Consider the following 72089-nt stretch of genomic DNA (forward strand, 5'->3'; position numbering starts at 1 on the left):
TGACTTTATAATAATTCGAGACCGTACTTATAACGATGTCGTCTAGTGTAGCAACCTCAACCATACCATAGAAAATATATCACCAGACTGTGTCTCCACCTCTAAAGTCTTAACTCCACCTCTAACATCCTGACCTTTACCTGATTCATTAGGTGATCTCATGATACGTCTGCATCTTCCGTCGGAACCACAACTGGTCTAGTAAATACATTATCTTTCCACTACCTCTACTTGGCTCGAAGCCATAGATCAAGATACCCTCAATAGCACATAACACTTTTACTCTATTGATGCCACAATACCATAGTGAGATTAAACTCAAATCATTTGTAAGCTTGTGAAAACTCGGATCATCTAGTACTGTAAATCTTCTGCAAATCTCGCATTCATCCCCATAACAGTTAAGCCCACTCTATTAAGCGATCCTAAATTTTAAATTTTAACACGTACCTTTCATTTGCACATAAGATCTTCTGTCATTCACATGAGGATCACACCACCTCAACAAATTTCGCGGGAGATAACCCACTTGCTTCGCCTCAATATAATATTTCCGTATACCTTCAACCGCCATAAGCATTACGCAGTCATTTGATCTTCCTGAGTCTTTACTCATACCGCAACATGAAATTTACTTCACTCCCAACAAGGAGTCCTGAAAAGATTCTTCACACGCCCTTAACTCAGGCTATAACTTGAATCAAGATAGACTTCAAGCATCTACTAATTCTTCCATCATTCAACATACCCCTTCTCATCGATTCCAATTCATAAGGATATGCCTCGTAGCACTAATATAAACCTCACATAACCACAGTCGTCATTTCCACTAACGGGGACACTACCGAACATATAAGTTCAAAAACACGTGTTCACACAATCAGCACCTCGGCACTCCAGCCATAGGCAAAGATCTAGCCTCAAGTCCTTCAGACTAGCCCAACATCAACTCATAGAGATCACGTCTCGCCCCTCAATCAGGGAATCACAAGCCATCAAGGCACATCTGGTACTGAGCGCTCATGCGCGCATGCGAACGCGTGGAAGGAATTTCAAGAGTTACTTTTCAAGCTGAATCAAGAACGCACGATAAGAATTCAAGAATGTGAAGTTTTCCTAAATGTTTTGCAGCCTCTCGAGGATAAATACAGATGTCTCCGTACCGATCCGCGAGACTCTATTAAACCTGCTCATGACTCGTGAGACCTAGTAACCTAGGCTCTGATACCATCTTGTCACGACCCAATTTTCAAACCCGGTCGTGATGGCGCCTCTCGTGAAGACAAGGCCAGCCAACTAACCCAAATTGTATCTTTAACAATTATTAAATCCAATAAATACACAAAGTAAGCTAAAATCCAAATATACAGCAACATATGGAATTGAGCAGCTAAATAACAGTATAAATACAAATACATGAATGCAATGCAATGCATATGATGGTATATTCCAGTACCCACTGCGGCGTGTAGCCCGAGCCATCCATATTTATTTATCGTCGACGGCGCTCACTAGGGGTGTGTACAGACTCCGGAGGGGATCCTACAGCCCAAGCGCAATATCTTGGTCAGTCATTGTTACCTGACCGGTCAGCCCATTGTTACCTGACCAATTTACATCATACAGTGCCATTGTTACCACCGTTTCAAGTCACTTTATAATCGGTCCAGAAAATAATATAATAAGCCCCTTGGGCATTTACAAAATCGAAGTTTCCAACCCGAAATACATTTAAAATATCATTTAAGTTTTCAAAACTTAGAAATACGACTAGGTTTGCAAAACAACATTTAAAACCTTGGAATGAAGTTAGATGATATGCAAATCATGCTAAGCAGTAATATCAATCCTCGAAGGATTTTACAAGTCGGCACAAGGCCCCAAACATGGCAATCAGCCCAAATTATGATGATAACAAGTAATTTCAGTCAAATACGCAGTAAAATCAACAACCGGGACGGACCAAGTCACAATCCCCAACGGTGCTCTACCCCACGCTCATATTCAGCGTGCAAGTCACCTCAATACAGCACTATGATGTGCAAATCCGAGGTTTCAAACCCTCAAGATATCATTTACAAGTATTACTCACCTCGAACCGGTGAAATCTCTAGCCCGCGACGCCTTTGACCATTAAACCGGCCTCCACGCACGTCGAATCTAATCAAAATCAAAGCGAATACATCACAATGTGCTAAGGGAACAATACCCAATCGAAAACAATCGAGAAATGTCGAAATTCACGAAATTTGCAAAACCCGAGCATCGGGACCACATCTCGAAACTCAGCAATTTTTACATCAATACAATCCTTATCTCGCCACGAGTCTATACATACCAAATTCACAAAAATCGGAGTCCATTTGACCCCTCAAATCACCATTTTAGAATTTCAATTTCAAGCCCTATTTTCTTACAATTTGGCTATATTTTCATGAATTTCAAGGATGATTGCACAATATAATCATGTATTTAGTTCATAGGACTTACCTCCAATCACTTCCCATCAAAACCATTTCAATTCCCGTATTTCAAAACCATTTCAATAATCATGTATTTAGTTCATACGAACTCGGAATTAGACGATTATTGTTCCTATGAGTCACAAATAATAATACGAACACAACCCTTCAATCGAAACTCAATTCGGAGCTTGTTTGCCCAGTTCAATACCCATTTCGCTCGTTAAATAATTAACTCACATTTCACGTCAAAAACCCAATCGCGACTTGATGAAATTAAACCAAAATTTTCAGATCAGTCCTATAATTCATGATTTAAATTTTGGAAGTCTCGAAATCAAATTTGGATCTCTAGAACTAAAAATGAACCTTTAGATCATTACATTTATGCTCAAAACGGCAAAAATCTTCCAAAAATGACCCGTTGGGCATCCGAAACACACCCGAGGCCCCCGGGACCCCGACCAATAATACCAACCAGTCCCAAAATACATTACGGACTTGCTCGAGGCCTCAAATCACATCAAACAACGCTAAAATCATGAATCAACCTCCAATCCCAAAAATTTCCGAACATACACTTTCGATCAAAAACCCGACCAAACGATGTCCGAATAACCTAAAATTTTGTACACACATCACAAATGACATAACAAAGCTACAAAAACTCTCAGAATTCCATTCCGACTCCCGGATCAAAATCTCACCTATCAACCCGAATTCGCCAAAATACTAACTTTGCCAATTCAAGCTTAATTCTACCCCGGTCATCACAAAAATATTCCGGACACACTCCTAAGTCCCAAATCACCTAACGAAGCTATCCGAACCATAAAATTTGCATTTCGAGCCCTCTAACACATAAGTCAATATCCGGTTGACTTTTCCAACTTATGCTTCCTTAAGAGAGACTAAGTGTCTCAAACCTTACCAAAACTAGTCCGAATGACTTCAAATTTTGCACACAAGTCACATTCGATATTACGGACTTGCACCAACTTTCAGAATCGCATTCCGACCCCGATATCAAAATTTTCACTTCCGGTCGAATTTTCTCAAAAACCTTCAAATTCCTATATTTAGCCAAATGACTTCAAAATGACCTCCGGACATCCGAATTCACTTCCGATTGCGCTCCCAACTCCAGAATCACCATATAGAGCTACTCCCAGACTCAGAATCCCAAACGGACATCTATAACTCTGAAATGCCTTCCAACCCAAGTTTATGAAATTCTTCTAAAATACTAACTTCCACAATACACGCCGAAATGCTCACGGGTTATCCAAAACCAAATACGGACATGCGCCCAAGTCCGAAATCATTATTCGAACATGCTGGAACTTTCAGATCCCAATTCCGAGGTCGTTTACTCAAAATTCCAATCTTAGCCATTTTCTTCAATTTAAGGTTGCCACAATGAAAAGTTTCTTTCCAATTTGACTCCGAATTTCTTGAAATTCAATTCTGACCATACGTACAAGTCAATATACCTAAAATGAAGCTGTTCATGACTTCCAACTGCTGAACAATACGCTAGAGCTTAAAACGACCGGTCGGGTCGTTACAGTTGGTAAATGGGAAAACTCGGGGATAGATCGGTGGTAGGATGATCCTGAGACTGAGCCGGTGGTGGGGTGAAGGTAGGGTTAGCCGGGTAAGCTGATGGCGGTTGTCCTTTAGCCCAGGCCTGATACATTTCGGCCATTTGTTGTTTCAATTTGTACATCTTTTTTTTCATGGTATTAACGTCCAACTTTTATCCCTCTCTTGAAGGATCGATGACACTGGTGTCTACATTTGGGATACATGATTATTTCACCTTTGGATCTGGTTTGGTATGGGTGGGTTGCAAGTATGCTTAGGTGAACTAACTGCTTGAATTCCGGAAACAACAACAAAACTTGTTAGAGATTAGAGCTTAACAAATAGGCAACCGCACATAGGAATGCAATGCACCTAAGCAATTAGTCCTTTCTATCATGCATTTGCTCGGTTGCTTGTGTCATCCGAACTTTTCCTATTTATGAACTTTCCCTTTTATTGTTACTCACGCCTATCCTTATTCCACTCTTTTCTTTTTCCATTTTATTCTTTTCTTTTTGTTGTGGTCGAATCCTATAGAGATTGCCTACGTATCATGACCCCACATGAATCAGACCGAGCGTAGTTCTGGGGATAAATTGTAAAAATGAATAACAAAATATTTTCAATTCTTCTCATAAAAAGGAACATCTTTGCATTACAACGATTCAAAGCTAAATGACTCAAAAAGGAAAACAACAGATTCCAACAGAAAAAGAAAGGTGCAGTCTCAAGTAAAATCAAGAATACATTAATGCTCCAGGTGCCCGCGGGACATCATTCGGTCTCGCCGCGGGCCTAAATGCGAGATCCCCTTGCTGTCGCTCCAAATCACTCATAACTTGGCGGACGAAAGTCATCACTGCAGCGAAAAAGGTGGTACGAGTCATGTCCTCGCACGCTTGGCACTTCATGGTAATGTAGTCAGTGATGGTTCTGATCCATTCTCTAATTCTTCCTTTTTCCTGAAGCAACCGCCCTATCTGCTAATTCCGGGCTTCTAACACTTGAGAGTCATGAAGGTGTTGATTTTGCAACTGCTGCATTCCTTCTTCCATCTGAGCCATCAGATCATAACAGTGCTCCCTATCAGCTTTGAAATATTTAGCCTGCTTAACTATCTCATTCTCGAGAGTGGCTATCTTTCTTCTTAGGATAGTGATGGTCCCTTCATAGTTCCTCTTCATTTGTTGCACAAACCGTGCCCGCTCTTCTGCCTTCTTTGTCCATTTTACCCGTATTTTCGCTAGACTAGCTTCAGATTTTTCCAGGTCTTTTTGATACTCGAGGGCTTTCTTTTTCAGACTGCTTATGAGTCTTTTATCAGCCGGGCTTCTTTCCGAGTTTCTGGCAGCTATTTTCATCTCTTGGATCTGAGCTTTGAGGTCCTCATTTTCCTGAGCTAGTTTTTTCTTTTCTCCCTTGTCTGCAGTGGCTTGAACACCATTTTCAAACTGAAGCTCCATGACTCGCCTTTCTAACTAGCTTATTTTGGCCCTGTACTCGTTTTCTTTGGTCAACCAGTCCCATTGCACCTGTGCCCCATCGGTGAATTATTGGACATGGGGTCTCTTTGCCGGCCTCTCGGGGATCTGGAATCTTTTGTCGAACCAGACAATGTACTTAGGGTCCACTTCACCTCTATCTAAATCTCTCACCATGGTCTTAGGTTCAAGAAACCTACATTCATTCCATATCTAGCAAATTTTCCCTTCTGGAAATATGGCTTTTGGGCACAATTCAATGGAATATTTACTCAAATCTTCATCCCTGGGGACAGTTTGAAATCTTCCTAATTGGTGCAAAACCCTGAAGAGAGCATAAGGCTGGATGCTCTGGATGCCCATCAAGAGGATATAACATACTTCAGCTGACGTGTACACTGCTTCGGTGATAGGAAGCCATCTGAATTCCCACTCAATTTTATCAGCAGTCAAGGATCTCAAATGTGTAATCCATGCTTTAGTACCTTCGGGGAATTCAATACCTGCCACTCGGCTTCCGAATTCTTCAATGCAGCTCAAACCGGTCAAACCGTAATTCATATACCCAACCCGGTGGCGGAGATGTTCTTGCATCCATAATTGTAGCAACATATTGTATCCTTGGAAGAACTTTCCCCCTTTCCGACAGATAGTCAAGGCTCGGTAGATTTCAGATGAGATCAGAGGAACCACAGTGTTGTTGCCTTTCTTGATTGCAACATCGATCATTCCCACAAGACCTATCTCTATATTACCATCTTTTCGCGGACAAACCACAATACCCAAGAAGGCTACCATAAAAGCTAAACCTCGCCTTGCCTCCCATTTGTCTTTATTTCCGGCATGGGTTAGACCAAGTGTTCGGTTCTTCAAAACCTAGGGGGTTACCATATCGATGATACAAGAACTAGAGCGTGCAATACCCTTTAGATAAGTTTCCATCCTAAATATCTCGACTAATACTCAGTACATCCAGAAATCTGTGGGGGGATACCGGTCTTGGTGCCAATGGATATCGACTTCTAAGGTTTCCGTTAAGGCCCGCATAACCCACAACTTCCTCCAATGTAGGTGTAAGCTCAAAGTCATAAAAGTGGAACACATTGCGAGTCAGGTCCCAAAAAGGTATTAAAGCTTCAATTATGTCCAACTTTGGCTTGACATTCAATAGTCCGACCAGGCCTCCCAGAACTTTTACCATTGTTTCTCTATTGCCTCTTCCTAGATCATTCCACCACATGTGGAGCTTTAAGGGGATATCATTAAGGACTGTGAAGGGTTCAATTTTGTTTGTGCTCATTCTACACATTTATTAAGGTGATTATTTTGACCCATAAAGAAAAAGTAACACCATTTTTTCAAAAAATTTTCATTTCAAAAACAAACTCAACTTTGCAAATACGTCCTTTCAGCACTTCGGGGAAGAAGATTTTAAAGTTGTGCTTGCTAACCATTAAAAATGACCCAAGGTGGTTGTTCTTGCCAAAACAGCCTTCTGGCGCCCTTTTGGGGACATTCGGCTTATTTTAAACAAGAATGACATCACCCGACTTATTTGTGACACAAATTAAAATTTTGTTGTTTTTGGGCTATTCTTGCAAAAAGGGAAAGTTGGACCCGATGAGGGTTGCCTACGTATCCCACATCCGGTGAGAATCAAACTGTCCTAGACGGACCCAACCCTTGTGTTGAGTCCCCTAAGTCAAATGCACATGATGCAATCAAACGTTCCTACTAGGGATCCAGCATGAGGCTGAGTTATTCTAGGTTTAAAACCTGGGTTTATTGTTCTAGGCCTGGCTTATCCGAGCGGACAACTCGAGCCGAGGGAGGGCAGCGTACCGGGAATACAGAAGCTTCACCGGCTTTGCAACTTGTCTGAACCTCATTATAAAATGGGATAAGATTCTAGACAAAAGAGAAGCCACATGAAGTGCACCCTTCTCCATGATTTTGAAGACTCAAAAAGAGGGAGGGTTTCGTAGCAGTTTATATATACAGTTCAACCATATCAAAGTGGTAAAAGCAACATTTAGCATATTAAGTCCACAAAATACAGTAATATCAACAATAAAGGCAAATAAAAATTGCATTAACAAGCTCGAATTTTTGAACCCTGAACCGGAAGTTCTGGGTTACCATCTCCAGCAGAGTCGCCAGAGCTGTCACACCTCCTTTTTCCTACACCCGGAAAGGGTACAAGGAGTTTTTCCAATTAAAGGACAATCGAAATAGGATTATTTGTTTAACGAAATCAGAGTCTCCACTTGGGAGATTTATGGTGTCCCAAGTCACCGGTTCAAATCCCGAATCGAGGAAAGGGTTGACTCTGTATTACAGTCCGCGAACCAGAAATTCAGGTAAGGAATTCTGTTAACCCGAGAGAAGTTCATAGGCATTCTCGAGTTCCGTGGTTCTAGAACGGTCGCTCAACTATCATATTTGGCTTAATTATATGATTTTAGAACATTTTGAACCTATGTGCAAATTTTAATTTTTAACCACTTTTTCATTTTAAAGAGATTTAACATCGTCTAAAATATGTCTTTGGATCGCGCCACATGAAATGCACCCGCAATTCGAAACACATTTTATTCAACGTTATTAGGATTTGGATTTGGGTAACATGAAATGAACACCCGAGTTTAAGGAAGTCAATTATTAAAATAACGCGCCTAAAATGACTACGCGTTTGCAATTTGCGAGGGCCATGGAATTTTAACTAAACGGCACACCTCAAATTCTAAGGATCAATACAAGATTAATTAAATGAGGGCCATGCAATTATCATTTTTGTTTGGCATAGCACACCTCAATTCTAAATTAAAAGGATTAATTCAACTATATTCGGAGGGCCAACTGTTTTTATTTAGAATGGCACACCTCCATTTCAATTGGAAAGCCTAATTAATTAAAAAGAGAAAATTAAAAAAAGAAGAAGAACTTTAGACCTAAACATTGAATTTACTTTAAATCACAAATCCATCGGGAGATGAGACTCCCTGGACTCCAATCACTGACCCTATATACAAAGGGAAGTAACCAATTCCATCTCAGGCCCAATCCTGGGCCCAAGTCTTTGGGGTGGCTTGGTCATCAGTGGAAAAACAGGACCGCAGATCGAGTCCCTACCCTTGCACGCCTTAAATTATTTAAAGACAAACGAGGTGAATCCAAATCCCGAGCTTTACGAAACTAAATTGAAGTTGCCTAGGCCTCTACTTGACCAATTGATCCTTTTGGCCCAAACGATATTGAATACATGACTGAATTTGCAATGTTCAAATTTAATGCTTAGTCTATTCCCGGCAGACGACTTCAAATCAATTTAAATCAAACAATGACTCCTGTTTGAACAGTACATAGCTTATGCTGGGCTTCCCTTTTAAAAGACATTATGTAAATAACCAAGCCAAATTTTATTTTTAAAGACAGATACACATGCTTATTCATGCTAAGTGTCCACATATTTGCACTAATTAGGATAGCAACCATGAAACTTTAATCCCTTAACTAATTAATGAACATTCTCGACTGAATATATCCACACCATTAAGGATCAATATGACAAACTGAGAGTACAAAAGAAACATCAGATGCTTTTAACCATAACAATCTTCTAGCTTCTAAGAAAAAGCATGACTAGCAAAATCAGCAAGACTCGAGTTTCCAATCAGTATTAAGCTTAAGAATCAAAACAGAAAACAGAGGGGCTCACTCCAGTCGAACACACAATCCATCTGAAATCCAGAGAGGCTATTTTCAGGCTTAATGCTCATTAACAACTTGAACACATATGAATTCATTCTCAGATTCCCACATAGCAGGCTTGACATGCCTTGAACAATACTATTTTAAAGTTTAAAGCAGTCCGTTCATTTACATAGAGTTCAAACAATATTACAACCCCAGTATTATGAAATTATACACTAGATCTAAATAACTATATCACACTAAGTTATTAGCATAAATCAATACTTAACACAAACCAGAAGTTAAATCCAACGAGATGAATCATCTGATTCACATATAATGGTAAGAATTAACAATAGCCACATCAGAACTTTAAGAAGTCTATTCAAATTTCAACTTGAACTTCTAAAGCTCCCTACATGCTAATAAATGCCCAATTCCATGATAAGTTTTGATAGTGTACCTGGATATTACAAAAGGAAAAGGGGTGATCACAGTAAACAGCAGTAGCAGTAGCATTCAACACCAGAAAATGAACCAGAAGACTAGTTTTGAAACCAAAAGATGAGATACAATAGTCCAGACCCTAATTTCAGTCTCAATGAACCAGTAGACCCCAAACCAGACTCTAATTAAACCCCTTTTAGTATCAACTAACCAGAAATTGCTTCCATACTAGAGGAAAACTTCAGAAAATACCAAATGAGCTCAATGAAACAGTTTATTTTCCTAAAAGTTTGCAACCGTTTCTGATTTTTTTTAATTTCTTTCTCTTAGCTCTCTTCTCTATCAATGTCTATCACTCTCTATTTTTTAGTATTTTTCAGAGTATATCTTTGTATTTCAGAGTACCAGACTACTGCCCTATTTTGTATGAACTTAGTATCTATATATAGGCATTCAACTCAGTGCATTTACCACTATTAATTCAACCTTTTATTTCTTAATTATCCACTAGTTTAGTGCTTTTAATTAATTCAGTAATGCAATTTCTACCCTACCACTATAGAAACTTCCTAAGTTAGGTAAACACTTGAATAGTTTTGAGAATTAAACCTACACTAATCAACTGATTATTACACACAAATAAACAAGAAACTACCCAAATTATCAGATTAATCTTAGTTAAATTGACTAAGTGATTAAACAAGATACGACTTTAGCATTTTAAACAAACTGACAACAAGGCAATTAGAAAAACAAAACAATGAACAGAAGACATTTTAAAACGGAGAACTGGTCGAATTTCAACTGAAATCGACCAGAGAAAAGAAACAGAGATGGGGAAAAATGAAAATCAGAAATATATCAATGAGAATAATCATAAAAATAGGAACGAACTCATCCTACACTTGGACTTGCAACTGATAATCCAGTTTGGTCCCCAAATAATGTCAATCATTTGTTCTTTTCCAAGAACAAATGAGCAGCATTATTTTGTGACCAAACCGTCTTGAACACTCGGGAAATCTTGAAGGAGTAGTCTTGCATGTCTGAATTTGGCTTTGGGCTTTTATGGCTCGAACCCTAGATTTGAAATTCGAAGGGTTCAGACCATGTTCGAGGGAAACAAAGTAAGGATTTGGGAAGAAGGGGTCTTGATAGTTATGTGGTGTTATTTTGGGGCTATTTGGGTAGGCTAGGGTTTGGGGTCCGATCTTCGATCCAAGATTCGAAGAGTTATGGGGTGATTCGAGGAAAAGGGAGTGGGGATTTGGCATGAGGGGAGTGAGGGGGTCCTATGGTGTAATTTTCAGGCGAGTTGGGGCCGGCGCCGCCACCAAAAGGCGATGGGGAATGGTGGCGGCTAGTCTCTAGGGTTTGGGTGAGGAAGATGAGTGATGAGACGGGGGGGTCTGTGGGTTCTGAGGGGGCGGGGTCCGTTTGGGTAATTATATACTGGGTGTGGAATTGGATCCAGGCCGTTCGATCAAATGAGATCAACGGCTTTGATCATTTGACTAAATGGAACGACGACGTTTTAAATAGAGACCGGATCGGTCTCTGATGCAAATGGGTCGGGGTCAGATATGGGCGATGGGGCGCGTTTTAGACCGTTGGATGAACGAGCTTTAACGGCTTAGATCATCATGACTGAAACGGTATCGTTTTGGTTAATGGTGAGGCGGACCGGGTATTTGGGCTAATTCGAACAGGTTTGGATGGTTTTTTGTTGGGTTTTGGACAGGTTTTGTGTTTGGGCTTGGGATTAAAAGGAATTTTAGCCCAATTTATGATTTCCCCCTCTTTTATTAGTTATTTTCTTTTCTTTTCTTCCCCATTTTCAAAAAATTGAAACTAAAATCCTAATTTAATTATAAAACCCAAATTAGCTTTAAGAATATTACTCTATATAATAATTATCATAAATAATTAAATACTAAATTAAAAGAAAATCACACAATTTGACTAAAAACACAAAAATATGTTATTATTTTTTGAATTTTCATTTTTGTAAAACACTTAATTATTAATTAATTCAAAAAAATGTAAAATCAAATCCTAAATGCAGATACTATATTTTTATATTTTTAATGCGTTAATAAAATTAAACATGTACACAAACATATGCAAACAATCGGGAAAGTAGCATAATAATTCCTTAAAATAACACATAATTAAAGAAAAGACCTAATTTTGGGAATTCTTTTGGAGTAACTCGTATGAGGCAAAAATTACGCGCTCACACTGGAAATGTGGTTATATAACGAAAACTGATTTTTGAACTGTAAATATGACATGTTATTTCATTGGTTATTCCGTTATGTATTTTTGAACTGCTCATCACTACGTTCAGACCTTATTTACTTTAGTTACTTATTGAGTTGGTGTGCTCACGTTACTCCCTGCACCTTGTGTGCAGATCTAGGTGCCCGAGCGGTCGAGTGAGCATTATTCAGCTAGTTCAGTTTTCTATCGGGGATTTCGAGGTAGTTGCATGGTGTTCGCAGTCCTATTCTCTCCCTTCTATCTTGTTATCTTTTCAGTATTTTCTAGACTATCTATGTAGTAGGATGTTCGGACTTGCATTAGAGGCTCTAGACTCGTGACACCAGATCAGTTGGGCTGTGTAGTTTATTATTATTTTGACTTCCGCATATTTCCTATCATTTTAAACTTTTATTATGAAATCGGTGTTTAAAACTCGTGTTGGAAATGGTTTCTTACTAAAGGAAATGGGTTGTGGTTAGTGGACTGATTGGCTTGCCTAGTAATGTGATAGGTGTCATCACGACCGGGATTTGGGGTCGTGACAGACTAAATCCTGAACCACCACACCCCGCATTCTCTGACCGTCACTTCTTCAATACTGTCTCGCAATATCCTGCTCCGAATGTGAATTGTAGAAGATCATAACACCGGTGAACCTAGTACATTCAATAAGGACAATGACACCTCATCATAGAAGAAAGCTCCACTACGCTCGCAAATACCAAGTCTCGTTACTCCATCAACCCAAATTGGAATGTTCTTAGTCTGATTGTCTTTCCCCTACCGGGAATAAAATACCGAATCTCTAGATCGTGTACTGAGTAAACCTCCCTTCAAGTTATTCACTGCCTCGACACGTAGGCAAACATCCTACCATCATATCAATGCTGCGGAACAATCGTTCATAGCATCATGTGCCTAGACTCAGATCTCTTAGAAGTACCGCTACTGAACTGAAACTATATAATATCCTTCCACAAGGCGACGATAATAGCTCAAACAACCCCGCAGGGAGAAACACCCCACACCACATCTGTGGTACCATTAAAAGTCTTCAATTCTCAATTTTTTTTAACAAGTTGTTGGCGTCGCGTAAGATTGAGTAGGAAGGAAACAAGGGCATAAGGCTCAAGGAATCAAATCGCACGATGAGGAATCAAGAAGGGAAGTACTCCTAATAGCTTGTAGCCTCCCGAAGATAAGTACAGACGTTTCCATACCGATCCGCGAGACTCTTCTAGACTTGCTCATGACTCATGAAACCCTAGGGAACCTAGTGCTCTGATACCATGTTGTCACGACCCATAATCCACTAAGGGTCGTGATTGCGCCTGACACCGCTGTCAGGCAAGCCAACCAGGATACTTAAATAAATTCTCGTTTTAATAATTTTGAAAACTATGATTTTCCTTCAATTTTACCAGCAGAAGATAATCGTTTCAAATCAAATATAAATGTTAAGAAGTTAATACAAGATACCCCATAACATCCCAGAATCCTGTGTCACAAGTGCATGAGCATTTACTGGGAATGAAATAAAATGTTGTAACTGTCCGGAATACAAGTGGACAGAAATAAAAATACAGGACAATACTATGAAGGAGACTCTGCTGGTCGTTTCGATAAATGCAACTTGCCTGAGTCTCCATATCAACCATGCCATTATGCCACTAGCCACACATAAACCTATGCAACAAAAATGCACAGCAAGTGTAGTATGAGTACAAAAACAACATGTACCCAATGAGTATCCCGTCTAATCTCGAAAAAGTAGAGACGAGAGGTCGACTTCGACATTTACTAGTGGTTCAATAGTAATATATTTTTAATGTGAATAGTCATGGATTTATTAAGAACGACAGTAATTTCAAATAAGTCACGAACAGGTAAATGTTCCTTTTTATATTAAAAGTCTCGGGATTCATAATCTATTAATTAACAAATATCTCAAGTCGGGGAGAGCAAATATCGATATCAATAAATCTCCAGGCAAGCAATACATGCATGCGCAAATCATGCCGAGGTCCTACAACTCAATCCAACATAAATGTAAAATGTGCACTGCCGAGGGTCGAACGGCACGAACCATAGATGTATCTATTACCCTGCTCGCGAATCATACATGCGACGCAGTCAACATAAATAACCAAGTACCCCGCTCGCAAATCATACATGCGACGCAGGCACATTTAGATACACGCAGTCAAACAGCCGATTAAGAGTTTATCGGGGAATGTTTATTCCAATAAAAGCCAATTCTCTTTTAATGATTAAATTCGATAGGATTTAAGTAATTCAAATGTCAATAAGATTACAAACATTCCAAGTATAACATGCTTTTGGGTCCTAGACTACCTGGACTTAAACATAATAGTAGCTACGCACGGACTCTCGTCACCTCGTACGGTACGTAGCCCCCACAAATAGGAGCACATAACCAATTATTTCACCTATGAGGACAATTCCCTCTTACAAGGTTAGAAAGGAGAGTCACCTTGCTCCGATGGTCCATAACCGGCATTCCACGCTCTTTCGAAGACTCGAATCGATGCACAATGCTCCAAAACTAGCCAATAATTATGCAAATCGATTAATATATGTTTAATTACTCATTACAATCCGATTTATGTCAATTCCTAATCCCAATCAAAAAGTTGACAAAATTGCCCTCGGGCCCACGTGCCCGTATTCCTAAATTTTTCGAAGATAAAGTTTACCTATGAACTCATGAATTCAACTATATGATTTTCTCTTAATTTCATACCCAAAATCGTGGTCAAAATCCAAGAATATCAATTTTCTAGGTCTTCCCTCAAACCCCAAGTTTCTACAAATTTTCATGCTCAAATCCGCACATAATCAATGTTTCAACTCAAGATAGGTGGGGTTAGCTTACCTTGTCGTTGATGATGAAAATCCCCTCTTGAAACTCTCCAAGAATCGCCCAAGCCAAGAAAATATGAGAGAAAATGGCCAAATCCCAATTTTTAAAAGAACCATTCTGCCTCCAGCACTTTCGCACCTGCGGTCCCTCGACCGCTTCTACGGTTCTGCAGGTTGCCACTTCTGTGGATATCTCACCACGCCCTCCCTTCCACTTCTGCGACTCAACCGCCACAGGTGCGGTCCCACTTTTGCGGCTGCTCGATCGCATCTACGGTCCCCTTCACTTTTTTTCCAAACCGCATATGCGGCTTCTCTGGCCGCTTCTGCAGCTCCGCACCTGCGGCCAAAAACCCTGCAGGTGCGGTTATACCAGATACCAGCTACAGACGCCCTTCTCCAAAATTCCATTTTCGATCCGTTAACCAGCCGGAATCCACCCGAGGCCCCCGGGATCCCAACCAATCATACCAACCAGTCCCTAAACATATTGCGGACTTGCTCGAGGCCTTAAATCATATCAAACAACGCTAAAACCATGAATCGACCTCCAATCCAAGCTTTATGAACTTTAGAATTTTAAACTTCTACTTTCGATGTTTAAACCTATCAAATCACATCCGATCGACCTCAAATTTTGCACACAAGTCGTATTTGCCATTACGGACCTACTCCAACTTCCGGAATTGGATTCCGACCCCGATATCAAAAAGTCAACTCTGGATCAAACTTCTCAAAAACCTTAAAATTTCTATCTTTAGCCAAATGACTCCAAAATGACCTACAGATCTCCGAATTCACTTTTGATCGCGCTCTCAACTCCAGAATGACCACACAGAGCTACTCCCAGACTCGGAATCCCAAACAGATATCAATAACATTGAAATGCACTTCAACCCAATCTTATGAAATTTCTTCCAAAATGCTAACTTCCACAATAGGCGCCAAAACGTTCCCGGGTCTTCCAAAACCCGATCCGGACATACGCCCAAGTCCGATATCATCATACGAACCTGCCGGAACCTTCGAATCCCGATTCCGAGGTCGTTTGCTCAAAAATCCAACCTTTGTCAATTCTCTCAACTTAAGGCCTCCGAAATGAGAATTATCTTTCCAAATCAACTCAGAACTTCCGTGAATTCAATTTTGATCGTGCGCACAAGTCATAATACATGAAGTGAAGCTGCTCATGGCCTCAAACTGCTGAACGACGTGCTAGAGCTCAAAACGACCGGTCGGGTCGTGACAGTGTACTTCACATTCTTCAAGATGAAGGGTCCAAATTTACCACACTTTTCGTTATGAGTCAATAGTAAAATAAAAATTTTCTAATAACGAGGTAATAAATAGACTATAAGTTTGATTGAAGATAAAATTGTTCAATTTCGAATAACAGAAAAACAAATTTGATGCGTTCAACCAAAAAGACAAAAATTAATGACTCGTGAAAGACGAGTGGTCCAAATGTACAACGTAGTCTATTGCCAAATGGCATAATCAAATAATGGTTCATTTATACTCAATGGACACATTTTTTTTCATTCAAGAGCAAGAGAAATAACTCATTCTTTCCACGCGATACTAAAGATGAACTCTCTTGACACATCGAAACCCGAGAAAATTCACAAAATAAGATCACTCATTCCGGTACGAGTCCAACCATATCAAAATTATTCAATTTAGACATCAAATCGGTTTTCAAATCCTCATTTTATATATTTGAAAGTTTATACAAAAATTCCCATTTTCTCCAGCTCAAATAACTAATTTAATGATAAAAATAATTATGGAATCATGATATATAATCAATTCCAGATAAAGAACACTTACCCCAATCCAAATTGTAAAGAACCCCTCTAAAATCGCCCAAAACCGAGGTCTACAACTCAAGATATAATAAAAATAACCAAACCCTTGATATATAAGAAGCTGCCCAGCGATATATGCATCTGTGGACAAAACAACGCATCTGCTCTCTCGCTTTTGCGAGCCAACTCCCGCATCTGCGATTATCACCTACCAGACCAGTGACCGCACATGCGCTAAAGTGGTCGCATCTGCGACGCCGCAAAAGTGCTCACACAACCGTAGAAACGCACTTCCTCGCACCTACGATCCATAACACGCAAATGTGACGACCACACTTGTGATCCTTCACTCGCAGAAATGAAGCTCCCGCCCTGGCTCCAACATCGTAAAAGCGATGCAAAACCCGCAAAAGCGGATCCACACCTGCGCTCCAAAATGCGCAGGTGAAAAGCACTAGCACCAAACTTGCCCAAAGACATGAAAATGATTTGAAACTCGTCCGAAACATACCCGGAGCACCCAGGGCCTCAGGACCCCGCCCAATCCTACGAACAAGTTTCATAAAATAACATAGATCTTCTCCAGGCCTCAAATCATATCAAACAATATCAAAACTACGAATCGCATCTCAATGAACTTATGAACTTTTAACTTCTATAACTCGCGCTGAATCATATCAAATCAACTGAATAACCTCAAATTTTGCATACAAGTCGCAAATGACATAACAAAGCTATTACAACTCTCGGAATCGCAATCCGAGCCCGATATCCACAGAGTCAACTCCCGGAAAAACCACTCTACCTTCCAAACCTTCAATTTTCCAATTTTCGCCAAAATGCATCAAATCAACCTACAGATCTCCAAATCCAAATCCGGGTATACGTCCAAGTCGAAAATTACCTTACGAAGCTATTTAAATCGTCAAAACGCTATTCCGGAGTCGTCTACATAAAAGTGAAACTCCGGTTAACTCTTACTGCTTAAGCTTCTAAAACAAGAATCATCCTTCCAAATCGATCCCGAATTATCCGAAAACCGAACTCGACAACACAAGCAAGTCATAATACACAATACGAAGCTGCTCGAAACCTTAAGCCACCGAACCAGACTCTAATTCTTAAAATGACCGACCAGATCGTTATAAATACAATACAATACATTATAAAATGACATGTAATAACAATCCAAACAAGCTGTTAGTGTTTTGATTTTTTGAAAATGGGGAGGAAGCATGGATTTGGAAAATTGAGCAATTCCCCTCTATTTACAGTCCGAAAAAAGTTTGAACTTGTGTATGATGTACAAATTACGAAAAGCTTTTACTTATCTTTTGAAGCAAAAAAAGAAAAAGGAAAAAAGAGTAGATAAATTTAGCGGTCCAATAAATATGTGAAGCAAATGGAAATAAATCAATAACGCATATTCCTCGTGTTCTTAAATATTCAGTAACTAGTTATTCTCCCAACAAGGAACGGACAACTCCCAATAATTACCATATTTGGTGACATACAGAGGTGATAAAACAGCTTAAATTCACATCAGAATTTGTTGAAGACATCATACACAATAATAAATGAAATTAGAAATTAAACTTGAAAGCAACAATAACACACAACATGTTATGTTAGAGTTCCACAACGGCATTGAATCGGATTTGCCTCCTTAAATAATTAGATTAACAAATATCATCAAAAGATCTGGTTCTTTTATAGATGTTGTTAATTATCAAAACCAATATAAGATTAGCTCAATAATTTCATGATAAAACGTCAATTCAATTCAATTTTGCGAGTTAATTTGATTTTTCGATTTTTCTTTTGACACCCTTTTACGAGATAATCTGTTGCCGTAGTCTAAAGAAGCTTAAAGACTCTGTATCTAATGAACCATATATTACTTGTTATATCATAGTAATTTTGTTTTGCAATTCCCTTTGCTTAATCAATTAGTTGTTTCCACTCTAAATATTTCGTTTCAAACGAAGCAAAGAAGGTGAAAAGCTTCAAGTTATCAAAATTGTTTATATTTCCTATAGGTTACAGTTTTGGTCGATTCATTTGGCCACTATTAACAAATTGTCTCATATTTGTTCAAACCAAAGCAAAATGAGTGTACTTCACATTCTTCAAGATGAAAGGGTCCAAATTTACCACACTTTTCATTATGCGTCAATAGTAAAATAAAAATTTGCTAATAACGAGGTAATAAATAAATAAGTTTGATTGAAGATAAAATTATTCAATTTCGAATAACAGAAAAACAAAAACAAATTTGATGCGTTCAACCAAAAAGACAAAAATTAATGACTCGTGAAAGATGAGTGGTCCAAATGTACAACGTAGTCTATTGCCAAATGGCATAATCAAATTATGGTTCGTTTATACTCAATGGACACATTTTTTTTTTCATTCAAGAGCAAGAGCAATAACTCATTCTTGCCACGCGATACTAAAGATGAACTCTCTTGACACTAAAATCACAAGAACAAAGTACAACTACAATAGCTGCAATTCTAGTGAATTGGTAGTGTTTTTATTCTTCTCACACAAGACAGACCGTTATTTATTTCATATGAGTAGCCAAAATCTTAGAAGTATTTGAGTACTCTTATTCGCAGTTGCGGTAGCAGTAGCAAGTCGGTCGAATGCCTTCTCTAACTCAACGACCAGAGTGTGCACTTTCTAACCTTTTACACCTGCCCTTCCTTCAGCAAAGTTTGCCCTCAGCCACTTGCATCTCTACATGGAAAAAAAATCATTAATAGGGATTTAAATATATAAATTTCTTTTCAAAGAAAAAGCATATAAAATCGTATACAGTGAAACTATTTTTTTTCATTTAACCATCTGGTATCTAATATCTACCATGTCAATTAATTTGGATTTACGTCGTTTAGGGCACATTAAAGAGGAAAGTATTCCCTACTAAGAAAAATTCATTTTCAAGACCCGAAGCTCGACATATATAACATGTTTATCGCGAAAATGATAATAACAATTAAATTTGTTGATGAGACTCTAAAAATACGTGATTTATTTTTATGCTAGTTGTTAAGCGGTTGATGCTAGATATGTGAAGATAAAAGATGAAATTCGAGCTAAAATGGAATTATAACCGAACCGGAGGGTTTAGCTATTCGGACCTCGGACTGACCGATGAGGGGCCTCGAGGTCGATGCTTGGGCTCAAGCTTGAGTTATCGGGAATAATCGGGAAAGGGATAACAGTTAGGATACAATTAAGGTGTGATGACCCAAAAGGTCATCATTTGTTTTGCAAGTGAATTCAGTGTTCCGAGGCCTAAAAAAAACACCTCTTTACGTGCGTGGTCCGGACCTATATCCGAAAAGCCTTTTATGTAAAAATATGAGAAATAGAAATTTCTAGAGTTAAAAATTTGATTGTGGTTGACTTTGGTCAATATTTTGGGCAAACGGACCCGGATCTGTGTTCCGACGATCCCGGGAGGTCTGCAGTAAAATATGAGACTTGGATGTATGCCCGGAAATGAATTCCGAGGTCCCAAGCCTTAGAAATTTATTTTTAAAAGAAATTAATTTACGGAATTATCTAAGAAATGAAGAAAAGAATTAATGTTTGAAACCATTGTTATCGGGCCCGTATTTTGGTTCTAGAGCCCAGTACAAACTTGTTATAGTATTTGAAAGATAACTGTGAAATTTGGTGAAAATGGAGTTTATTTGACGTGAGTTGGACTTCCGGTTGAAGAGTTATGAACTTTGAGAGTTCTTGATAAAAATGTTGAGTTTTGAGGTTTAATTCATGATTTTACATGTTATTTTGATGATGTGATCGCACGAATAGGTCCATATGATGTCTATGAGTTAGTGTGCACACTTGGTTTGGAGTTACGAGGGCTCGGGTGAGTTTCGGGTAGGTTCCAGGATGTCTTAAGCTTAAAAACATAGTTGTTGCAGGTTCAGAGAAGTGGAAGGCCTCTGAACAAACTAGTGCGGTACACACAAAATGGAATGCTGCCACAGAGGGGCCTGTGGCCCCACTGGATTTTTTGCGGTCCGCGGTGAAGAAATATTTCACTAGTTCGACATCGGAAGCCTATATGTTTTGATCTACAAAGAATTTTGAGATGATTCAAAAATGAAAATTGTAGCCCTTCTTGTTTAGTTTCCATAAAGCTAAAGAAATCACAATTTGGACATTTGTAGTGAACGTTATGGCCAAAATACTAAAGCATGTCACTGCAGTTCACACAGGAGCTATGCGGCCGCACTCGATTTTGTGCGGTCCACACATGGGGTCTGAGAGGGGTATATTAAAATAGGATTTTGAATTATTTTTCATTTCTTAAAACCCTAAAAACATAAGAGGCGATTTTTCAAACAACCTTTCTTCTCCAAAACATTGGTAAGTGATTTCTAACTCGTTTTCTTCAATCATTAACATCTTTTCACATGATTTCAACTCAAAATCAATGATTTTCATGGGAGAAATTGGGTGTTTTGGGTAGAACCTAGGTTTTTCAAAAATTGGGGATTTGGACGTCGATTTGAGGTCCGATTTCAAAATAAATTATATATTTGGGTTCGTGGGGAAATGGGTAATCGGGTTTTGGTTCGAAACTCGGGTTTTGACCATGTGGGCCTTGGGGTGATTTTTGACTTTTTGGGTAAAGCTTAGAAAACTCATTTTCATGCATTGGGGTTGATTCATTTAGCATTTATTGATGTAATTAAGTAACTTGTGACTAGATACGAGCGAATTAGTGGTAGAATCAAGGGGTAAAGCTATAATTGAAACGTGAATTGTGTTTGTGGCATCAAGGTAAGTGTTTGGTCTAACCTTAGCTTGAGAGATTAGGAGTTGTGTCTTATTTGCTACATGTTAATAGTGGAGTACGACGTATAGGCATGGTGATGAGTATCTATACGTTGGTGTCAAGCATGTCCGCGAGTCTTATATTCTAATTGTTATGACTCCGTTGTTGTTTATTGCGCTTCATATGTTATTATCATTATTGTTCCCTTTCCGGGATGTTTGTTTTGATAGTATTATTCCCTTGCCGGGATTTTGTTGAGATATCATTGTTCCCTTGCTGGGAAGTTGTTATATTGCTCTTGTTCCTTTGCCGGGATTTCTTGTTATTATTATTGGCTTGTAATTGGGAGCGGGTGGTATGCCTACCACAAGATATAATGAAATGGGAAAGGGTTGTAAGCCTGCAACAAGATGTGAAAACTAAGTGAAATCTGCCTTTGTTTTCCTTATTCTTGTTAGTCGGTCGATTTTGATTCCTTTATAGTTCTCTTGATATTCTGTTCTACCTGTTATTCCCCGAAGTATGTTTCCCTTCCCATATTTACTTGTTTATTCCTGCTTTACTTTCCGCTGTATATTATATAACTACACAGGTTTATTTGGTGGTCTAGTCCTAGCCTTGTCATTACTTCGCCGAGGTTAGGCTAGACACTTACCGGCACATGGGGTCAGTTGTGTTGATACTACACTCTGCACTATGTGCAGATCCCGGAGCATCTCTTAGACCGTAGATGGAGGCTACCTTCAGTCCACGCGGAGATCCAAGGTAGACCTGCAGGCGTTCGCAGGCCCTGGCGTCTCCTCTATCTTTTATTTCCTGTTTCATTTTTTTGCTTCAGAAACAGTGTGCCTTTTATTTTCGGACCTTGTATTTAGTAGTCTTACACCGTTTGTGACACTATGACACCAGGTTTTGGGTGATTAAGGCTTAAGTAGTTGTAATAGCTACAGAATCAGATATTTTATTATTTTTCTTCCACTTAATTAAATATTCCGCTATTCATACGTTATCGCTTTATATCTGTTAAAAAGAATTAATTGGATAATGGAGCAATAAGTTTAAAGGATTGGCTTGCCTAGCTCACATAGTAGGAGCCATCACGACTCCCGAGGGTGGGAAATCCGGGTCGTGACAAGTTGGTATCAAAACTCTAGGTTACATGGGTCTTACAGTTCACAGACAAGCTTAGTAGAGTCTGAGGGATCGGTACGGAGACGTCTATATTTATCCCCAAAGGATACAGAGCTAGGAAAAACTTCACATTCATTCTTTACTATCATGCGATTTGGTTTCTCAAAGCTAATTGAATTTCTACTTTGTTCTTTTGCGGATGGCGAGAACTCGTGCTTCCTCATCCACTGACCAGTAGCCTGAGCCCCCAGCAGCATCTCCCACGAGGGGCATAGGCCGAGGCCGTGCTAGAGGCCGAGGTAGGGGCAAAGCTTAGCCCAGAGCAGCAGCACCAACGGCGGAGCCTCATGTTGACTTTGATGATGAGGTTCCGGCCCCCGGCAGTTCCGGTGGGCCTAGCTCAGGTCCCAGAGGGGTTTATTGCTACCCCCGTACTCTAGGATGCTCTGGTCCGTCTAGTGGGCCTTATGGAGAGTGTCACCCAGGTAGGCTTGCTTCCTGTAGCAGGTAGTGGGTGTCACACCTCCTTTTTGCGCGCCCGGCCCCGAAGGGTAAGAAATGCGCGAGGGTGGAGTTTTTCCAATTTAAGTGACAATATTCGAAATGGGATTATTTATTTAATTCAGAGTCGCCACTTGGGAAAGGTTTGGCTTTTCGTGTCCCAAGTCACCGGTTTATCTTGAATCCAAAATCGAGGAAATCTTTGACTTTTCCAAATGAAGTCTGCGAACCAGAAATTCTAAGTAAGGAATTGTGTTGATCCGAGGGAAGGTGTTAGGCACCCTCGAATCCCGTGGTTCTAGCACGGTCGCTTAAATTGTTATAATGGCTAAATATCTGATTTAAATGCATGTTATGACTTACGTGCTTTTATTAAGTTTAAAACCGCTTTTATTATTATCATTTATTTTTATAGAATTGCAACGTCGTGAAAATGCATCTCGAACCACGTCACAATCAATGCACCCGTAGTTGTTAACGCACTTCGACTCCGTTGAGATTTGGATTTGGGTCACATCAATGTGCACCCGAGTTTAAGAATGTAATTAGGTCGCGCCTAAAGAGTCTAGAGCATTATTATTTTGGAGGAAGCCATGAAATTCACTAAACGGCCCATTCTGAATTCTAAATATTTATTATGATTATTTATTGAGGGCCCCGCAATTTGCATTTTATTTGGCGAGGCTCGTCTCATTATTTTAGAAGGGTATCCTACAGTGACTACATTTCTACTACGTTTGTCTCTAAAAAATAAAAAGAAAGATGATACCGAACTTACTTGTTTGAACAAATACAAACTGAATCTTTATTATGTTTGCCGAACCTAAATTTGTTTGATTACCTGATTGATTGTTTATGAGGTGAGAGTTACCTCATGCTTTGTCTTCATCGAGTGAATACGCTTATTAATTTGCTAAGTGAGATTGCAAGCAAACTAACAACATATACTGAGTTATATTTAACGACCTCCAAGTTTTATTTTTAAACTCTAACCTATTTGAATTTTGATAAACGAAATTGGTTGTTTATTAGGAAAATTACTACTAATTGACCTCAAAACGCCTATTAGTTTTCCTCAACAGTCATCGCATTATTTCGAAACAAGGAATCTATACCGAGACCCGATATCGAACCTATATCGGAACAAATAATCTGACAGGAGAGCTGGCATTCATAGCCAGACTCTTAATGTGACTGCATGAGAGTTTGTTTGGGATACATTTATCCCAGACCAAGTACCACAGATTTGTCAATTCAGTGGTCTAGGCAAAATACATACAGGTGCTTGCCATGACTCTATGTTATACTGTCATAACTAAATCAAACAGAATGTTGTACTGAACTGAATGTATACTAAATCAAACATACTGTCTATGTCATACTGTCATTACTATTAAACAATGCTATCTAATAGTTCATCTCAAACAGAATGTATGTTAGTTTGCAGTTAAACAAATACAGGCTAAACTAGCATTCAACCTATTTTGACCACCAGTATTATAACATAAACAGATGTTAATTTCTTTATTTCTGCTTCAACTTCAAATTTTCAACAACACATGGTTTCAGGAGTTGTGTACCTGGAAATATTTGACAATTGAAGAAGAGGGCAATCAGCAGAGTAACAATGACAACAAGTGCAGCAGCAGTAACAGCAGGTAACAAAATCCCAATGCAAGATGCAGTTATAGCCAATGGGAAGAGGTAACAAAATGACAGCAACAAGCAGGGGAGTGGGCTCAGAACTCAAACGGTCTAACTCCAAAAGAAAACAAACCAATAAGAACCAAACAGCAGAAACCTGACTGATACTTGAGAGGAAATCAACACTTATTTGAAACAGGTCAAACAAACTGGGGATCGAACAATTAGCAGGAAGAAAAGACAGTTTATGCTTTCTGTATAGCCACCCTCTATCTCCTTTCTTTCCAAAATCCAAAATCAATGTTCAGTTTTGAACTTATGCTTGAATTATCAAAAGAAACCTTTTCCAGTTCCCTCTATCTCTTTTCCTAACATCAGGTGGTATTCTTTTCCTCTCCTCCTATATTGTCTGTCTGTGTCTGTTTGTATGTATTTCAGCTCTCTCTTTCAAAAAATTCCTCACAGTGTGCTTCTGTCTATGTGTGTATGTCTCTATCAGCTCTCTCTTTTTCTCTTATATCCTCACAGTGTATGTCCTCTTTTTCCTTCCCTCTCCTAGGTCTGTATCTCTGTCTTCTCCTTTTCTAATCTTAGGGTCCTCCCCTTTTATAAGCCTTAACACTACCCCTTTTAACAGCCTGTTTAGAATATATCAAACACCCCTCCCATGTGCCTTCACATTTTCAGATTCCAATTAGTTATTTAAGTATTAACCCCCATCAACATTCCCTGGCAGACTTGTCCTTTAAAAGGTTTAATACATCTTAAACTAAAGCAACGTATGGGCAGTAGAATATATCTGACAGCATATGTTGTCAAACCATTTTTTAAATCAAAAGCCTTTTTATGCAGGAAAACAGGCTGTGCACAATGCACATGCTGTGCACAAGTGCACATGCCATCAACTCAGATTTCAATTACAGACCAAGCCTTAGGTTTCTGAAATCATATTAACAACTATAAGTAACTGAACTTGGTTCTTAATTGATTCAGGCAATGTTCAACAGAAGCAAATCGATTTATTTTTGTTCAGACAGTTGAAACTAATTGACGACATATGTCGACTCGACTATATTAGCATTAACATATACAATCGTAGCCAAAATCAGACACCTAAACAGTATCGATACATGATTCGAATTATACTGACTGAGCAAAGTGGTACTCGAGGAACCAATTGATCAGTCAACATTTGAAGCTCAATTATTACACAACAAATACATACGTACACACTATCAGAACAAGTAGCAGAAGATACTCAATCAAGCAACAAAAGTTCAGGCAAAGTGGACAGGACACAGTTGATAAAAACTCAAAACAACAGATTTCAATAATCATGAACAACTTTTAAAAACAAATCACACGGACTAAAACAAGTAAAGAAAAGAAAGCAAACTCACCTTAAAACTCGAAAAATCAAAAGTCTTGACTTGGATTCGAACAGACCTTTCTTAAAGCTGAACGGACTTTAATCGAAGTGTTTCTCAGATGAGAAACACTTCGATTAAGGTCCATTAGACCTTAATCTCTTTGGCTCAGACGGACATGGACCAGTGTTGAGGAACCTTATGGTTTCAAAAAATCAGATCTGGGATTCATGCCTCCCTGGTCAGATTCGGACCAAACCAAACATGGTTTGGTCACGAGGGGGGTCTGGGGAGTGTCTGGTGTGAAACTGGGGTCGGTTGGTGTAAATCGGGTTCCGACTCGAATCTTCAAATGAAGATTCGAGAAGGTGGGGTGGGATTCGAGGTGTGTGGTTGACATATCCATGTTTAGGATGGCAAGGGGATTCTAGGGTGTTAAGGGCGAGGTCACCGGCGTTCATGCCACCGGTTTTCATGGTGGAGGATACAGGGGCGGCTCTAGGGTTTGATGGGGATGAGGTTGAAGACGGAAGCTGGGGTATCAGATGGGGGGGGCAGGGTAAGGTTAGAGACTTATATAGTTAGTGAGTGGGCGGATCCTGGCCGTTGGATGAGATGTGATGAAGGGCCAGGATTCTTCAGCTTGAAGGAAACGGTGTCGTTTCATCTTTTAGAGGGTTTGGTTCAATCCGAGTGGAAACGGGTCGGGTTCCTTAGTGGGTTGTGGGGAATTGATCTTGACCGTTGATCGATTTGAGATCAACGACCCAGATCGACCTGTATTAATACGACGTCGTTTGGACTCTCTGGGTGTTCAGCTGGTGTGGACCGGGCGGGCTTGGTTTTGGGCTGTTTGTTTGGGCCAATTTTAATAAATTGGCCCAATCCGGAAGAAGAAACCCTCCCCCTTTTTTTATTGTTATTTCTTTTTCTTCTTTATTTTAAAAACAAAACTAAGCAACAAAAATCAAATTGAAATTAAATACACACTCAATACAATTATTTGCACACACACTAAAATATTTCAAAGCAGGTAAAATCAAACAAAACAAAATTACGGACGACGATGCCTATTTATGATTTTCTATTTAACGACCGGATTATGGTTCGAATTATGCATGACCCACACATTTTTTGTATTTTGTTTTAAATAGATAAATAAATAAAAATGGGCAAAAGTCACAAATAAATCAACAAAGTGCCGCACAGAAATCCAAAAATTGTACAGCAGGACCAATTTTTATTCTTTTGGAGCGACTGTCGCGCAAAACAAAAATCACGTGCTCACAGCTGCCCCTCTTTGTTCAGAAACACGAAGTGTTTTCGTGCAAAGATAAAGTGAGCGGATATGAGCGATATTTGCTTATGGACTACTCCGTGTGAAACATGTTTTGAAAGACCTGACCGAATCTTGTTTCAAAGATTTCCTACATATCCTGGGCTAAACAGGAATCAGGTCAATGTAGTTCGGAAAATTTTGGCAGCTGGGACTACCATGGGATTGCAATGCTTGCTGCTACTGCAGTTGCTGTTGTCACTGCTGCGTCACTGACCGCCTTATTACAACCAAACGAAAATTGGAAACTGAACTAACTACTTATATGCATGTCAACTGCTAGTTACAAGATTCCTATATATGATTCTTTTACAACTTGATCTTGGGTCTTAGCCGATTCTGCTTGTAGACTCCGATCTGAATCTTGATGCTTGCGAGTTGCGGCGACTTGTTCAATCTCTGGGATACTTAGTGAGACGCGATCGGCAGGGTTCAGGACCTTAATCAAATGTTGGAGTCAATCCACCTTCCATTTACTCCGATATCTCGGGACATCTTCTCTATTTTTCTTCTTTTCTTTTTCTTCATTGATTCCGAACTGGGACTCATCTCGTGGGTCATTTCGATCCATGTGGCTCGATGTTAGACCTGTGGGAGAAAACAAACAAACGAACGAAATTTTCGGCCCTAGTTTCACTAGGAAAATTTTGTTAATTATTCGCCAGGAAGTTCATAAAATTGATGAAGGAAGATAAAAATGTTCAGTTCAGGGTTGGAACCCTAATGCCGACTAGCTGGGGAAAGGTTCAGCTTAGGGTTTAAAACCCTAAAGCCGATCAAAGGAAAAATTCAGTTTAGGGTTTCAAAGCCCTAATGCTGATTGCATGGAAAAGCTCAGTTTAGGGTTTAAAACCCTAATGCTGGCTGAAAGGAAAAAGTTCAGTTTAGGGTTTAAAACCCTAATGCTGACTAAAAGGAAAATTCAGTTTAGGGTTTAAAACCCTAATGCTGATAGCATGGAAAAGCTCAGTTTAGGGTTTAAAACCCTAATGCTGGCTGAAAGGAAAAAGTTCAGTTTAGGGTTTAAAACCCTAATGCTGACTAAAAGGAAAATTCAGTTTAGGGTTTAAAACCCTAATGCTGATAGCATGGAAAAGCTCAGTTTAAGGTTTAAAACCCTAATGCTGGCTGAATGGAAAAAAATTCAGTTTAGGGTTTAAAACCCTAATGCTGACTAAAGGAAAAATTCAGTTTAGGGTTTAAAACCCTAATGCTGATTACATGGAAAAGCTCAGTTTAGGGTTTAAAACCCTAATGCTGGCTGAATGGAAAAAGTTCAGTTTAGGGTTTAAAACCCTAATGCTGACTAAAAGGAAAATTCAGTTTAGGGTTTAAAACCCTAATGCTGATTGCATGGAAAAGCTCAGTTTAGGGTTTAAAACCCTAATGCTGGCTGAATGGAAAAAGTTCAGTTTAGGGTTTAAAACCCTAATGCTGATTGCATGGAAAAGCTCAGTTTAGGGTTTAAAACCCTAATGCTGGCTGAAAGGAAAAAGTTCAGTTTAGGGTTTAAAACCTTAATGCTGACTAAGAGGAAAATTCAGTTTAGGGTTTAAAACCCTAATGCTGATAGCATGGAAAAGATCAGTTTAGGGTTTAAAACCCTAATGCTGGCTGAATGGAAAAAGTTCAGTTTAGGGTTTAAAACCCTAATGCTGGACTAAAAGGAAAATTCAGTTTAGGGTTTAAAACCCTAATGCTGATTGCATGGAAAAGCTCAGTTTAGGGTTTAAAACCCTAATGCTGGCTGAAAGGAAAAAGTTCAGTTTAGGGTTTAAAACCCTAATGCTGACTAAAAGAAAAATTCAGTTTAGGGTTTAAAACCCTAATGCTGATTACATGGAAAAGCTCAGTTTAGGGTTTAAAACCCTAATGCTGGCTGAATGGAAAAAGTTCAGTTTAGGGTTTAAAACCCTAATGCTGACTAAAAGGAAAATTCAGTTTAGGGTTTAAAACCCTAATGCTGGCTGAAAGAAAAAAGTTCAGTTTAGGGTTTAAAACCCTAATGCTGATAGCATGGAAAAGCTCAGTTTAGGGTTTAAAACCCTAATGCTGGCTGAATGGAAAAATTCAGTTTAGGGTTTAAAACCCTAATGCTGGCTAAAGAAAAAATTCAGTTTAGGGTTTAAAACCCTAATGCTGACTGGCTGGGGATAAAGCTCGAGAATACTACACGATCTATTTTTGACTTTTCTTGTTTTAATAGAAGATAAAAGGGAGTTTCGTGGAAGCTTACCTTTCGAGTGAATTCATCATTGCCGAAGTACTTCCTGTACCCGTGTACCTTCTTCTTTGGGCGACACCTGCTTCTTGCACGGTTGTCTTGGATCAGACCTGTTTCAACCTTTCAGACAAAGAATCATTTGTTAGTTCGGAAATGACGGCCGGTTTGGTGACCTTGATCGTTCCCCGTTGCTTTCTTGCGTCTTTATTTCTGTTGTGAAGTTCCGCCATTGATTTGATTCGAATGGCGAAACCCTTCTAGACTATTCAGGCTTGTATTTACAGATTCTGCGATGATTTGCCTCGTAAGACCTCTTTTTTTTTGTCCCGTTTTGATTGGAGGTTCTCAACGGGGATTTTATTGGAGGTGTTCTGTGGGACTTTGTACAAAAGGAAGCTATGTGGGGGGAATATTTACAAAGTGGATTCTTTGTGCGGATTCTGCACAATGGGGTATGTTGGGTATTTTGTTTCAAAACGAGTTTCCCAGGGTTTGTTGGGGTAAGCTTTGTTGGGGAATATTTACAAAGGGACTCGCTGGGGGTGTGCTGAGGAAGTTCCAACGGGGATTTTTTTTTTTTTTCATATTGGGGAGACTCTGTGGGAGATTGTACGAAAGGAGAGACTCTGTGGGGACTTGTACAGGGGGAGACTCTGTGGGGATTTGTCCGAAGGCGGACTTGCTGGGGAAGTTTTCAAGATTTCTCTCTTTCCTCTTTACTCTAAAACACCATCAAACGTCATGATTCGTCAGGCTTGGGCAATCGTACCAACGAGATGAGGCGCTTTCCTTCATGATACGGGGTTCCATGCAAACAAACCTGCCATCTGCCCTTTCCGGTGTGTCCTGAACTCGGGGTTAAAACACAAAAGGGATTCGAAAGAAACAAAGAAAGGAGAAAAAAAATCAGAAAAAGAGTGTCCTTTTCTGGACGAGAAAAACTTATCTGAGGAAGATGACGCTGGCTTTAAATGACATGACATGCTCTTTGGACTGGACGTCTGACCTTCTAAGAACTTGCGTTTTCCTGAACCAGAACGGATCTGTGATTCCAAACCGGTGGCACTTTGCCGAGACTTCCTTGGGGTAGAGTCATTCTTTTTCGGCCAACAGCGCCCTTTGCGGGTTTTCGCTGGCTGACCTCTCTCATTTCTCTTCCTGTCATCGCTTGATAGCACTTTTTGCGAGTTTTTACTAAACAAGCTCTCTCATTTTGGCTCCTCTACTCCCGTCGCCTCGTGGTGCCCGAAGGTTTTCACCGACGAGACTCTCTCATTTTATCTCTCTCAATTCAGAGTGTGCTGGTCTCCATTTGCGACGCTTATTGGTTCCACACCATATTTGGCAACTGATTTGAAAGCTTGTGCTTGGTAAAAAGAGGTAGACGATACTAACTTCTCAACTGCTCGACGTGCCCCGGTTTCATTTTCAGGGCGAATGGGATTTTATTGTCGGTGTGACTGAACCTCAAGGAGAGGCTGCCTACGTATCCTTTCGGAATCAAGTCAAACGTAGTTCAGGCCTCAATCAATTTTGTTTTGTTTTTCTTTTTCTTTTTTTTTAGAGAGGATTGGGTAGTGTTCGGGAGTAGTGGGGGATACAACCTTCGCCATTTTCAAATGTGTCAGGACTACTTGGAGTATGATCTAGACGTAGTATCTATTGACTGCATATGCATTTACTGCTGTGTCGGGGTCATTTCCTTCGATATCACCTAAATACAAAGCTCCTCTCGGCAATATCTTCCTTACGATGTATGGGCCTTTCCAATTTGGGGCAAACTTTCCTTTTGCTTCTTCATGATGCGGCAGAATACGCCTTAGTACCAGCTGACCTACTTCGAAATTCCGGGGTCGGACTTTCTTGTTGTAAGCACGGGCCATCCTTCGTTGGTATAACTGTCCGTGACAAACTGCGGCCATTCGCTTTTCATCAATCAACGTCAATTGCTCCAGTCGAGCCTTGACCCACTCGCTGTCTTCGATTTCTGCTTCGACAATGATTCGAAGCGAAGGAATTTCTACCTCTGCCGGTATTACAGCCTCGGTCCCATAAACCAAAAGATAAGGAGTCGCTCCCACCGATGTGCGTACCGTAGTGCGGTACCCCAATAATGCAAAAGGTAACTGCTCATGCCACTGTCGGGAACTTTGGATCGTTTTCCTCAAAATCTTCTTGATGTTTTTATTTGCAGCTTCCACAGCACCATTGGCTTTCGGCCGATAAGGAGTGGAATTCCTATGCGTTATCTTGAATTGCTCGCATACATCTCCCATCAAGTGACTGTTCAAGTTTGCTGCGTTATCTGTAATGATAGTCGCAGGAATACCGAAGCGACAGATAAGATTTGAGTGTACAAAATCCACCACAGCTTTCTTAGTGACCGACTTGAGAGTGACAGCTTCTACCCATTTTGTGAAGTAATCGATGGCAACCAGTATAAACCTGTGTCCATTCGAAGCCTTCGGTTCGATTGGTCCAATGACGTCCATGCCCCATGCGACAAATGGCCAAGGTGCGGACATGGGATGCAACTCCGTGGGAGGTGCATGAATCAAATCACCGTGCACCTGACACTGATGACACTTCCGGACAAAGCTAAAGCAATCTTTTTCCATGGTCATCCAGTAATAACCTGCTCGAAGGATTTTCTTCGCTAAGACATACCCGTTCATGTGAGGTCCGCACACACCTGCGTGTACTTCGTGCATGATCTTTCTCGATTCCTCGATATCGACACATCTTAGGAGATTGAGGTCCGGGGTCCTCTTATATAACAATTCACCTCTTAGAAAGAAACCACTTGCATGTCGCCTAATGGTCCTCTTCTGATCTCCAGTAGCATGCTCGGGGTATTCTTGCGTCTTCAGGAATTTCCTGATGTCATGGTACCAAGGCTGCGTATTTGATCCTGCCTCGATTACATTGCAGTAACCGTGTCTTTCCTTGATTTGGATTTCCAAAGGATCGACATGGGCGTTGCCCGGGTATGGTAGCATTGAAGCCAAAGTAGCAAGTGCATCTGCCAGTTCATTGTGACACCTCGGAATATACCTGAACTCTATTGATGTAAAGTGCTTGCTGAGGTCCTCCACATGTTGTCGGTATGGGATAAGTTTGACATCCCGAGTTTCCCATTCACCTTGGGCTTGTCGGATGATCAGGTCAGAATCTCCCATAATCAGTAAGTCTTCGACATCCTGATCGATTGCCATATGCATGCCCATGATGCAAGCTTCATACTCAGCTGTATTATTTGTGCAAAAGAAACGAAGTCTAGCTGTGGCGGGATAATGCTGACCAGAAGGCGAGATCAAAATTGCCCCAATCCCTACACCCTTGGCGTTCACGGCTCCGTCAAAGAACATCTTCCAAACATGAGCTTCCTCCGAGATCACTTCTGCGGTGTTTACTTCTTCATCTGGAAAGTAGGTATCCAATGGCTGGTATTCTTCATCGACCGGATTTTCGGCCAAATGATCTGCTAACGCCTGGGCTTTCATTGTCGTGCGAGTGACATAAACTATGTCGAATTCCGTAAGCAAGATTTGCCATTTAGCCAGTCTCCCAGTGGGCATTGGTTTCTGAAATATATACTTCAAAGGATCCAACCTGCTTATGAGGAATGTAGTGTGGGCTTGGAGATAATGTCTCAGCTTTTGAGCAACCCATGTGAGAGCGCAACATGTCCTTTCCAGCAGAGTGTATTTGGCCTCGTAGCCGGTGAATTTCTTGCTCAAGTAGTAGATTGCTTGCTCTTTCTTTCCGCTTACGTCGTGTTGCCCGAGGACGCAGCCGAAAGAGTTCTCCAAGACTGTTAGATACAAGAAAAGTGGCCTTCCCGGTTCTGGAGGGACCAAGACCGGGGGATTCGAAAGGTATTCTTTGACTTTATCAAAGGCTTCTTGACACTCAGTTGTCCACTTAATCGCCGCATCTTTCCTTAACAGCTTGAATATGGGCTCACACGTGCTTGTCAGCTGGGCAATGAACCGACTGATGTAATTTAACCTGCCCAACAGACTCATCACGTCTTTCTTTGTTCTCGGGGGAGGTAGATCTCTGATGGATTTTATCTTAGTTGGGTCTAGCTCGATTCCTCTCCTGCTTACGATGAACCCTAAAAGTTTGCCCGACGGAACTCCGAAAGCGCACTTGGCTGGGTTTAGCTTCAAGTCATACTTCCTTAATCTCTCGAAGAATTTCCTCAAGTCTTGGATATGATTATCCTGCGTCTTGGACTTGACTATCACATCGTCCACGTACACCTCTATTTCCTGATGCATCATGTCATGGAAAATGGCAGTCATGGCCCTCATGTAAGTAGCCCCAACATTCTTTAGACCAAATGGCATGACCCGGTAGCAGTAGGTGCCCCAAGGCGTGGTGAAGGCAGTTTTCTCGGCGTCTTCTTCATCCATCAATACCTGGTGATACCCAGCATAACAATCTACAAAAGACTATATCTCGTGTTTGGCGCAATTATCAATGAGGATGTGGATGTTGGGCAGCGGGAAATTATCTTTAGGACTTGCTCTGTTCAGATCTCGGTAATCTACACATACCCGAGTTTTCCCGTCCTTTTTTGGTACTGGAACCACATTCGCCAACCATGTTGTATATTGGACTACCCGAATCACTCCCGTTTTCAGTTGTTTGGTGATCTCCTCTTTAATCTTGTCACTGACCTCAGTTTTGAACTTTCGTTGCTTTTGTTGAACTGGAGGACAATCAGGATGAATCGGCAATTTATGAACCACTAGATCAACACCTAGTCCCGGCATGTCATCATATGACCAAGCAAACACGTCTTTAAATTCAAAAAGAAGTTGAATTATCGCCTCTCGCGTTTTCTTGTCCGTGTGAATGCTTATCTTGGTCTCCCGGATTTCTTCCGGGGTTCCTAAATTTACCGGTTCAGTGTCATTCAGATTTGGCTTAGGTTTATTCTCGAAATATTCCAACTCTCGGTTTATCTCCCTAAAAGCCTCTTCCGCATCATATTCTGGTTCTGGGTTCATTAATTCGCAGTTAAATAGCTCATTGTGATCTGGGCGTGAAGTCCGCAAGCATGTCATATTTAAAGCCGCATTATTAGGACTGAAAAGGAAGATAAGAGGAAAAGTAATAAAATCAGAACAAAAGAAAGAATAGGAAAGCAATGATGATTTTTTTTTATTTTCTTTGGAAAATTGGAAGACAACAACGTTTACAACTAGGAATTCGGAACAACAATTGAAAAGAAGAAAACGTTCAAGTTATGTCCCGGAGATAACTTGTGATACAGGAAAGGTGGCAGGACAGGTCTACCCGGACTTCCGTCTAGTTGGGAATGGCGTGATCTCCCAGTTTTGGAGCTTGGCGTTTGGCCCCATGTACATCATCTCAGCAGTGCTCGTGCCTTCGCCTGGTTGAACCATGTGGATCTCGTAGAGCATTTCCCTCATTGGCCCACATATCTCCTCGATTTCCTCAGCTGTGAAGACCTCGTCATCTTCTTCAATGTACCTTGGCCTGATGAAAGCTGCATATAAATCCGGCAGTGGTTGAGGTAACTTCCAACCCTCATTTCTCCTTTTCTTTGCCCATTCTTCGTCTGCTGGAGTAGGTTTGAAGCCTAGTCCAAAAGGTTTCTTGATGACTGGCAAAGTAATGGGTTCTGTTATTCCCTGAAGGGTTCGTCCAAGTCCCTTCCCTGGCCTAAATCCATTCCGGATCATCTCTTTGGCCACCATAAATGAGGCGTTAGACAAGAAAGGCTGGGGGCAGGGTATTCCCTCTTCGTGCTGCTCTGCCAGTACAATCTCGAAAGCTTGATAGACCTTATGTTCACTTCCTTCTTTCGGTTCAAGGTACGGGATGGATGGGTCCCGATAAATGGCATGCTCATCTTCCCCATGGACCACGATCTCTCGGTCTTCGTACTCGAACTTCACCATCTGGTGAAGAGTGGAAGGCACGGCTCCTGCCGCATGGATCCAAGGTCTGCCAAGGAGAAAATTGTAGGATGTGTCCATGTCGATCACCTGGAAGGTTACTCGAAATTCGACTGGTCCTATGACCAACAACAGGTCTATTTCTCCCATGGTATCTCTCTTGATGCCGTCGAAAGCTCTTACGCAGACATTGTTGGGTCGGATTCTTCCGGTCCCAATTTCCATTCTTTGTAGCGTGGAGAGCGGGCAAATGTCAACGCCTGAGCCTCCATCCAACATTACCCGCTTGACATAATAGTCTTCGCATTTAACTGTTAGATGCAAAGCCTTGTTGTGTGCTGCTCCTTCCGGGGGTAAATCATTCTTGCTGAAAGAGATTTGGTTGACGGCGAAGAATCTTTCTGTCATCCGCTCTAGTTGCTCCACCGAGGTTTCAACTGGTACATATGCTTCATTCAGGGTTTTCAGCAGGATCTTTTGATGCTCGGTCGACCTCATCAATAATGACAGCATGGATACTTGCTCAGGGTACTTGCGCAGCTGATCTATCACTTCGTAATCCGGCATTTTCATTTGTTGGAAGAACACTTCTGCTTCTTCAAAACTCACGGGCTTCTTTGGAGGGAAGCGCCTTTGTGTGGCATTGTTCAGTTCTTGGGTATTTGAATACCTTCCAATGAAAGTATTTTCTGGAAGTTCTCCCATGACCTCTTTACCTTTGTACATCACCAAAGTCTTTTGATAATTCCACGGCACTGTGGACGGGTTGGTCATTGGCTTTTGTGGCACGCGTCCGATAACCACTGGCTCATTCAGCCGAGGTGGTTGAATCGTCCCCCGGACCACATAGGCCCCTTTCGGTACGTACATAGGTTTTGTCTTTTTGATCCCGAAGTTCTGCGTCTTCTCAGCTCGACCTCGTGGTATGTAAAGAACTTCATCCTTTACCGGTACCACTTTTTTTTCCAACTTCTTTTCAGGCACTTTCTCTATAGCTTTGGCCTCCTCCCCCTTTTCTGGTTTCTGGTCCATTTCGGGCCTCTTTCCCGTGTCGACAATGTCAATTATGGCTTTCAGATCAGGGTCGAACTCTTTGTCTTCGCAAATCATTCCGATCAGCGGCCCATTATTGTGAGCAGGTAATGGATTGTTAGTTACATTCGGGATCTCCTCGTCCCTTAGCACTATTTTCCCTTGCTCTATCAAATTCTCGACCACTCTTTTCAACGACCAGCAGTCATTTGTATCATGTCCCTCGGCCCCTGAATGATAGGCGCATCTGACTCCAGCTTTGTAAGAAGGTGACGTCGGGTTTTGCCTTGTTTGAGGGATTGGTTGCAAGAAACCCAACTGGACCAACTTTGGGAACAAAGTTGAGTATGGCTCACCGATGGGCGTGAAAGTCCGCCTTTGAGGTGGCTCCTGAGGGCGAAAGTTATTCTGCGGGGGTTGTGGGTTATAGTGGTTGCGGTAAGGAGGCTGATTTCTGGGAGGTGGAGCTGGGCCTCGGTTGGCTTGTTGTGGCGGATGGGTATAAGGTTGGGCATTCATGACCATATAAGGTTGATGAGCATATGCCAAATTTGAGTGGGGGTAGTAGTGTTGTGGGGTTCTTTCCGGAAAATGGGGCCTGGGATGACGATACTCCCTTGCTTCCGAGGCTGCCATAGTCGTTTCTTCCTTCTTCTTCCCCCTTGTCGTTCCTCCGGACCCGCTTTGGACGGCCTGGGAGGTCGCCCTTATGGCTGCTTGACTCAGAATCCTACCTGTTTTCAGCCCATTTTCTACCATCTCTCCTATCTTGATCGCTTCCGCGAATGGCTTACCCATGGCCGACATCATGTTTTGGAAATAGTCAGACTCTTGAGCCTGGAGAAAGGTAGTGACCATTTCCACTTCATCCATGGGAGGTTTTACTCTCGACGCCTGTTCACGCCACTTAATAGCATACTCTCTAAAGCTTTCCGAAGGCTTTTTCTTTAAATTCGACAGAGAGTTTCGGTCTGGCGCAATGTCGATGTTATACTGGAATTGTTTTACAAAATCTCTAGCGAGATCATCCCATATATGCCATCGGGACATTTCCTGATCCATATACCATTCTGAAGCTATCCCTACTAGACTTTCCCCAAAATATGCCATTAGCAGTTCTTCTTTTCCGCCGGCTCCCCGCAATTGGTTGCAGTATTTCTTAAGATGTGCAATGGGGTCACCGTGCCCATCGTATTTCTCGAACTTGGGGGTCTTGAAACCCGTTGGCAGGTGCACGTGAGGGAACATGCACAGGTCGGCGTAAGAGACGCTCTTTTGTCCGCTCAATCCTTGCATATTCTTCAAACTTTGTTCAAGGCTTCTCATTCTCTTGGCAATCTCATTTTGTTCTGCAATTCTGGGGTTCTGATCCTGCCCGGGTGCAAGCTCGCACTGAGGCGGTAGAGGATTAGTGCTGGTAGCGAACCTAGTTGGTTCCATTGAGAACGATGGTGCTTGGAATGTAAAAGAGGATGAGTCAAAGCTTGGCTTGTACGTGGTAGGCTGTGCCGTAATCGGGCAAGGCGATGCAGTAAAGATGTTCATGCTTGCATCAGTGGATGACATTCGGGGATGAGGCTCAGAAGGCGATCCAGCAGAGAAGGCTGAGGTGGCTGGGTACCCGAATGGGGTAGCAGGATAATTTATGGGGACATTAGAAGTCCCACTTGACCTGGAGAATAATTCAGGGAATCCGGGGACGACACTTGGCGGCTCTTTCCCATTATTCCAGTCGTCCAGCATTTCCAACATGCGGAGCCGTAGGATTCTATTTTCCTCCGCAGTTGCGGATTCAGGTGTGAGGACGGCTGAGATTGAGCTCTCCTCAGAAATAGGGATCGTTTGCAATGGGATTTCTGAAGACATTCCCACACTTCCTTTTGACCTGGTGAAATAAGTGTGAGTACCGCTTCTGGCCTTATCAACAGGTAGTTGAACGCTTCTCCTTGACCTCGTGAAATATGAGTGCGAGGCCAGACTTTCGCCAAACCAACCGTCTTTTCAAAAAACCCTGGAAATACTCAAAGACAAATGCACGGTTAATTTGTAGCAAATAACAGATAGTTAATCTCACGTTGGGCATGATGCACCTATACAGTTAAGTGGATTACTATATGTTTGCTACGAGAACATGTGTCATTCCGGAATTTTTTTTTTCTTTTCTTTTTCTTTTTCTCTTTTGTTTTTCTTTTATGTTTTTTTTTATTTTGCAGTAAAAGAAATGCGACCGGATCCGATGAGGATTGCCTACGTATCACGATGCCTACGTGAATCAGATCATTACGTAGTTCGAAAAACACGAATGATCGTAAAAGAAACAACCTCTTTATTGTTGAAAATGTTCTATTACAAACTACATTTGCAAAAGAAAAACGAGCTTTGAAAATAAACCTAGATTCAAAAATAGACTAAAAATTACCCGGATGGGAAAAACAAGCAGAAGATGCTAAGATACAGATTTGACCTATGAATGCATTATGGTTTTGAAAATTGGTGTCCGCGGGGCATCGTTCGGCCTTGCCGCGGTCCTAGGCGTGAGATCCCTCTCAAGTTGCTCCAGCTCATGCATAGTCTGTTTGACATAACCCATTACTGCCGAGAGGATGGTAACGTTGGACATGTTCTCGCATCGTAGACATCGTCTGGTGATGGCATGGGCGATAGCCTTGATCCTATCTATGGCTTGCTTCTTCTCTATGAGTAGGCATTTTATCTGACCGCTACATATCTTGAATACTTGAGCATCCTGTATATGCTGGTGCTTCAGTCGTCGTACTTCCAACTTCATCTGGGCTATTGAGTTGTTCCAGTATTTGCTCTCAATTTGGAAACCCTTGGCTTGATTAACTGCTTTGATCTCAAGTGTAGCCATCTCTCTCTTTATCTTAGCAACAGTTTTCTCGTGGTCGCCTTCCAATTGATTCAGGTATCGGCGATGTTTATCTGCTCTTGTATCCCACTGTGCCCTGAGCTCTGCTATGATGTTTTCAGATTTCTCCAAACTATCTTGCCATTCCCTGATTTCACCTTTTAGCCTCTTTATCAGCTGCTCGTCTGATCGACGCCTTGGTTGTTTATCCGCATCCACCCTTATCTGTTTGATCTGGGCCCTGAGCATTTCATTTTCTTGAATTAACCTGTTCCTCTCTCCTAGATCGGTAGCAACTTGCACGTTGTGTTCATATTTCAAGCTTTCCACTTGTTGCTTTAACCTGCTGATTTCGGCGCAATAGCCTCTTTCCTTCGCTAACCAATCCCACTGTCTTTGCGATGATTCGATGAAATTCCGGATGTGGGGTCTCTTAGCTGGACTTTCATGCTCAAGTTCCCTTCTATACCATGCAAGGTAACCTGGCGCCGTCTCTCCTCTGGCTCGATCCCGCACGCAAGTATCTGATTTCAAATATTGACACTCACTCCAGATTTGGCGAATCTTCGCTTCTGGGAATTGTCCGTTAGGACTTATTTCAACTGCTTGAGTGCTAAGATCTTCCTCATGAGGTACTGTCTGGCATCTTCCGAACTGTCTCAAAACTCGGCAGGGTGCGTAAGGTTGAATGCTCTTAAGCCCCATCAGTAAGAAATGAGTTTTAGCTGCAGACATATATAGGATCTCATCAACAGGCAACCATCCCAACGTCCATTGTATTTGGCTGGCAGTAAGAGCTTGAAAGAACGAGGTCCATGCCAGGACTCCTTTGGGCAAACTGATCTCTTTGGTTCTCGTGTAAGATTCTTCTATGCAGGTCTTTTCCGGGGAACCATGGCTCAAAATCTCGGAATGATGGCGGAGGTGCTCGGTCATCCATATCTGTAGGAGCAAGTTACAACCTTCGAAGAAATCTCCCCCAGCTTTACAAGCTGTAAGAGCTCGAAAGATGTCGGACACCACCATAGGCGCGAGAGTACAGTCACTCTGCGTGAGTAAAGTGCTGACGATCCCGGATATCTTCAAATCAATGTTTCCGTCTTTCCTTGGAAATACCAGAAGGCCCAGGAACATCATCATGAACGCTACCCGTCTGTGCTTGTCCCACTTCTGACGAACTCCTTTGCTGCACAGTTTGTTGATTGGATTATTGAATCCCCCCTCATGACCGTACCTATCATATATGAAGCATGGAGTACAAAATCCGGCTGCCAGATCCGGGTTGTGGACTGTTCTAGGTATCTTCAATGAATCTAGGAACCGATGTACCGTGACGACTCTTGGGGCGACCAAGTATTTTTCCCTCAAGGGAAGTTCAGTATTCCCGATGTATCCGGCCATTTCTTCCAAAGTCGGGGTGAGTTCAAAATCAGAGAAATGGAAAACATTGTGCGCCGGGTCCCAATAGGTAACCAAAGCTCTTATGATATCTCCCCGAGGCTGGATTTCCAATAAACCCACAAGACCTTTCAGATATTTCTTAACCTCATTTTGTCCTTCAACACCTAGATCATTCCACCATAGCCGTAACTTGACAGGGATTTTGGTCATTATTGAAAAATGTTCATTTTGCATCGTGCTCATCCTGCACATTTATTAAGGTGATTTTAACAAAACGACTTGACTCAAAATATTTTTTTTTTAAAGAGGGGATCGAGTTTTAAAACACGGCCTTTAAACATTTCGGGGACGAAGATTTTAAGGTTGTGTGGGTCTATTGGATAAAAATGCTAAACAAGACCCAAAGGTGGCTATTTATGCAAAGTTAGCCTTCCGACGTTCCTTTCGGGAACAATCGGCTATTTATGACAAAACAGCGTCACCCGATTTATTTACGACTCTTTTTTTTAAAAAAAAAAAAGTTTGAAACGCATTTTTTATTTATTTAATGATTTTGGCTATTTTAGCAAAAATGGGGTTGAACCCGACGAGGGTTGCCTACGTATCTCACATCCGGTGAGAATCAAACCGGCGTAGTTCGGGCATATCATGAATAGAGAAAATCAAATAAACCTAGAAATCAAGAATACGTATTTTTATTATTTTTTGAAAAGAGATAAAGATTAAAGAAAATATTTATCACTAATTGTTTTTGGAAATATTTGGACTATTAGTCTGAATTTATAAAAGGGGTACTACAAAAGAAACAACGTTTTTTTTTTGAATTATGAATTTCCGTTTTTTTTCTTTTAAATAAATACCCTTTTTTTTATTTTGGAAATAAAAAAGAAAATTTTTGTATTATTTTTTTTTAATTCAAACTAAGAAGACAAACTTTGTTTTTATTCTTTTTTTTAGAAAAATTCCGGCGAGGTTCTGACACCACTTGGACATTGGTTTTATTTTTCCAAAATGAGTAATTATCTCCCTACGCTGCTATTTTCCTCTTTTTTTTAGAAACCGGTCAGCATGCGGAAACGAAGCAAATAAATGCGCAAAACAAATAGGATGCAGCAGGGCGGTCTTTTCATTTCAGGCTGCCTGTCCTAGACGGACCCAATCCCTGTGTTGAGTCCCCTAAGTCAAATGCAACATGATGCAGATAAGCGTTCCTACTAGGGATCCGGTATGAAGTCGAGTTATTCTAGGTTCGTAACCTGGGGTATTTGTTCTAGACTGTGTACCCGAGCGGACAGCTCGAGTCGAGGAGGGGGCTACGTACCGGGGACTCGCGAGATCGTCCGGCTTTGTAACTTGTCCGACCTCTTTCTTATTTCAGGTATTGACACTAACAGAATAGGGAGTCTCGACCAGTGAGCTTCTCCCCGGAGGTAAGAAGAGAGGGGTTTCGGCACAGTTTATATACAGTTCAGATAATATCAAAGCGGTAAAAGACAACATTTAGCACGTTATGCAAAAACATGTAATAAAGATCAGAATAAAGCCAAATATAACAATTATTCTAAGCTCGAATTCTTGAACCCTGAACCAGTGGTTCTGGGTTTCGTCCCCAGCAGAGTCGCCAGAGCTGTCACACCTCCTTTTTGCGCGCCCGGCCCCGAAGGGTAAGAAATGCGCGAGGGTGGAGTTTTTCCAATTTAAGTGACAATATTCGAAATGGGATTATTTATTTAATTCAGAGTCGCCACTTGGGAAAGGTTTGGCTTTTGGTGTCCCAAGTCACCGGTTTATCTTGAATCCCAAATCGAGGAAATTTTCGACTTTTCCAAATGAAGTCTGCAAACCAGAAATTCTAAGTAAGGAATTCTGTTGACCCGAGGGAAGGTGTTAGGCACCCTCGAATCCCGTGGTTCTAGCACGGTCGCTTAAATTGTTATAATGGCTAAATATCTGATTTAAATACATGTTATGACTTACGTGCTTTTATTAAGTTTAAAACCACTTTTATTACTATCATTTATTTTTATAGAATTGCAACGTCGTGAAAATGCATCTCGAACCACGTCACAATCAATGCACCCGTAGTTGTTAACGCACTTCGACTCCGTTGAGATTTGGATTTGGGTCACATCAATGTGCACCCGAGTTTAAGAATGTAATTAGGTCGCGCCTAAAGAGTCTAGCGCATTATTATTTTGGAGGAAGCCATGAAATTCACTAAACGGCCCATTCTGAATTCTAAATATTTATTATGATTATTTATTGAGGGCCCCGCAATTTGCATTTTATTTGGCGAGGCTCGTCTCATTATTTTAGAAGGGTATCCTACAGTGACTACATTTCTACTACGTTTGTCTCTAAAAAAGAAAGATGATACCGAACTTACTTGTTTGAACAAATACTAACTGAATCTTTATTATGTTTGCCGAACCTAAATTTGTTTGATTACCTGATTGATTGTTTATGAGGTGAGAGTTACCTCATGCTTTGTCTTCATCGAGTGAATACGCTTATTAATTTGCTAAGTGAGATTGCAAGCAAACTAACAACATATACTGAGTTATATTTAACGACCTCCAAGTTTTATTTTTAAACTCTAACCTATTTGAATCTTGATAAATGAAATTGGATGTTTATTAGGAAAATTACTACTAATTGAACTCAAAACGCCTATTAGTTTTCCTCAACAGTCATCGCATTATTTCGAAACAAGGAATCTATACCGAGACCTGATATCGAACCTATATCGGAACAAATAATCTGACATGAGAGCTGGCATTCATAGCTAGACTCTTAATGTGACTGCATGAGAGTTGGTTTGGGATACATTTATCCCGGACCTAGTACCACAGATTTGTCAATTCAGTGGTCTAGGCAAAATACATACAGGTGCTTGCCATGACTCTATGTTATACTGTCATAACTAAATCAAACAGAATGTTGTACTGAACTGAATGTATACTAAATCAAACATACTGTCTATGTCATACTGTCATTACTATTAAACAATGCTATCTAATAGTTCATCTCAAACAGAATGTATGTTAGTTTGCAGTTAAACAAATACATGCTAAACTAGCATTCAACCTATTTTGACCACCAGTATTATAACATAAACAGATGTTCATTTCTTTATTTCTGCTTCAACTTCAAACTTTCAACAACACATGGTTTCAGGAGTTGTGTACCTGGAAATATTTGACAATTGAAGAAGAGGGCAATCAGCAGAGTAACAATGACAACAAGTGCAGCAGCAGTAACAGCAGGTAACAAAATCCCAATGCAAGATGCAGTTATAGCCAATGGGAAGAGGTAACAAAATGACAGCAACAAGCAGGGGAGTGGGCTCAGAACTCAAACGGTCTAACTCCAAAAGAAAACAAACCAATAAGAACCAAACAGCAGAAACCTGACTGATACTTGAGAGGAAATCAACACTTATTTGAAACAGGTCAAACAAACTGGGGATCGAACAATTAGCAGGAAGAAAAGACAGTTTATGCTTTCTGTATAGCCACCCTCTATCTCCTTTCTTTCCAAAATCCAAAATCAATGTTCAGTTTTGAACTTATGCTTGAATTATCAAAAGAAACCTTTTCCAGTTCCCTCTATCTCCTTTCCTAACATCAGGTGGTATTCTTTTCCTCTCCTCCTATATTGTCTGTCTGTGTCTGTTTGTATGTATTTCAGCTCTCTCTTTCAAAAAATTCCTCACAGTGTGCTTCTGTCTATGTGTGTATGTCTCTATCAACTCTCTCTTTTTCTCTTATATCCTCACAGTGTATGTCCTCTTTTTCCTTCCCTCTCCTAGGTCTGTATCTCTGTCTTCTCCTTTTCTAATCTTAGGGTCCTCCCCTTTTATAAGCCTTAACACTACCCCTTTTAACAGCATGTTTAGAATATATCAAACACCCCTCCCATGTGCCTTCACATTTTCAGATTCCAATTAGTTATTTAAGTATTAACCCCCATCAACATTCCCTGGCAGACTTGTCCTTTAAAAGGTTTAATACATCTTAAACTAAAGCAACGTATGGGCAGTAGAATATATCTGACAGCATATGTTGTCAAACCATTTTTTAAATCAAAAGCCTTTTTATGCAGGAAAACAGGATGTGCACAATGCACATGCTGTGCACAAGTGCACATGCCATCAACTCAGATTTCAATTACAGACCAAGCCTTAGGTTTCTGAAATCATATTAACAACTATACGTAACTGAACTTGGTTCTTAATTGATTCAGGCAATGTTCAACAGAAGCAAATCGATTTATTTTTGTTCAGACAGTTGAAACTAATTGACGACATATGTCGACTCGACTATATTAGCATTAACATATACAATCGTAGCCAAAATCAGACACCTAAACAGTATCGATACATGATTCGAATTATACTGACTGAGCAAAGTGGTACTCGAGGAACCAATTGATCAGTCAACATTTGAAGCTCAATTATTACACAACAAATACATACGTACACACTATCAGAACAAGTAGCAGAAGATACTCAATCAAGCAACAAAAGTTCAGGCAAAGTGGACAGGACACAGTTGATAAAAACTCAAAACAACAGATTTCAATAATCATGAACAGCTTTTAAAAACAAATCACACGGACTAAAACAAGTAAAGAAAAGAAAGCAAACTCACCTTAAAACTCGAAAAATCAAAAGTCTTGACTTGAATTCGAACGGACCTTTCTTAAAGCTGAACGGACTTTAATCGAAGTGTTTCTCAGATGAGAAACACTTCGATTAAGGTCCATTAGACCTTAATCTCTTTGGCTCAGACGGACATGGACCAGTGTTGAGGAACCTTATGGTTTCAAAAAATCAGATCTGGGATTCATGCCTCCCTGGTCAGATTCAGACCAAACCAAACATGGTTTGGTCACGACAGGGGTTTCTGGGGAGTGTCTGGTGTGAAACTGGGGTCGGTTGGTGTAAATCGGGTTCCGACTCGAATCTTCAAATGAAGATTCGAGAAGGTGGGGTGGGATTCGAGGTGTGTGGTTGACAGATCCATGTTTAGGATGGCAAGGGGATTCTAGGGTGTTAAGGGCGAGGTCACCGGCGTTCATGCCGCCGGTTTTCATGGTGGAGGATACAGGGGCGGCTCTAGGGTTTGATGGGGATGAGGTTGAAGACGGAAGCTGGGGTATCAGATGGGGGGGCAGGGTAAGGTTAGAGACTTATATAGTTAGTGAGTGGGCGGATCCTGGCCGTTGGATGAGATGTGATGAAGGGCCAGGATTCTTCAGCTTGAAGGAAACGGTGTCGTTTCATCTTTTAGAGGGTTTGGGTCAATCCGAGTGGAAACGGGTCGGGTTCCTTAGTGGGTTGTGGGGAATTGATCTTGACCGTTGATCGATTTGAGATCAACGGCCCAGATCGACCTGTATTAATACGACGTCGTTTGGACTCTCTGGGTGTTCAGCTGGTGTGGACCGGGCGGGCTTGGTTTTGGGCTGTTTGTTTGGGCCAATTGTAATAAATTGGCCCAATCCGGAAGAAGAAACCCTCCCCCTTTTTTTATTGTTATTTCTTTTTCTTCTTTATTTTAAAAACAAAACTAAGCAACAAAAATCAAATTGAAATTAAATACACACTCAATACAATTATTTGCACACACACTAAAATATTTCAAAGCAGGTAAAATCAAACAAAACAAAATTACGGACGACGATGCCTATTTATGATTTTCTATTTAACGACCGGATTATGGTTCGAATTATGCATGACCCACACATTTTTTGTATTTTGTTTTAAATAGATAAATAAATAAAAATGGGCAAAAGTCACAAATAAATCAACAAAGTGCCGCACAGAAATCCAAAAATTGTACAGCAGGACCAATTTTTATTCTTTTGGAGCGACTGTCGCGCAAAACAAAAATCACGTGCTCACAGTGGGCCTAGACTCCTTCTACCCCCGTACTCTAGGATTGCTTCCTGTAGTGGGCCTAGACTCCTTCTACTCGCACTCTGGAGCAGGTAGCTCCCCAAATTCAAACTCTAGCGGTTCAGCTAGTTCGAGCAGTTCAGCCGGGTATGGTAGCTCAGACCGGTGATAGAGCAGCTATTTCTGCCGATGCTTTGTGGAGGTTGGATAGGTTCACCAAGGTCTTCACTACTACTTTCAGCGGTGCATCTTCTGAGGATCCCCATGAATATCTAGACAGCTGTCATGAGGTCCTGAGGAACATGGGTATAGTTGAGACCTATGATGTCGATTTTGCTACTTTTCGCTTGTCTGGATCCGCCAAGACTTGGTGGAGAGATTACTGTTTGGCTAGACCAACCGGATCGCCAGCTTTGACTTAGGAGCAGTTTACTCAGCTATTTCTGGAGATGTTTCTCCCCATCACTCAGAGGGAGGCCTATGGGAGGCAGTTTGAGCGTCTCCAGCAGGGTTCTATGACTGTTACCTAGTATGAGACCAGATTCATCGACCTAGCTCGTCATGCCCTTGTCATACTTCCCACCGAGAGAGAGAGAGGGCGAGGAGGTTCATTGATGGACTTATTCAGCTGATTCGTCTTCAGATGGCTAGGGATACTGGGAGTGAGATATCTTTCTAGGAGGCGGCCAATGTGGCCTAGAGAGTTGAGATGGTTTTGTCGTAGGGAGGCGGTCATGGGTCGGACAAGAGGCCTCATCATTCAGGTAGATTTAGTGGTACCTTGTCTGGAGGTAGGGACTCATATGGTAGGGGCCATCCTCCTAGGCCGTTTTAGTCAGCACTTCAGGTGGCCGTGGTTCTCAGATGCAGTATTCCGATCAATAGTTCTACAGTGCACCAGTAGCTCATATTAGTGCACTGCCGCTTCAGAGTTTCCAGGGTCGTCAGCCCTAGCAGCTGAGGGCTTGTTTTACTTGTGGCGACGCGAGGCACATTGCTAGGTATTTCCCTCGAGCACCGAGCAGTTCTCAGCAGCAGGGTTCCCGTGCCATGGTTTAGGCACCGAGTATTCCATAGCCCGCCCAGCCAGTTAGAGTTGGGGGTAGAGGTACTAGCAGTGGAGGTAGAGCTCAGACCGCTGGGAGTGGAGGCTAGACAGCAGCAGACCGTCCTAGAGATATAGTTTAGGGTGGTGGGGCCCAGCCCCGATGTTATGCACTTCCAGCCAGGCCCGAGGCTGAGGCTTCTGATGTAGTTATTACTGGTATGGTTCTGATTTGTGATAGAGTTGCTTCAGTGTTATTTGATCCAGGGTCTACGTACTCGTATGTGTCCTCTTATTTTGCACCGTATCTGGTCATGCCTAGTGATTCTTTGAGTGATCCTGTTTATGTGTCTACACCGGTGGGTGATTTTATTGTGGTAGATCGAGTCCATCATTCATGTATAGTTGTGATTGAAGGTCTTGAGACTCGTATAGATGTGCTTCTTTTGGACATGGTCGATTTTGATGTCATATTAGGGATGGACTAGTTATCACCTTACCACGCTATCTTGGACTGTCATGCTAAGATTGTGACCTTAGCCTTACCGGGTCTACCTCGTTTAGAGTGGAGAGGAATTCCTGGTAATTCTACCTGTAGTGTTATTTCTTATGTGAAGGCTCGACGTATGGTCGAGAAGGGGTGTTTGGCATATGTTCGTGATTCTAGTGCTGAGGTTCCTTCTATTGATTCTGTGCCCGTTTTTCGTGAGTTTCCTGAGGGTTTCCCTCCAGACCTACCAGGTATGCCACCTGACAGGGATATTGACTTTTGCATTGATTTGGCTCCGGGCACTCAGCCCATTTCTATCGCACCATATCGTATGACCCCGCCTGAGTTGAAAGAGTTGAAGGAGAAGTTGCAACACTTGCTTGAAAAGGGTTTCATTAGGCCGAGTGTTTCGCCTTGAGGTGCGCCGGTGTTGTTTGTTAAGAAGAAGGACGGCTCGATGAGAATATGTATTGATTACCGGCAGTTGAACAAGGTTACAATCAAGAATAAGTATCCATTACCGAGGATTGATGATTTGTTTGATCAGCTTCAGGGTGCCAAGGTATTTTTGAAGATTGACCTGAGATCTGGCTACCATCAGTTGAGTATTAGGGCATCCGATGTCCCTAAGATAGCTTTTTGCACTCGGTACAGATATTATGAGTTCTTGGTGATGTCATTCGGGTTGACAAATGCCCCAACAACTTTTATGGATTTGATGAACCGAGTGTTCAGGCCTTACTTGGATTCGTTCATCTTCATTGATGATATTTTGATTTTTTCCCACATATGGGAGGAGCACGAGCAGCATCTTAGATTGGTTCGTCAGACCTTGAGGGATAGTCAGTTATATGCTAAGTTCTCGAAGTGTGAGTTCTGGTTGAGTTCAGTTGCATTCCTGGGTCATGTTGTATCAGCAGAGGGTATTCAGGTTGACCCGAAGAAGATTGAGGTAGTCAAGAATTGGCCTAGACCAACATCATCTACAGAGATTTGGATTTTCTTGGGATTGGCAGGCTACTATCGTCGGTTTGTGGAGGGGTTTTCATCTATCGTAGCCCCAATGACTAGCTTGACCCAAAAGGGTGCCCAGTTCAAATGGTCTGATGAGTGTGAGGCGAGCTTTCAGAAGCTCAAGACAGCTCTGACTAAGGCACCGGTGCTGGTTTTTCCCACAGGTTCAGGGCCATATATAGTTTATTGTGATGCATCTCGTATTGGGCTTGGTGCGGTGTTGATGCAGGATGGCAAGGTTATTGCTTATGCTTCCCGGTAGTTGAAGATTCATGAGAAGAATTATCTGATTCATGATTTGGAGTTGGCAGCCATTGTTCACGCTTTGAAGATTTGGAGTCATTATCTGTATGGTGTGGCATGTGAGGTGTTCACAGATCACAAGAGTCTGCAGTACTTGTTCAAGAAGAAGGAGTTAAATTTGAGGTAGAGAAGGTGGTTGGAGCTATTAAAGGACTATGATATCACCATCTTATATCATCGGGGAAAGGCCAATGTGGTGGCCGATGCTTTGAGTAGGAAGTCAGTCAGTATGGGCAGTCTTACTTATATTCCGGTCGGTGATAGACCGCTTGCTTTGGATGTTCAGGCTTTGGCCAATCAGTTTGTGAGGTTCGATGTTTCTGAGCCCAGTCGTGTGTTAGCTTGCACGGTCGCACATTCTTCTTTATTGGAGCGTATTCGTGATCGGCAGTATGATGATCCCCATTTGTGTGTCCTTAGAGACACGGTGCAGTGCGGAGGTGACAAGCATGTTACCTTAGGTTATGATGGAGTTTTGAGATTGTAGGGTCGAGTTTGTGTGCCTAATGGTGATGGGCTCCGAGATTTGATTATAGAGAAGGCCCATAGCTCTCAGTACTCTATTCATCCGGGCACCGCAAAGATATATAAGGATTTGCGGCAACATTATTGGTGGCGGAGAATGAAGAAGGATATCGCAGCATTTGTGGCTCGGTGTTTGAATTGTCAGCGGGTGAAGTATGAGCATCAGATGCCTGGTGGATTGTTTTAGAAGATTGAGAATCCTGAGTGGAAGTGGGAGTGGATCACTATGGACTTCGTTGTTGGACTCCCATAGACTAAGAGGAAGTTTGATGCAGTGTGGGTTATTGTTGATAGGTTGACCAAGTCAGTGCATTTCATTCTTGTGGCAGTCTCCTACTCTTCCGAGAGGTTAGCTGAGATCTATATCTGGAAGATTGTTCGTCTTCATGGTGTGCCCGAGTCTATCATCTCGAATCGAGGTACGTAGTTTACCTCCCATTTCTGGAGAGCGGTTTAGCGAGAGTTGGGAATTCGGGTTGAGTTGAGCACAGTGTTTCATCCTCAGACGGACGAGAAATCCGAACGGAATATTCAGATTTTGGAGGATATGCTCCGAGCTTGTGTCATTGAATTTGGAGGCTTGTGGGATCAGTTTTTTCCCTTAGTAGAGTTTGACTACAACAACAGCTACCAGTCAAGTATTGAGATGGCTCCCTATGAGGCTTTATATGGTAGGCGGTGTCGGTCTCCGGTTGGATGGTTTGAGCCGGGAGAGGCTCGGTTTTTGGTACGGATCTGGTTCAGGATGCCTTGGACAAGGTCAGGATTTTTCAGGATAGGCTTCGTACAGCTTAGTCTAGGCAAAAGAGTTATGCCAACCGCAAGGTTTGTGATTTGGCATTCATGGTCGGTGAACGAGTATTGCTTCGAGTGTCGCCTTTGAAGGGCGTAATGAGATTTGGGAAGAAGGGCAAGCTTAGCCCTATGTTCATTGGCTCGTTTGAGATTCTTGATCGAGTGGGAGAGGTGGCTTATAGACTTGAGTTGCCACCGAGCTTATCAGTCGTGCATCCAGTGTTTCATGTATCCATGCTTCGGAAGTATCACGGCAATCCATCCCACGTGTTAGACTTCAGCACTGTCCAGTTGGACAAGGACTTGTCTTATGAGGAGGAGCCGGTAGCTATTCTATACCGGCAGGTTCATCAATTGAGATCGAAGAGTTTTCCTTCTATTCATGTTCAGTGGAGAGGTCAGCCCGTTGAGGCATCGACCTGGGAGTCCGAGTCCAATAAACGGAGCCGTTATCCCCATCTTTTTTTCTAACTTAGGTACTTCCTTCTTATTTCCATTCGAGGACGAACGGTTGTTTTAGAGGTGGAGCATATGATGATCCAAAAGGTCATAACTTGTGTTGCAAGTGAATTCAGTGTTCCAAGGCCTAAAAAAACCTCCTCTTTACTCACCTTGATTTACATGCGTGGTCCGGTCCTATATCCGGAAAGCCTTCTATGTGAATATATGAGAAATAGAAATTTCTAGAGTTAAAAATTTGATTATGGTTGACTTTTGTCAACATTTTGAGCAAACGGACCCGGATCCGTGTTCCGACAATCCCGGGAGGTCCGCAGTAAAATATGAGACTTGGGCTTATGCCCGAAAATGAATTCCGAGGTCCCAAGCCTTAGAAATTAATTTTTGAAAGAAATTATTTTACTGAATTATCTAAGAAATGAATAAAAGAATTAATGTTTGAAACCATTGTTATCGGGCTCGTATTTTGGTTCCGAAACCCGTTACAAACTTGTTATAGTATTTGAAAGATAACTATGAAATTTGCTGAAAAACGGAGTTTATTTGACGTAAGTTAGACTTCTGGTTGAAGAGTTATGAACTTTAAGAGTTCTTGATGAAAATGTTGAGTTTTGAGGTTTAATTCTTGATTTTACATGTTATTTTGATGATGTGATTGCACGAGTAGGTTCATATGATGTCTTAGAGTTAGTGTGCACACTTGGTTTGGAGTTCCGAGGGCTCGGGTGAATTTCGGGTAGGTTCTGGGATGTCTTAGGCTTAAAAACATAGTTGTTGCAGGTTCAGAGAAGTGGAAGGCCTCTGAACAAATCAGTGCAGTCCGCACAAAATGGAATGCTGCCGAAGAGGGGCCTGTGCAACCGCAGTGGATTTTGTGCGGACCGCGGTGAGGGCTTTGCGGCCGCAGTGGATTTTGTGCGATCCGCGGTGAAGAAAAATTTCATTGGTCCGACTTCGGAAGCCTATATCTTTTGATCTACAAGGAATTTTGAGATGATTTAAAAACTAAAGTTGTATCCTTTCGTGTCTAGTTTCCGGAAATCTAAAAAAATCATAATTTGGACATCTGTAGTATATGTTATGGCCAAAATACTAAAGCATGTCACTGCAGTCCACACGGGAGCTGTGCGGCCGCACTCGATTTTGTGTGGTTCGCACATGGGGTCTGAGAAGGATATATTAAAATGGGATTTTCAGTTATTTTCATTTCTTAAAACTCCAAAAATATAAGAGGCGATTTTTCAAACAACCTTTCTTCTGCAAAACATTGGTAAGTTATTTCTAACTCGTTTTCTTCAATAATTAACATCTTTCTACATGATTTCAACTCAAAATCAATGGTTTTCATGGGAGAAATTGGGTGTTTTGGGTAGAACCTAGGTTTTTCAAAAATTGAGAATTTGGACCTCGATTTGAGGTTCGATTTCAAAATAAATTATATATTTGGGTTTGTGGGGGAATGGGTAATAGGGTTTTGGTTCGAACCTCGAGTTTTGACCATGTGGACCCGGGGGCGATTTTTGATTTTTTGAGTAACACTTTAGAAAACTCATTTTCATACATTGGGGTTGATTCATTTAGCGCTTATTGATGTAATTAAGTAACTTGTGACTAGATACGAGCGAATTGGTGGTGGAATCAAGGGGTAAAGCTATAATTGAAACGTGAATTGTGTTCGTGGCATCGAGGTAAGTGTTTGGTCTAACCTTAGCTTGAGAGATTAGGAGTTATGTCTTATTTGCTACATGTTAATTATGGAGTACGACGTATAGTCATGGTGACGAGTATCTATACGTTGGTGTCAAGGATGACCGTGAGTCTTGTATTATAATTGTTATGACTCCGTTGTTGTTTATTGTGCTTCATATGTTATTATCTTTATTGTTCCCTTGCCGGGATGTCTGTTTTGATAGTATTGTTCCCTCGCAGGGATGTTGTTGAGATATCATTGTTACCTTGTTGGGAAGTTGTTATATTGCTCTTGTTCCCTTGCCGGGATTCCTTGTGATTATTGTTGGCTTGTCACTGGGAGCGGGTCATACGCCTACTACAAGATATAATGAAATGGGAGCAGGTGGTACGCCTACCACAAGATATAATGAAATGGGAGCGGATGGTAAGCCTACCACAAGATATAATAAAATGGAAGCGGGTGGTACGCCTACCACAAGATATAATGAAATCGGAGCGGGCGGTATGCCTACCACGAGATAAATGAAATGGTAGTAGGTGGCACGCCTGCCATGAGATAAATGAAATGGGAGCGGGTGGCATGCCTACTACAAGATACAGGAAATGGGATCGGGTTGCACGCCTGCAACATGATGTGAAAAGAAAGTGAAATCTGCCTTTGTTTTCCTTATTCTTGTTAGTGGTTGGATTTTAATTCCTTTATAGTTCTCTTGATATTCTGTTTTACCTGTTATTCCACGAAGAGTGTTTCCCCCTCCCATATTTACTTGTTTATTCCTGCTTTACTTTCCATTGTATATTATATAACTGCACAGGTTTATTTGGTGGTCTGGTCCTAGCCTTGTCACTACTTCGCCGAGGTTAGGCTAAACACTTACCAACACATGGGGTCGGTTGTGCTGATACTACACTCTACACTATGTGTAGATCCCGGAGCAGCTCTTCGACCGTAGTTGGAGGCTACCTTCAGTCTACGCGGAGATCCAAGGTAGACCTGCAGGCGTCCATAGGCCCTGGCATCTCCTCTATCTTTTATTTCCTGTTTCATCTTTTTTCTTCAGAAATAGCGTGTCTTTTATTCTCGGGCCTTGTATTTAGCAGTCTTAGATTGTCCGTGACACTGTGACACTAGGTTTTGGGTTATTAAGGCTTAAGTAGTTGTAATAGCTACAGAATTAGATATTTTAATGTTTTTCTTGCTCTTAATTAAATATTCCGTTGTTTATACGTTATCGCTTTATATCTGTAAAAAGAATTAATTGGATAATGGAGCAATCAATTTAAAGGATTGGCTTGCCTAGCTCACATTAGTAGGCGCTATGACGACTCCTGAGGGTGAGAAATCTGGGTCGTGATATAATGGGGGCTCTTTATGGCCAATGACAAGCAATAAATGGAGAACAAGTATGAACGTAATAAATGAAAGTAATAATATCAAGAGAGTGTATGAGAAAGCAAAGAGAGTGTTCTTCTATATTTCTTTTGAAGTGGATGTAACAACGGAGTTTACAAAATGCCATGTATCCCCCTTATATAGGAGGGAAAATCCCAATATAGTACAAGATACATTAATGATAAAGAAAGAGGGATGGGACAACTGACTAGCTTCATGATCCAGGCAGAGACCAGCTTTTAGACTAGCCTAATAGACTTAACCGGCCCTGGCTGCATTCTTCGGAAACTCCCAAGCCCGTTGGGGTCTCGGCCAACACTATCCCTAGGCCGGGTGTCGATAGATATCGAGGGGGGTACTCGGTCCGTGGTCTCGAGCCTCCGAGGTGACCTCCCAAAATACCTTATTAACGATAAATGGGTTCCCCCGATTTCACCATATACAGATAGTCCCCGCATTTCTTTGAGAGAAGCGATAAGAAACGATTTTGACATTCCACTCTTCGGGCTTCCCATAATGATGCCGTGCTGACGATGCAAGCCTCCATGGTTACTGAAATGTTTTGTCGTTTTGCTTTTCCAGGACCATTCAACGTGGAACAGTTTCTGATTCTTCAGAGCCATAATGTCGTAGCTGATTCAGCTCCCATGGATGCATTGAATGCGCCTATCGTTACGTTTTTCGAGGGTGATAATAGCGTCGTCAGTTATGTTGCCCCTTTTTCTATAAATGGGGGCCTCCTGGGAGCAGTCTTTTATCCAAGTATCTTTCAATAACTATCCATTCCTCCTTTCTTGCTATCATTACTCTTTGTCGTTCACCATGTATGAGGCCCATGCCCTCAAGATTTTATGGCGATATTAGGCATGCTACGGCCTATCTCTCGAACCTTCTCTGGTCGAGCGAGATTATGATGTTTTTATGTTGTTGTTGTTATTGTTGTTGTTGTCACTATTAGGTCGGGACAATGAAGCAGAGGGCCAATTTCCTCCGACCCGAGGAAATATTTGGATTACACACTGCTGCTCGAGAGGGGGCTCGGATTATACACTGCTTCTCACCCTCCTGCCCCGGCTTGGCGTATTGCACCCATTTTAGATTCCTTGGGGTATGGCGGCACTATCTACTAAGTATTGCCTCCCATGTCGAGGCAACGTCTCAAGAAGTGGCTTTACAGTAATAGCCTGGCGAAATCCATACTAGCTAGATTTTTTACCCAGCCACTTTTTCATTCCTTCCTACCTTTTCACGTCACTTTGCTTTTCTCTATCACTTTTCCTTCGTTGTCTCTCCTTTTTAAGATGCCATTATTGGGAATTGAGATAAGACACCCGAGGGGATTGTGCTTAGAAGATATTGTCTTTGAGGACGCGTGCTTAAGGAGATGATATCGAAAATGTTGCTATTGAGGACACACCTTTGAGAATAGGCTAGGTTCTTAGGCTTTTATTGTGTGTACACCCTTATGCTTCTATGTTCTTGTATAAGGACCCCTCGTGGGCTTTTTAATCATATGTAAGGACCCCTCATGGGTTTTTGTAATAGAATATTTCATGAATACAAAGATTTTTTCCCCGATTTGTCTTCGATGCTTGCTACATTATTTTATGTTTGTGGAGACTCCGAATGCATGACTCTATCTGTTGATGCTAATATCGAACCCGGATGCGAGTATTCCTTCCAGCCTTTGGTTGATTAAAAATGGCTTTGCTTGGGATCCTTTACGATCCCTTGGATCGAACCTGAATAGGGTCGATAGACTCGGGTCGACGGGACCTTGACTTCGAGTATAATGAGAATAACGTTTGGGCCTTGGAATCATGACTTACTAGTTAAACTCTGTGGTAAACTTTGAGAAGAAATTTGCTCGGGGGCCCGTGGACGGGGGCTGCCTTTGATCTCATGAGGGCAGTCCCCGACGGGAGATTCGTTCAAATTCGGACCACCCGGAAATACGCTCTAGGCTTAGTGTGAATAGCCTTATGGTGCTGTAGATAGATTTTGAAGGAGGGTTTGTCCGATCTTGCTCGGTACCCAGGGCCAAGCCTATATGGGTGGAGTTCAAATGCTTATTTCCTTGGAGCCTAATTTTCTTTTCGACAAAAAACCCCGAGGTCGAGTATCACCTCGGGTCTTGTCATGATGCTATTGGCTTCTTGGAGCCTAAACTTCCCTTTGATAGAGATCCTCGAGGTGGGGTACCACCTCGATGTTGGCGAAGGCATCATCAGCTTCATGGAGCCTAGTCTTGTTCTGATGGAGGTCCTCAAGATCGGATACCACCTCGGGACTGGAGAGGGTGTTATCGGCTAGTGTTCTTAACCGGCTTTGAGGCAGGCGAATCGTCGCTGTTTTTTCAATATATAAATAGGGTTATTTCTGCCTTTTCGGGGGTTACCCCATTTTAAGCAGTTGTCCTTCTCTTTCTGCACCAGCCATTCGGCACTCCAGCACTAACGCATCTGCACATATTCCTGCTTTTTAGTTCTCTAATTTTGTCACCGCCACTGCGGCTACGTCGGGGTCTGTTCGATAGGGAGAGGAGAGCTCTGCTTTGGTCCTCAGGACCATCGAGGTCTGCTGACTTTCCGGTGTCGATCGACTATGCCCTTCGTTATTGACGATGAGGAAAACGGAGACTGGGTATGGATGAGTCACTTCGTCCGGGTGCGGACCGCTAACATTATACCCGAGAAGCTCATTCCATTCACTTAGGAATGGAGTTATGCTCGTAAGTGGTGCATCTCTTGCTTTATTAGTTCTGTCTATGGCGAAAGTTGATTTCATAATCGCTCCTTCCTCTCTTCCTCTGTAGCTGTTTCATGGGTGTCAAACGACATTCTTGATCTGTCGGACTGGGTCTGAGAGTTGGCGACCCACTCGACTTGTGAGGGACACAAGTGGCGAGCTTTTTCCCGGGGCATATGGGAAGAAAAATACCATGGTGAGTGTTGTGCTATTCCTTCCTTGCTATTGCCTTCCTTTTCCGTTGATAATATTTTGGGAGATACTAGAAACCCGGGGTCGCATACATAAAGTGATCGTGCTTCAATCAGAGCAGTCTCTTTCAGGGCCAAAGGGGCTGGATTGGCAGATATGCATTCGGCCTTTGAGGAAGCCCAACGGCTTCACTTTGCGGTGAGTTTCGGCACAGGTTTTTCGAGCTTTACGCCTTCCTTTCCTTACTGAGTTTTCTTTTACAGGCATCCGACAAGCTCGAGTCCGGGCTGCTTCACTGTGAAGCCAGGCTATGGAAAGATCTGGATGAGGAGAGATCCCTGAGGCTCCTTTGTGATGATAAAGAGGTCGAGTTGGTGCATTTTGTAGTGTGAGGCGAGCCGAAACTTAAACTACGAAAACGACCTGAAGGAGCAGGTAGTTTTCTATCCCGGATGAGTATGCATTCCACCTTCTGGCTCCTGGGGCTAATACTTAGTTTATTTCAGTTGTACAAAAAGACGGAGGACCTAGAGTGCCTTCGAGATGAAGTTGGCTGGGCCAAGTGTGAGCGTGATGAGCTGAAAGCTCGGGCGGAGTCTTAGGCTTTGGGGGGGAAGGATGCTCTGGCCAAAATTCTTGCTTTTGAAGCTCAGCTTTGCCTATATCGTGACAATGCTTTAGTTCAGACAGAAATGATTGTACAGCTCGAGTCCGAGCTTTCAAAAGTCAGGGTTGGGGTCATTGATGCTTGGACCGAAGCAGCACTGAGCCAGACTAAGGCTGATCACAGGATGGCATTTATTTGAAGGATACTACCGATGCCCAAGCTGTGTTGAAGAGGATTTATTTGAAGGATGCTACCGATGCCCAAGCTGAGTTGAAGAGGATCCTCAATTGTGAAGAGAGGATCAAAGAATATGCTCATTGCAGATCCCGAAGAAAGGTTCTCGAGGAGATTGGTGCTAGGGGTTTTGTTCTCCTGGAAAGGTTGGCGCGAGCGAGGGCGGACGAGCGTGGTGCTGGGTCACTCCTGTCCGACCCTAGGAGAGTGAAGATGAGGCTGACAGGCCGTAGTCCTTAGGGGCGGGGCGTAGACTTTGCCATTTTGTATGTGATGTCCTCAGAGCGTGTTTGTAGATGGAGGGTGCATTTTTTCATATATGTAAATAAAAGAAAACTTGCGGCTTTAACTCTTCTGTACCCCTTTCTGTTTTGCTTCTGACTAGGTGGACTGTTTTCAGAGTTGGTGAGAATCCTTAGATTCGTGATATGGCCCTAAGGTTTATTAGGCATGCCTGGGGCTCTTACGCTCTCGGTCGATGCGACCTTTAGTGTAAGCTGGCGTTAGAGGTCTTAAGCTTTTGGTCAACTGTTTTGGGTTTAGTCTCCGAGTTGTACTTCGACTCGAGCTCATTCAACCCTGAAGCTTTTGTGTTTGCATAGGCGGGCGACAACGGCTCTTACGCCTTGGGTCGAAGTGACCTTTTATATGCACAGCCCTGAGGCTCATTAAGCTGGCGACAATGGCCCTTACGCCTTGGGTCGAAGTGACCTTTTATATGTATGTCCCTGAGGCTCATTAAGCTGGCGACAATGGCTCTTACTCTTTGCCTTTAGGCATGTATAGTTAACTATTTTGGGTCTAGTCTCCGAATCAGGTTACGACTCAAGATCATTTTGACCCTCAGGCTTTCAAATTTTAAGTTGGAGACAATGGCTCTTACGCTTTTAGTTGTTGCAACCTTTTAGTGTGTATGGCCCTGGGGCTCATTAGGCCGACAACAATGGCTCTTACGCCTTGGGTCAAAGCAACCTTTTATATGCACGGCTCTAAGGCTCATTAAGCTGGCGACAATGGCTCTTACGCTTTGCCCTTAGGCATATATAGTTAACTATTTTGGGTCCAGTCTCCGAATCGAGTTATGTCTCGATCTCATTTTGACCCTCAAAGCTTTCAAATTTTAAGCTGGCGACAGTGGCTCTTACGCTTTTGGTCGTTGCGACCTTTTAGTATGTGTGGCCTTAGGGCTCATTAGGCTGGTGACAATGGCTCTTATACGCTTGGTCGATGTGACCTTTTATGTAGGCTTTATTTTTCTCTCATTAAGGACTTTTGAAATGATTTTGTGTGACCAATCGTCGGTTCGGGAAGAACCTCGATTTCAAGTCATTTGCGGCGATGTTTGAGCACCTCAGAAGGTTTGACTCGTAAGTTGAGTAGCTCGAAGCCTTCTGATTTGGAGCTGACATGGTCAAAGTCCTTTTGCCTATCATGGGTAGCCTATTTAACCGGTTCTTTTAGAAGTAGATTTGAAGTAATGGCCTATGATTTTGTAGCGACGGTCGGGCATCCCCGAGTCGCGTTAATTTGGCTGGTACAGCCGTATGATCGTAGTCATTTGTGTTTGGCCGGAGCCATTCAAGGTCCCGAGTGTAGTAGTTTAGGCGTCTATATCGAGGGTATGCTTTTTTAGGGGTCTTACAAATTTGATATATAGCCTAAATTTCGGGATCGAATTTATGCCTGTAGTAAGGTCTTACAAAATTTTCATGCCTTTTGAGGTCTTATAGATTCATAGATACTTGGTACAAGTATGATTTATGCCTTGCTTGAGGTCTTACTGTTTTTCATGATGTTGAGGTCTTACAGGTTTTTCATGTCGTTGAGGTCTTACAGTTTTTTCATGCCGTTGAGGTCTTACAGTTTTTCATGCCATTGAGGTCTTACAGTTTTTTCATGTCGTTGAGGTCTTATAGTTTTTTCATATAGTTGAGGTCTTACAGATATAGTTGCTGCCTTATGTAGGTCTTACGGGACCGAGTCTGACTGCTCGGGGTCTTATGGCCTCGTGTTTTGATGAGTCAATGGAGGTGGTGTTTTGACGGCAGTCCCCGAGTCATCGAGAGTTTTTTTACTTGGGAGCCATTTTTTGTAAACTTTCCATTGCCTCGTCGATGGCTTACGATTTTGGAGATCTCAACCCTAAGGTCGTGTGCTTTTCTTTTGAGATTTTGATGCCAGTCCCCGAGTACTCGAGGTGCTTTTGGCATTGGAGATGTTTAGCGATTTTCACGTAGCCTTATTTGAGGGCTTACGATTTCGGAGTTCCGAGCCGGAGGTCGTTTAAGTGTTGAATTGTTGACGCTAGTCCCCGAGTGTTCGGGACATTTTCAGCGGAGGAGTTGTTTTTGCGAAGGTGCCGAGTCTCTTTTGGAGTGCGAGATGCCTTGACAAAAGATATTCTTCGATTATTTGATACCCGTCGGGGCCCGGCTATATGGATACGGTTCGTTCGACTGTTTGATCCAGTACATTACTTTCCTATAGGGACCGCATTTGGCGTTTCTTGGTTTTCTCGAGCGGGTGGCTTTCGAGGGGGAGAGGGTGGGGGGCATGCCCCCAGTGTCTGGGGTTTATTGCAAAATAAGCCTTCAACATTTGTTGAGTTTCCCTAAGGTAGCATGCAGATGTTGCCTCGTTAAAAACCTTGTCGGTAAAACCCTTTTTCGGGATAAAAACTCGATCGAAGGAAAAGAGTGCAAAGGATGCTTTAAAACCTTAAGGTCTTCGAGCTGGGTTAGCATTCTGACCGCTTCGATCGGGCGCCTGCATAAAGGTTAGTCTGAAATACGAAATGAAAAGGGAGATGGTCGTACCTTAATGTGAGACGAGCCGGCAATGTTTTGAGGATCGATATGTTCCAATCACTCGAGATGAGGACGCGATATGGTCCTTTATTTCATTTAATCGAGCTTGATCGAGGGTGTAGCTTGATTACCTTTTGGCTCTTTTGCGGGAAGAGGTGCAAGCAGCGGTGCACGTCGTACACCGCGAACATTTCCCTTGTCGCATGCTTTTCCCTGTAGACGATTTTAATTTCGTCCTTTGTTGGGAATTTCATCATTTGGTGAAGAGTGGATGGTACCGCTCTCCTGCAATGCATATACGGCCGTCCGAATAAGGCGTTATACCTCATGTCTCCTTCAATGACATGGAATTTGGCGTTTTGGGTTGTGCCGGCCATGGTGACCGGGAGGATGATTTCTCCTTTCATTGTTTCACTTGCTATGTTGAATCCGCTGAGGACTCGAGTGGCGAGAACGATTTGGTCGAGCAATCCAAGCTGCTCTATCACCCTCGACCTGATAATGTTGGTCGAGCTACCTGGATCCATGAGTGCACGTTTTATTTGAAAAGAATTTACAAGGAAAGAGATTACTAGTGCATCATTATGAGGTTGAGACAAGGTCTCGATGTCCTCTTCTCTGAATGTTACGGCATCATCGGGAATATATCCCCGGGTTCGCTTTTCTCGGTGATGGATATTTTTGTCCTTCTCAATACGGATTCTTGCGGGGTATCGACGCCTCCCATGATCATGTAGATGACATGTTGTGACTCGTTTGCCTCGCTCTTCTTGGTTGCCTCTCTTTCCCGGAATTGATTTTTGGCTTGATCGATAAGGAATTCTTGGAGATGCCCTTTGTTAAGTAGTCGGGCTACCTCTTCTTGGAGCTAGTGTCAATCCTCGGTCCTGTGGCCATGTGTGTTGTGAAACTTGCACACTAAGTTGTGATACCTTTGTGAGGGATCCAATTGTATAGGCCTGGGCCACTTGGCGTCTTTGATTTACCGATGGCGTACACGATGTCTGATACACCGACATTGACGTTGTATTCGGACAAGTGAGGTGCACCCATTGGCCCTACATTCCTATCAAATCTGGCTCTCTTGATGAGTCCTCGAGGATCCTGTCCTTGATTTATTCTCCGATCATTGCGAGGTAGGTTGCGCCTGGGGGCGTTTCTCCTATCTTCGATGTACGGCTGATATCTTTCTTCGTTTGGTTTTGGTTCCTTTGCTAGGAGCCTTCTTGGGTATACTAAGCCCGAGGGGGCGCAACTAGTCATCCTCGGCCCTGATTTTTGACTGGTACCGGTTGTGGACGTCCAACCAGTTCACAATTGGATACTTGATCAAATTTTGTTTCGGCTGTTTTGAAGCCACCGAGCTTCGTTCATTCAAACCTTGAGTGAAAGCCTGCACTGCCCAGTCGTTGGAGACTGGCGGTAGCTCCATCCGTTCCATTTGAAAGCGAGACACGAATTCCCGTAGCATCTCGTTCTCCCTTTGCTTAATTTTGAAAACGTTGAACTTCATCGTCGCTACTTTGATGGCACCGGCATGTGCCTTTACAAAGGAGTCTGCTAGCATGGGGAATGAATCTATGGAGTTTGGAGCCAAGTTGTGATACCACATCATGGCCCCCTTCTAGAGTGTTTCTCCAAACTTTTTCTGCAATACGGACTCGATCTCATCATTCTTTATATCGATGCCCTTTACCGCGTAAGTGTAGGAAGTAACGTGTTCATTGGGGTTTGAGGTCCTATTGTACTTTGGGAGTTCCGGCATTCTGAACTTATTTAGAATGAGTTTTGGAGCCACTTCTTCGGGGAGCGACCTTTGTATGAACTTCTTCAAATCTACACCTTTCAGGACCGAGGGTGCGCTCGGGATCTGGTCGACCCTGGAGTTGTAGTCCTCGACCTTCTTATCGTTGGCTGCTATCATTTTCTCGCTCGATTCAATCCTTTTGGTGAGGTCTTCGAGCATTTTTACGATGGCAGGGTCGGCTATCGATCCGTTATTGCTCGATCTCTCAGGTACCTGTTCGGCTGGGGGAGCTGTCCCCAGTGCTACCGTGCTGGGAGTCTTCGGGTGGCTTTGCAGCTGAGCGATAGCCAGCTGTTGTGCTTGCAACATTTAAAAAATAACATGAAGGCTAACTTCTCGTTCTTCCCGAGCTGGGGTTTTTTGGGCTTCCTGTTAGTCGCCATGTTGTTTGCTCATGTCGGTGTGTGAGGTTTCATCGACCTGTTGTGCCTCTTCTGAACCCACGTCCGCTGGAATCGTTCCAGGTGCATTATCGGGGTTATGTGGTGGCGCACCAATAATTGGAACAGCCACACCATTTTCTCCATGGTTTTCAAGGTTGTCGTTCTCAACTTTGTTCACTGAGCTAGACATTTTGACCTGAAATCGAAGATCTTAGAAAAGAAAAAGTGTGAAATATAATTTGAATTGTGTAACGAAACCAGCAGGAAAATAATCACTATTATTTTTAGCCCCACGGTGGGCGCCAAACTATTTACCGTAAAAATGGTAATAACAATAAAATTTGTTGATGGGACTCTAAAAATACGTGATCTATTTTTATGTTAGTTGTTAAGCGGTTGATGCTAGATATATGAAGATAAAAGATGAAATGCGAGCTAAAATGAAATTATAATCGAACCGGGGGGTTTAGCTATTCGGGCCTCGGACTGACCGATTAGTGGCCTCGAGGTCGATGCCTAGGCTCGGGCTTGAGTTACCGGGAATAATCGGGAAATGGCTAACAGTTAGAATCCAATTAAGGGAGGCTCTTTATGGCCAATGACAAGCAATAAATGGAGAATAAGTATGAACGTAATAAATGAAAGTAATAATATGGAGAGAGTGTATGAGAAAGCAAGAGAGTGTTCTTCTATATTTCTTGTGAAGTGGATGGAACAATGGAGTTTACAAAATGTCAAGGATACCCCTTATATAGGAGGGAAAATCCCAACATAGTATAGGATACATTAATAATAAAGAAAGCGGGATGGGACAACTGACTAGCTTTATGATGTAGGCGCAGACCAGGTTTTAGACTAGCCTGATAGACTTAATCGGCCCCGGCTACATTCTTCGGAAACTCCCCATGCCCGTTGGGGTCTCGGCCAACACTATCCCCAGGCCGGGTGTCGATAGATCTCGGGGGGGGGGGGGTACTCAGTGTGAGCATGTGATTTTTGCCCTATATGAATTACTCCCACAAAATTCAAGAAAATAAATTTTTTCCATTGTTTGCAATTTCGTGGATTTTTGTAGCATTTTTGTTACTTTCTTGCATTTGTTTGCACATGTTTAATTTCTTTTAATTCATGAAAATACAAAACAAATACATTGCATTTGCATATAGGACTTAATTTTACACTTTAGATTAATTAGTAAATTAATTTGTTTGACAAAAATAGAAAAAATCACAAAAATGACTCATTTTTGCATTTTTATTTAGTTTTGAATTTTGTAGCTTTCTTCTAATTTGAAATTATTAGTTGTAGTAAATATTATTTTGACTAATTAGCTTAATTTGGTAAAATATTTAGTTTAAGAGTAATTTAGGATTTGATTTAATTTTGAAAAGGAAAAAGGAAAAATTGATTAAAAGAAATGAAAGAGTCAAATAAAAGGGGATGTGATTTGGATCATTTGGGCAGGCCCAAATGAATTTCTTCCCCATATCACTCAAGTCCAGCCCAGCCCAGCCCCACCCCAATACCCGATCCAGTCCCAAATCGAAACGGCGTCGTTCCGTGAAGTAGAGATCTGGTCCGTTGATCTCTTTCAATCCAACGACCAAGGAACCCCCCCCCCCCTTCGATATAATTGTTCGAAATTCACAGAGAAACATAGTATCTCTGTACATCAACTCCCTCATCCTTAACCCTAAGACCCGCTCCCTGAATTTCTCCACCATCTCCGGCCGGCGGTGGAGCTCAAACCACCACCAAAATCCAACCATGCAACCATCACCCCTCCCTGAGCCCCAATCCACCACCATTTCTCCCCAAATCCTCACCAAATTGGGTCAATTTCAAATCTAAAAACGAAGAAAAGAAAATCCTGCAAGCTTTCAAGTTTTCTATGAATGATGCGGCTTGAAACTAGTATTGTTCATTTGTTCTCAAAGAGAACATGCGGATAATACTAGTTTCGGGTCAAATCAGAGTCGCCTAAGGTTGTCAAGCCCTGTCCGTGTGTCCATCTAGGTATTTTTGTTCTTTTCTCCTTCGTTTCTGTCTTCTGTTTTGTTCGTCTCTTTCTGTTTCTCCTCTTTTCTGTCTTTTAAATGTTTTTAAGTCATTTTGTGTGCATGGCTGTGATTCTGAATATTCCTCCTCTTTAATTTGGGGTTTATTTTTGCATTCAATGAAATGGGCATTAGCGTATCAATGTCTTGGTATAATTAGTTGATTTAATTGCTTTAAATTACTGTTTACGAGCATCTCTATTGAAATCTTTTTCTACTGAAAATTCAAAGGTTTGTTTGTTTGAAAGATTCCAACTAAGTCCAGAGTTTGAAAATTCATGTTTGGGCTATAGTATACAGACCCATGGGTTTGGGTTGGGTTTTGGGATTAATTCGACCCAGTGTGGTGGCCTGAAAGTAATTAGTAGCTGTTTAAGGGGTAGTTTAGGGAGATTGGGTAGGAGAATCTCTTGTAACTGATTGAGGGAAGCTTCCTAGAAGCTGGCTTTGGGATTTTACTGAAAATACTGATTTTAATCTAGGGATTGAATAGCAAAAATGAAAATATCAAAAGGTTTAAAGTGCAAATAAGAATCCCTTTTATGCTGCCCTAAGACTTGCCTATAAAGGCATCTTTTTTTCTTTCACAAGTCAGAATGGGAAAGAAAAAAATACAGAAAAGAGAAACGACTAAATAATTTTAGTGAAAAAAGACTATTCTATTGAACTTCATCAGTGATTTTTTTTCTGAAAACAATAGCTATAGGTTTTATGATTTGAAATGATTGACATTGGGTTTTGAGAAGTTGTTGTGGTTGAAGTTTGTTGAGGGTCACTATTCCATCGAGTTTTCGAGTTGATTGTATGGTCCTAATTGCTGAATCTGGGTTTGGTTGTGGGCTAGAAATGGTTTGAAAATTGTTTTGTTGTTTGGGTCTTGGGTTGAAATCATTGCAATATAGTTCATTTTCACTGGTTTAGAGATGTTTTCCTTCCTGGGATTTTCTACTATTTCATTGGTTTTATGAGTTGATTTCACTGCTCAACTAATCGAATCTGGGACTGTCATCTGCTGCTGTTTATTTGCTGACTGTTCACCTCTATTCTTCTTTGTGCAAATTCCAGGTACATGCTCTGAAACCTGCATAATGTGATCTTCAAGTTGAACCTGAAATGAAAAATGGAAGTTGGAAGTTTGATATTCAGTCGTGTGTGTTGTTAATGTGTTAAGCTTGATATTCAAATATTCTTCTCTATGTAAATCTTAGCTTGTCATTCTAAATACTAATATTTTTTAAGTTCCTATGCGTCTAATGTGTACAATGTACGGATACTGTTAGTTAGATTTAGTAGTAGCCTATTTAGTTTGAGTGGCTCCTTTGATTACTGAAGTCACAAGGTTTTTTACTGCTATAGATGCAAATTTGGTAAGCACTTTCAGGATTTTGTTAAAACATGTATGTTGACTCTTAGGTGTAGCAGTTGAACTCTTATCGATCTTGAAATATGGACACCATTAAGGAATAATGCATAGGTTGTACGGTAGCATTGTGTTGACTTTCAGTTGTTAATGAGGCCTACTGTCATGTTTTGATCACATAAATGAAGGCAGGAAATGTTCTAATGATTGTCTCACATAAGTTTTTTAATTTTGGGTTTGATTGTGATTTTACTTAGTTGGTATGTTACTTATTCAATTGTTGGTCTGAAATCAGTAACAGTCCGTGTTAATTCACAAATTTTAACAAAACAAAAATGGAATTGTGGGCAATACACGTTCGTTGGTGGATTTGTTTATTTGGACTACCGCTTTTCACTAAGACTTGGGCTCATTCAGGCCCAAGCCTGAAGGTTCAATACTGATTCGCCTTTGGTAGTTAGCTGGGTTCGATAGTGACCCCCTCTTTAATTGTTGTTGACCTTGAATGCATGCCAAGAGACTCGAATTCGAGTCTCGCTCCTGCTTTCTCCTTAATTTGGGCCAGGATGTTTGCAAAGCAGGGATGCAGGTTTTTCATCGTTGGGTCTTCCCCCTTCATGACTTTGGTTCTCTTAATTATGGCACGGGCCATTCGTTGTTTTCAAATAGTCAAATGTATTTTCTCTCTCCAACGCAAATGTTCTTTCATAAGGCTGGCCTGAACTTGGATTTATTGTTTTAAAATTGGTTCAAACTTTCAGCTTAAGTAGTGGTGACATTTTTCCTTTAATCAATTAGTGGAGTGGAGTTGTACTAGATAACACAAATAGCTTATGGCTCCTTCAAATTTTTAGTTTTCCTTTAAAATAAGTTGAGAGGCGCCGCGCCGAATAAGATCTCAAATGCGTGGCCCTCAATTATTTATTTCTTTTAAATCCTTAGAACTCGAGGCGCGCCATTTAGCAAATTTTCCATGGCCCTCGCAAAGTTAAAAACGCGTAGTTGCTTTAGGCGCGTTATTTTAATAATATTACCTTCCTAAACTCGGGTGTGCATTTCATGTGACCCAAATCCAAATCTCAACAACGTTAAATAAAATGTGTCGTAGACCGCGGGTGCATTTCATGTGGCATGGTTCAAAACGTGTTTTAGATAACGTTGAATCTTCCTAAAATTAATTAAAAGCGGTTAATGAGCTAAAATATACCATAGGCTAAAACATGTATTAAAATCAGATAATTATGCCAATAATAACAGTTGAGCGACCGTGCTAAAACCACGGAACTCGGGAATGCCTAACACCTTCTCCCGGGTTAACAGAATTCCTTACCTGGATTTCTGGTTCTCGGACTGTGATACTAAGTCAATCTTTTCCTTGATTCGGGATTTGAACCGGTGACTTGGGACACCACACAATCATCCCATGTGGCGACTGAATTTAATAAATAGATAATCCCGTTTCGATTGTCACTTTAATTGGAAAAACTCTCTTATACACCCTCTCGGGGAGTAGTAAAAAAGGAGGTGTTACAGCTCTGGCAACTCTGTTGGAGACCGAACTCAGAATCTCTGGTTCAGGGTTTAGAATTCGAGCTTAGATGAATTGTTATAGTTGGCTTTATTAATTATCTGATTTGGCTACATGTTTGGGCCTAATGTGCTAAATGTTGCTTTTCCAGCTTTGATATTGTGTGAACTGTAAATAAATTGCCAAGAAACCCTTCTTCTCTCTGAGTCTTCCAAATCATGGAGGAGTGTGCACTTCGTGTGACTTCTCTTCTATTAGAGTCATATCCCAAATTTTAGAACGAGGTTCGGACAAGTTGCAAAGTCGGTGAAGCTTCTGTATTCCCAGTACGTTGCCCCCCCCCCCTTCCGGCTCGAGTTGTCCGCTCGGGTAGGCCAGGTCTAGAACAATAAATCCAGATTTTAAATCTAGTATAACAAGACCTCATGTCGGATCCATAGTAGGAACGTTTGTTTGCGTCACGTGTATTTGACTTTAGAGACTCAACACAGGGGTTGGGTCTCTCTAGGACAGGTGTGCCCCAAAATGAAAAGACCATCCTGATGCATCTTACTTGCTACTTGTGCATTTATTTGATTTGAATTTGCCTGCTGACCGGCTTTTGAATAATGGGAAACAGTTGGAAAAAAGAGAATGGCAATGTGAGGGTTAAGTGAGTTAAATCACCTGTTTTGGAAAACCAATGTCCAAATGGTACTAAAACACTGACGATTGTTTTGAGAAAAATAAAAAAAAGAATGAAAAAAAACGGTTTTGTTTTGAAAATAGTTGGTTTTATTTGCCCGAACTACGCCAGTTTGATTCTCGCCGGATGTGAGATACGTAGGCAACCTCCATCGGGTCCAACTTCCTTTTGCAAAAATAGCCCAAAAAGAACAAAAAATTTATGTTTACGACAAATAAGTAAGGCGATGCCATTCTTGTTAAAAATAGCCGAATGTCCTTCAAAAGGGCGCCAGAAGGCTGTTTTTGCAAGAACAACCACCTTTAGTCATTTTGAAAAGTTTTGGCTGGTTAGCCGACACAACCTTAAAATCTTTGTTCTCGAAGTGCCCAAAGGCCGTCTTGGCAAAGCCGTATAATTTTGTGAGAATTTTGAAAAATAGTCATTTTTCTTGAGTCAAAATGAGTCATAGATTTCTTGTAATTAAAATCACCTTAATAAATATGCAGGATGAGCACAATTCAAAATGAACCTTTCTCAGTCCGTGAAGAGATCCCTTTGGAGCTACATATATGGTGGCATGATTTGGGGGACAATAGCAGAAAAGTTGTGACAAAAGCATTGGGTGGTATTGTCGGGCTCTTTAAAGTTAAGCCGAGAAAGGACATAATCGAGGCATTGATACCATTTTGGGACCCAGCACATAATGTATTCCACTTTGCTGATTTCGAGTTAACTCCTACCCTGGAAGAGATAGCAGGCTACACCGGTTTTGAGGGGAAATCAATACCCGATAGCCCCGAGAACAGTAACCCCTCACAAATTTTTGGACCTGTTAAGCATCAGTCGGGACATCCGAGACGGAAATTTTGCCAAAGGATTCTATACCTTCTACTTTTTGTACCGACATTACGGGAATCCCCGTGGCTTCGAGACGCTAGATACCGGTCTTACTCACGCAGGAAACCAAGACAAGTGGGAAGCTCGGAGAGGATTAGCTTTTATAATAGTGTTCCTGGGTACCTTGATTTGCCCCAGAAAAGACAGGAACATAGAGTTGGGACTCATGGGTATAGCCGACTTTATGATTAAAGGGCAAATAGGACCATAGTGTCGCTGATCTTGGCAGAAATTTACCGAGCTCTGACCCTCTGTCGAGAAGGGGTAAAGTTCTTTGAAGGGTGCAATATACTGTTACAATTATGGATGGAGAAACACCTTTGCCACCGTCCTAGATACTTGAATTGTGGTATGGCTGGCCTCGAGTGCATTGAAAAACAATAAAAGAGGGTAGAAGGTTATGATTTCCCAGATGGTACGGAAGCATGGCATGCTCATTTGAGATCTTTGACTGCAAATAAAATCGAATGGACATTTGGGTGGCTCTCGGTCAGTGAGGTAATCTATATGTCAGCTGAGGTATGTTTTCTGCTGTTAATGGGTATGCGGAGTATCTAGCCTTATGCCCTGCACCGAGTTCTACGTCAGTTAGGCCGATACCAGACCATCCCATACGATGAGGATTTGAGTCGGCAGGTTATTGAGTTGGAACCAAAAGCCGCTTTTTCAGAAGAAAGAGTGCGTCGGGTTTGGCATTAGTGCAAATTCTTAGAGCCTAGAACTCAAGTACGAGATAGATCCAGAGGCGAGGTGGAGCCTGGTTACACTACGTGGTATGGTAGAAGATCCCGAGTTCATCAGGAGCCCAAAAGGCCCGGAATGAAACCCCATGTCCAACAATTTACCGACGGAGCACAGGTGTAATGGGACTGGTTGACCAAAGAAAATGAGTACCGAGCCACCATAAGAAGGCTGGAAAAGCAAGTCATGGACCTTCAGTTTGAGAATGGGTTGCAAGCCGCCGCAGATGAAGGCAAGAAGAAGAAGCTAACCCAGGAAAATGAAGCCCTCAAATCTCAAATCTGAAAGATGAAAATGGCTGCTAGAAACCCGGAAAGAAGCCGAGCGGATGAAAGGCTTATAAGCAGTCTGAAAAAGAAAGCCCTTGAGTATCAAGATGACCTAGAAATGTCTAAGGCTAGTCTAGCGAAAGTCCGAGCTCAATTGGCGGAAAACGCAAAAGTTCAGACACAGTTTGTGCAACAAATGAAAAGAAAGTATGAAGGGACAATCACTAGCCTGAAAAGAAAAATAGTTATTCTCGAGAATGAGGCAGCCAAGCAGGCCAAGGACTTTAAAGCTGATAGGGAATACTATTATGATTTGATGGCTCGGATGGAAGAAGAAATGCAACAATTGCAAAATCAACATCTGATACTCAGGTGTTAGAAGCCCAGAATCAACAGGTCGGGCGTTTCCTTCAGGAAAAGGGCAGAATCCGAGAGCGGATCAGAACTATTGTCGGTTGCATTATTATGAAATGATAAGCATGTGAGGATATGACTAGTACCACCTTCTTTGCAGCAGTGATGATATTTGTCCGGCAGATAATGAGTGACTTGGAGAGGCTTCAAAGGGATCGGCCCGTGGCGAGACCGAATGATGTCCGCCGGGCCCCCGGAGCATTTGAGGCATTAATGTATTCATGATTTTCATTAGAGTCTATTAGTCTGTTTGTGAGTCTGTATTTTCTTTTATTGGAGTCTGTTAGTTGGTTTTCGAGTCTATTGTTTTTACCTTCTGTCAAAGTATGTTCATCTTGTTTTGAGTCAGAGTCTGTTAATTTCCCGTTTCGAGTTTGTTAATTTTATAATTTGGTAGAATGAGTGGTTGTAATCAAAACTGTTTTATTTTATGGAAAAATTTGAAATTCCAAAATGTTTTGTTTTATTATTATGCACTTATCTCTAGAACTACGCTCGGTATGATTCATAAGGGGCCATGATACGTAGGCAATCTCTATAGGATTCGACCATAACTAAAAGAAAGAAAAAGAATGATTAAAAAAAAGAAGGGAGAATAAGAGAGAAGGAAAAGAAAAAAAGAAACAGTGAGAAAGAAACAATGGCAAAGCAAGAAAGAGTCATGAGAGAATATAAACAAAAGAGAGACCAAGCAAGTAAAGACAAGAATGAAAAGAAAAGAGATGGAGAAAAGAGAAGTCGCAAACAGAAATAAGGAAAAGTCGGGATGACGCAAGCAGCCGATCAAATGCATGATAGAAACGGTTAACTGATTAGGTGCATTCACTCCTCAAATGTGTGGTTGCCTATCTGTTAAAGCCCTAATCGCTAACAAGTTTGTTATTGTTGAAAT

The sequence above is a fragment of the Nicotiana sylvestris genome, chromosome 11, assembly GCF_000393655.2.
Source record: "Nicotiana sylvestris chromosome 11, ASM39365v2, whole genome shotgun sequence".
Lineage (NCBI taxonomy): Eukaryota > Viridiplantae > Streptophyta > Magnoliopsida > Solanales > Solanaceae > Nicotiana > Nicotiana sylvestris.